General features: G+C 45.3%; 1 protein-coding gene and 1 non-coding gene across 2 annotated transcripts; both read left to right on the forward strand.

The window, feature by feature from the left end:
- Positions 1-13913: 13913 nt before the first annotated feature.
- Positions 13914-57486, forward strand: LOC146780153 (transcription factor HES-7.1-A-like). The gene is made up of 4 exons (XM_085637364.1): positions 13914-14022; positions 15618-15713; positions 40625-40712; positions 55218-57486. Exons 1-4 carry the CDS (start codon positions 13981-13983, stop codon positions 55700-55702), a joined length of 711 nt encoding a protein of 236 aa, XP_085493490.1. The 5' UTR covers positions 13914-13980; the 3' UTR covers positions 55703-57486.
- A 10457-nt stretch (positions 57487-67943) lies between these two features.
- TRNAA-CGC (transfer RNA alanine (anticodon CGC)) lies at positions 67944-68015 on the forward strand. The gene has a single exon. It is a non-coding gene; the product is annotated as a tRNA-Ala (tRNA).
- The last annotated feature ends 4074 nt before the right edge of the window (positions 68016-72089 follow it).

The following is a 72089-nucleotide window of genomic DNA, read 5'->3' on the forward strand; positions in this document are numbered from 1 at the left end:
ACACCCTGTGGAAAAAACACACTAACATATTTCGCTTCAACAAACATCTATCTCAGGGATGGTGGGTGGGGAAAAAAGGTTAAAGGTCCTCCCGAGGGAGGAGGCACACGCGACGGGTGTGCTGCTGAGGGGAGCGGAGAGCAAAGAGACTGCCCTTCGCGCTCCCCCCGACTTTATAATACCGCACGTCCACCAGCTGAAACTGGTTCCTGGTGAGGGGATCACCCGCGCCCCGGAAGCAATCCGATCGCTTCCGGGGCACGGCCCCCAGCCAATGCGGGGGCCAACGGAACGGGACAGATACGGGGGCACGGCCGACCACCATAATGGCGGCGGGGCCGATGCCGGCCCTGCCTTCCTCTATGGTCCGGTACGGCCTACTGCCCCCTCCTCCCTTCTATTTTGACAGAAACCAATACAATCATTTTTGTTTGGAATAGGGGGCCGTCGACCCCCGATCGTATTTTATTAACAAACACAAATATTTGCACACAAATATATAATTATGCAGAAATGAAATGACAAGACAGGATTCGGTACATTTGATTCATTCCTAGCTTTAACCAAGCTCTAATACATAATGCTCCTATCCTAGTCTAAACATATTGCTTATCACATTTCTGCGTATTCCTTTTGGGCCTACGGCAAGGTCAACACGCTGGCCCCTCCCCCTTTAATCCAAATTGTCCCGCGCACCCTAACCAGAGTGCACATGCGCAGGGGGCCCAGCTGACCCGGAAGCACTTCCTTCCAGTCAACCCCCATACGTTCAAGACTTACTCCATAAAGGGGCAAAAACTCTGGGTTCTCCCCCTTTTAATCCAATTTGTCCCGCACCCCCCAACCAGGGTGCGCATGCGCAGGGGGCCCAGCTGACCCGGAAGTAGTTCCTTCCAGGCAACCCCCATACGTTCAAGACTTACTCCATAAAGGGGCCATGCAGACAGCGCAGCTTACTTACGCCCGCGTGCAGGGTGGCCAACCAGCCAATGGAAAGCGTAACCCCCCTTTGTCCCCGCACCGTTGCAACCAACCGGTTGTAACTGCCCCTGGAGTCTGGTGAGAGCCACATGTCCCTCCCCTCTGGGCGCCCCACTTAATAAGGCGCCCCAAAAGATTAGTAAATTTAGTCTGTCTAACCGATGACCTTACCGCACAGGCCTGCATAGTTGACCGACTATCAGGCCCCCCCCAAAAAAAACAAGGTCATACTCACCATTGAAATTGGTCCAGCCAAGCTAAAATCTTTCCCAGGAATATCTCGATCCCCAACCTATAGAGTTGAACCCCATCTCGCCATTAGCAGACGTCCCCTTTTATGCACCCATGAGCAATCACTTGTAATCTCGGTGCCCTAAACAGCTTGTCTATTTATTATTGATCCTCTGAACCGAGTGATTGAGAGCCCTCCCTGATTCCCCTTCCCCGCCACTGAAACCTTGGTATCATGTGTGACCACACAAGAACCGCACCTGGGCAGCGCCTGGCCAGCCATGCTGACTCTGACGGTACTGTTTCAATCAGGATCCTCCTATTTAGGTGCACCAGGTCGTTACCACCAAAATGTAAAATGATAGCGTCGGGGGGAGTGCCAATGGAAGCAAGCATGTGACCTATCCGCTCCCTGCACCTGTCGAAACGCAGCACCCCGTGCCCAAAAAAGGAGCCCCTGAAACCTAAGCGCTTTGCGCGGGCTGTCCCATTTCCTGCAATAAAAAGGTTACTTAGACGGGAGACATACGCGTGGCCGAAAACACACGCCTGACGTTCCAACTTGGCGTCCAGAGAATCGACTTTCGTCGTGGTTGTGTCCTCTTCGTGAGGAGGTGTCGCTGTCTCTCTTCCTGCGTGACAGGCCACTCCAGTGCTGGATCGTACGGTCCACCTCCCTGCCCACATCTTGCAGTCATTGTGGTGTGGAGCGTCTCCCATGTAACCGTCATGGATCCAGCCATACATAAATGAAAATCAAATACCGATGATTAGTATTTTTGTAAAAGATACAGTGTGATACAATGTGTGACACCAAACGAATGCAAGATATCATGGGCATCCCACACACTATAAATGCACAAGCCGTGAGCGGTAGGTACAGTGTATCGCAGAACCGAGTGCAGAGATACCGCGTGATGCACCCTAGACCTCTAATGCGTGATCAGGTATATATAGGGCGGACCGGTAGCGTGTGCCACCACACCGACATCCAATGAACCAGTGTTCCGGCACCTGTGAGCAGAGATAGTGTGTGACACAATAACTTAGTAATATGCATATCTACCAGTAGAGCACCTGGGTGAACCGGTACTCTGTGACAACCACTGGCATATATTGCTGCACCCCCCTGTGACCTAACGGGTTTCTAATGTATAGATGTCATTGCAATGTGCTTGGGTGACCTCACCTGGGCCCCTGCCTCGCAAGACTGACCTCAACATATGACAGCTTGGAAGTCTAGATGTGAATGGCCACTGAAAGGCCAGTCACGTTTTGTACTGCAAATGACAATGATTTGGCCATTCTGATGGCAACAAAATGCCCCCCGGCCAGGCCATTAGTGCCCCAAAAACCTTGACGCTGCCACCTTTCTATGTGACCCTTAAAACACGCATGGGCATGTAACATTGAGCGCTTTGCATTCTCAAGCACCGGCCCCCCTTGTCATGCTAAAGGTGTATTACCAGAATTGCCCAGTGAGAGTTCCTTCTAAGACTCCAGCTCCTAGAATCTGAGCACCTTGCTGCTGTTTAAATAGAATCATCCGGGAAACCTAATTCCAGTATTTGCAGCAAAAATTGCCATCTCTCTGTGTTTCAAAACAGGCATGATAAAATGATGGATCTAATCCTATCACTGCGTGTGCGATCCCATTGAATCAGCTAAGGCACACATCAAAGAATTTCTCAGAGCTAAAAATGTGATCGCTAGCTGACTGTGTGCTTTCAAGAACCAGGCAGCGTGATGTCCAATTGCGGCTGCCTAACCTGAGCAGTCAAGAAATCCCCGGGCTAAACACTACCCTAGCCACTCACCCACTGCAGATCATTTTTAATTGTATGTTGGTTTTCTGTAGAATTTGGTCTTGTGAAAGTGTTTAGTAAAGATACCTTATTTTTCTAAAACTGGTGTGGAGTAAATCAGTGGCGTTTTCACTGTGTTACTGTGAGTGTTGGTACAAATACTTTACACATTGCCTTTGATAGCCTAGACTGCTCAGGCCAAGCTACCTAGAGGGTGAGCAGGGGTTAACTTAACTGTGTATCCCCCCTTTCCCTCACTATAGGCAAGCGTCCCAACTTGGACAGCAGTACCTACCCTGCCAACCAGAGACCCCCAGATCTAACATCGGTCAATCCGCTGAACAAGACCCTCCTTGTATAGATAGCTTAATACCCGAACATATATAGTCTAAAAGGATGCAAAGGCCCTGCCATTTATGACAAAAAAGGCAACAGTGACCAGAAAAACAGTCCTGAATAACAAAACCGGCCGGCGAGGAACCTCTCCACAATTGTTCACATGTTACGGCGAAAGTCAGTAGGTCTCATGACGCACCCCCAGGAGATAAATTGTACATATCCTTTGAACCAAATGCGTGAAATATTGGTGGAAAGATCACCCCTTGTTCGAGGTGCTCAAAGTTCACTGTGAAGTAATATTTAAAAAACAAGTTGTGGCTAAAATCATGAAGGAAAAGTCAGCCATGCCCACCATAGCCAATAGTAAGTGAACAGCATAGCTGCAGATACTTTACATTTTATAATCCCATTTAAGTAATACCCCAGCATCAATGCCCATGTAATCTAGTGCCATAATAACCCGCACCAACGAGCTACAGACCCCAAAAACCGCTTCCGATGGTGCAAGTACATTGTTGACCATAGCTAATTCGTTTTAAGGTGTCTTGACTATTGTAGTTTCAAAAATTCCAACTGCTGCGCCCCCCGCAGTGAACCCAGTTGCCTGTCATCTAGGTTACAGCAAAAACAAGGTTGGGTGCCGCCTCCGCAGAGGCTGGGGGCAGATGCGCCTCCCCTGACCCCGGAAAATTGGCATGCTAAAGTAAAAGTGCCATGAACAACCCTTGTTTACCACATGTTTGTTACCAAATACCTTTAAAAAGTCATCAGAGCTTTCATAACATATTCCGCCCCGCCCCTGACCCCACAATCGTCTAAATGCGGCGCTAACACTATGGGGAATACATCACCCCAACATGGCTGCTCAGATGTCCCACCTCCACGCTGTAAACGATAACCCCTGCAATGTGAAATTGCCCTAAAGAGCGAGCTGCGCAGTAATACAAAGCAAACCACAACGTTTCTTGCAACTAACTTACTGTCACATACATCTACAACCTTGAGAATAAGAATCTAAGACCTTAAATATTCTGCCACCGCGACTCTCCCAAGGACCAGCAGGCGCTTGAATAAGGAACATGCTCCACAGAACAGCTCATCCATTCAATGCCACAGCAGCTGATCCCCCCTTGCTATAGCGTGCGATGCAACCTCGCAGCAAGCGCTCCTTAATCAAAGCGCTATTTTTCCAACATCTTAGTCCTGAAGCCAAGAGTACCTTAGAACCCCTTGAACGCGCCACATTATCTAACTCTTGCTTGATGTAATTCACACTTCGCCCCGTGTTCAAGCCACCCTGCAGCCCACAATGATGTCGGCGCTTCTCCTCATCGCGCCTTTGATCCACCGCATGGCCACCATCGGCCGAGGCTGCTACTGTGTACTGTGTGCCATGAATTCCAGTGAGTCCGAATTAGGCCCCCAAACTGAAACTGCAGCCATCCTATATTCGGAAGATACTTCAGTGAACAATGAGTAACATGTCAGACAAGTAAACAGCCCCATACGTTTCGAAACTGGGCATTACGCCCTATTCAGATAATGTATAAATACTAAATGCATATATACTATCAACCCAGGCAGGACAAAATGCACGTAATGTAGATCAGCGTAGCTAGGCAAAAAGCATATATCCCGTAAACCAAGGCAGAACACATGCACACATTGTAGATCAGTATAGCTACAGAACAATCAAGGCACAGCAAATCTTGCATCCTATGCACAGCTCCGAAAATATCTACTAAGCTTAATTCCTCCTTGGACCAAACTGTTATAGTACGCCTATCATTTGACGCATAGTAGATCACCTAAAAGGTGGTAGACACAGCCATACAACAAAACGACGGTATTTGAAACGCGCGTGAGCTCGTGCCAATATTTTTGGTCCAATGACTGCCCCCGCAGACTTACCCCATCGCGCTCGGGGGAAGCCCTACACGCCTGCAAGCACCCACTCCTAACCTCGCCAGCGCGCTGATCATTTTTTAAAAAGGCAGCATTCACCTGCCCACACTCGAACCTGTAGCCACAAGATTCTTGGTATAGAAGCATCTGCACACTGAGCCACCAGACCCACTTTTACCTTCAAAAACCGGCACGCAGCGCTCCGCCCACCTACGATACCGAACTTCGTAAAACAATGGAAATCCAATGGGATCCACGAAGGCGCTCTGTAACGATGTTCTCTGAAACGCAGGGAGACGCCCGATGGCAGGGACACACGCTGCCGCTCTGCTCCGCTCACCGATGTTCCGGCGATCTAATGAGAAACAAAGGGAAAAGGATCAACGCGACCTCCGCGTATGAAGCGCCGGGATCTCCGTCGTCAATTACAGAAAGCCTCCGCTTCCCCTTGCTCGTCAATTTCCCGAGCCCCGCTGATTGCAAAAAACCTGTAGAGGACGAAAGAGAAAAAAGGTTTAAGGTCCTCCCGAGGGAGGAGGCACACGCGACGGGTGTGCTGCCGAGGGGAGCGGAGAGCAAAGAGACTGCCCTTTGCACTCCCCCCGACTTTATAATACCGCACGTCCACCAGCTGAAACTGGTTCCTGGTGAGGGGATCACCCGCGCCCCGGAAGTGATCTGATCACTTCCGGGGCGCGGCGGAGTCTTCCATGACCCGGAAGCGATCCGATCGCTTCCGGGGCACGGGCCCCAGCCAATGCGGGGGCCAACGGAACGGGACAGAAACGGGGGCACGGCTGACCACCATAATGGCGGTGGGGCCGATGCCGGCCCCGCCTTCCTCGGGCCGCTGTACTGCCTCTGTGTAGAACTTTGTATGTGCGGATGGTGCAGATGGCCTTTGTTCTTTGTTTTCTTTTGCTTGAGTGTATGATTGTCCATTGCGGATATTTACGTGGTGGTTCTTTGGAAGCATGTTGCTTATTATATGTCTTTGATGCAAAGTGGTGTGCATGTGGTAAAATCAGATTAACTTCAGTATGATTGTTATGATTGGTGAGAGGGTGTGAATGTACTGTAGAGGTGACTCCACTAAGTCAACGATATGGTTTGGAACCATGTTCTGCACAATATAGTATCAAGGACGATCTCTATTGTGCTTTGTTGGTGCGCAGATAAGTCTGACTTAGACTACAAATGGATGGGTGCAGAGCACTGCTGTGGTATTCTGTTGTGAAGCCTTGACATCTCTGCAAGTGTGATGGTACAACTTCCAGCAAGGCCGTCTCCGTCTTTCAAGTGTGCTTTAGTGATCATGAATAGTGAAAATGACTGAGGGGATGACGTGAATACAGCCGTATCAGGAAAGCTGCCCAGAAGGAGTGATGCACACACCAACACACCTGTAGACAGCAAACATCAAGAGAGTACAGAAATGCTATTCTTTGCAGTTGGCCCATTAAATACTCCGTTACTTTTGGTGATCCTAAGCTTTGCACATTGATTAAGCATATATGAATGACACATGTCAGCGCAACAACCCATTCAATAAAGTGCTTGTTGCTGAGTTTAGTGTGAAATATGTCAGATTACAAGGGCTTCACTCAGTCTTCTATCCTTCTTACTTACTGCCTGATATGCCGACTGGCATGTAGGGCAGCAACGAAGGACCTCCACTTCCATTTGTCTTGGGGAAGTGTCTGTACGGTTCCCCAGTTGCCAATAGGTCTCGCCTTTGGGACCTTATAAGTGATTAACCATGCAGCAGTTGATGTTGTTGCACCAAGGATATTGTGCTGCATAACTAAATACTTATAAGGTCCCAAAAGCGAGACCTATTGGCTATGCCAATGCTTGTTTTTGAGGTCTTTAAGCTCAACGAGTAAGATTCAATGATCAGAGATGTATAAATAAATCAAAAGGCTTTTCATTGTTATTGATTCAAGGTGTACTTCATAGGCCAACACGTGTTTCACCACAACATCTCGCTCAATCCGGACCTAAAGATATAAACTATGTATTTGCTAATGTGGGAATTTTAGAACGTTTACACTGGAAAAAGAAGATGTGGTATTCTTGGTTTATATATTCCTGAATAATACAAAGAGATCAATATCATGTTCTAATGAAGTTGTGCATAGGATGCCAATTAGAATTCACAATTTCGCTACGATGGCGGATCGCTAAATTTCAACAGGCCTGCAGAATTCATTTACGCTCATCAAGTGCTGCAGGCCAGAGCAGGTGTGAGATTTTCATTTGACACATAATGCAAAATGGAAGAAACGTACCCAGGAGCTGTGCCCTCCTAACAGAATGTGGAGCAGCAACCCTGTGCTTTGCCAGGGAGTGAGACGGGTGCTTGGTCTTTCCTTCTCATGAGTGAGGTGTATAAGCTTCTAGCCCATAATACTGCACTGCATGGAGCTGAAATCTGGGGCCACCCCGATGTTTCACATTTAATAGGCCTCCTTTTTAAAACGTTTACTAAGCCTACCCTCTGGCATCACAACAGTCCTGTTGCTTATAGACTTTGGGAGGCTGCACATTTCTATGCTAGACATGTTGAGATCTGTACTTTACTCAATCCGGGTGCTGGAGCGATGTAAGACGGCACAACCAGATATACTGGACCTCCCAGGCAGTGGTTCCCTTCAATGGTTTAAGCATTCCCGCATTCTGCTGAGACAGATATGTTTGTTAGTCATCCAGAAACTACAAAAAAGTATACCGCCTGTGGCTACAAGGAGGATAGTATATACTACATGAGGTACGGTTGGGGTGGCAATCTGGAACACCCCTTGTGGGAAAGCTAGCTCCGCATGGCTGGTGGGGGGGAAGGAAAATATTCCTTGTTTATATATAACCGTCAAACACTCTAATAGTGTCATGCTTCATCATCGGGTTCACCCTGACTCCTAAAGGTCAGGATGGACTCGACCATATTTCAGAGAGCCCTTAAAGGTAAAGGGTGACCAGGGGGCTTAACTAGAGATAACAAAAACCCCTCACCTTCTCCGAGGTATCCCTTTATTAGTTAGTCATCCAGACCATCCCCGAGGCCTTACCCGAGGATGGATTTGTGAGGTTCATCTCAAATGAAAAGTGGCTTCTGGCGGTGTTGCATTTCAAACTATCCTAAAGTGCCTTCTCTAAGGCTTTTCTCACAAGAAAATGCTTACCTTCATTTGAGATTGGTTTAGATGCGGTGGATCCAGCATTTGCCAAAGCAATGCACATTGAACTTAGCTTTGCTACCAGGCCTATTAACCATTCTATTTATGAGAGGGTAGAAGCCTGTGGGCAAATAAGCCACTGTTGCAAGTGCCCGGAGTCTGTCCAAGACCATCCATTTTCAATTGTTATGCCCGATGTATACCCGTCGTAGAGCAAAATGGGTGAAGCAAATTTTTACAAATATGTGTATTCTTTAATGTAGGTGCCCCTGTACTTGTGATGAAGTCGGACAAGTCAAGGACTGTTGCGTCTGCATCCTCTCGTTTTTTACTCAATGCCAGGAAAATCAGATAATGCTTGGTATTTAAAAAACATAGTACATTTTCTCTTTTTAGCAATCGGTTATGGTATGCTTGTATAACCATGTTTTAATTGGATTTTGTTATTTTTATTTATCTTTCGTAATAGCTCTGCAAGAATGCACGGTGGGGGTTTTAACTATTTTTAAGTTTTATGTGAAATGTCCAGAAATAAACTAAATCATAATGAGATAATTGTGGCATATTCACAGCAAAGGTGAGTTTTTAAAAAAAGCAATAAGATTTCTTAATGAAGCTTAAAGAGCTGTTGGTGTGCTCCAACACTCCTAGTACAATGCTAACGTGTTCATGGACTGTCGTGTTTCACTGAATATGACTGCTGGCGCGCTACCCCTTTCAGATGTCAAAGTGCCAATGTACATTCAGCACTTAACTATAGTTCACTAAAGGTAGTAATATACAAGCTAGTTTCATGTGTTCAGCAAACAAAATATAAACCTGGATATCTATCAAACAACGTTATTCGGCTTTTGAAATTAAAAACCATAAAAGTACAACACATTGATACATGTTCAACATATAAAAAGATATGTACAGTAAAGTTGATTATGAATTAACTAAAACAGTTAAAAACTAATTTAAATATACAATTACAGTTTATAAAAGAAAATGGGACGTTACAGAAACGGCAGTCAACCTGGATACCCCGAGCTTTCATTCACAACTGGATCTAAGCCTGACAGGCGATTTTAAAAATCCTGGATAAATGAATTCTATCAAAATACATTTGGAAAAATACACATAGAAATCTAGAAAGACCATAACGTTGGGCGTTCTAATTGCAGGCAGGGATGAGTGAGTGTGCAATCTGTCCTTGTATAACGTAACTGGTGTTCTTGTAAAGCGCTCCGATACCTTCGGGTCGACTTCGGCTACATAAATCTCCCCCCCCCCCCCCTGAAAAAAAATCTCCCGAAAAAATAAAATCAGTCTCAAATTTAGAATGGCTATTTTTGGTCCAAGTCAAATATGTTTTTTTCTGATTCAATTATTATGTATCTGTTTTGTTTTTTCGTCGACCTCAGCCCTTTAAATGAGTTCTGGGCTTCCTCCCTCGTGCATAATATTTAAAGAGTCAGTTCAGATTCCAAACCAAATTCCATTCGTGCAGAGGGTTACTTTTCCCTCAACGCCTAAGTGTGGCGAGCAAGTTGGAAAGATTGTAGTCCAGGAGCGAGACAGCGCCCCCAGGTGTTCGGTGTCGGATTAAACCTCTGAATCAACAATTCGGATCATTAAAAAAAAAAGTGGAATTGGATTAAATGTTTAAGGGGATTAGTGAATTGGCAAGTGAATGGGGATTTGGTGGCGTGGAAACCCTATTAGTGACTGTTATTATAGCTAAGCCTGACACAGCTTCCACCCCACAAGTTCTGTGACTCGGCCTCTCGGGGAGACGTTCACAGACCCAGTGCTCGGGTGTTTGTGTATAAACCTGTTTGCGCATCTGAACTCGGATGTGTCAGTGTGCGGGTATCTCTACCTAGGTGTTATTCTGTCTGTGTGTGAATGTGCACCTTTGTCAGTGGAGGTGAGCGCACGTTTATGCCGCGCACCTGCGCGCGTCTCTTCCCACGAATTGCGTACGTGGTATGATAGGATTTGTGCACGTGTGTTTTACGTGTAAGAGCAGGCTGGCGCCAGCCTTTACTGGCCCTACTGTGGTTACCCTCACACGCGAATATGTTCTGTGGCTGACGGATGGTCAGTCGCCGTTCTGATAGACGGGGTCTTTTCATTGGGTGTCTGGCTGCCGAGAGATGCCCTCGTGCCAGCCTCTGACCTCTCGGGGATTGAAGTCCCTGCACAGCCCAGTGCTCGGCCCCTGCATTTGTAATCCAATGCCTCTGCCCGCGAGCGGTGCCATCATGCAACCAAGGCCTCAAGGTCCAAAGTGTGCCTGAACTCTCCGTCAATCAGAGATAGAGAACCCAGGCAGATGCGGCTGGAGTCTGGTACCAGTGCTGCCAGCTTAAGCCCTGCCACATACAGCATGTACCTATGGAAGGAGCCCAAGGGATGCTCTTAAGCAGTACTTTTATTGGATATGACTTGAGGTGATTTTTGCAAGAGCGCGGGACATGCACATACTTCCACGCTGCGGAAATGCTCTTATTGGACGGCAACTCCTTTTCTCCCAAGCAAAGCGGATCCGATCCCTCTGTGCTGGGTCTCGGGATTACTCACTACTCGGAGCGGGTGTAAATGCAATCAAAGGGTTTTGAAGCCTGTATGTTGGGTGAGGGGGTTCCAGAGGCGGGGACCTAGAACGTTTAGTGCCCGGAACTTTTAGGCGCCAGAAGGAGGTTTAGGAGAGGCCAGAAGATTTTGGTTGGCTGATGGTAGCGTGCGAGTTGTTGTGTAGCAAGGAAGAGCGTTAAAGAGATACCTGGAGGCAAAATCCGTATTAGATGAAAATACCAAGGCCCTCACTGTCCATTAAACTGATCTATTCACAAACACTTGTTTGAGCATACATGAAGATTACAAGTGGTGTGATGTGTACTGCACTCGGTAATTACCAGGTTGTAAACATCCTATTATTCTACAATTCTTGAACAGGTTGAACCTGCTGCAATTTAACAAGAGGAAACCACCTGGGTTTTTATTGCAGTCAGCACCAAAATTCCCACGTTATTCCCCAAAAACTCGAAATTTCCAAAAATGATTGCATCCGATTCTTCCAAATTATAATTTTCACTTCAAACTACGGCGCCACTCTTAATGAGGCCCGAGAGTAACACCTTCTACATGGCTCTGTTCTTGTGCTGAGCCTCCTCGCCTGCTGCTGGTATTTGAGGGTGGGTGTGTGCCTGCGAGGCTTGAAGAAAGAGTGAGCACTAATTTAATGACTTTGTACAGAACTGGATCGGGGAACCAAACGTAGCGTTGGCAAAAATGCCCAAACCAATCGCAAGCACTTGAGCTCTACAGAAAATCTTTCTTTCCCTCCATCCATTCTCTCTCCTCCCTGTCTGCTTGCTTCCTCTCTATCTTCCCCATCCCTGGAAGCTTCTGGTGCCTGCTGCAGTTAACCTCAGGGAATTGAGGAAAGTGCAGAGGCACCAAGAGCAGCCCTGGCCTTCAGAACCGGCCTCCAAGGGCTCCAGACGCCGGCGGAAACGCGGTGGAATAAAAGGCCAGCCCGACCCTAACATTGTCCAATGTGGCGCAGTAGTCGTCAGGCAGGCCAACTATGAGGCGGATGCACGCCTTAACTCTGTGAACCACAGGGAGTGGGTACGGGATTTGGGCGGACTGAAAGGCAGAAGTGGGCGAAGCTTGCATATATTAACCAACTGAAGACCTCAAGGTGGACTCCTCCACCTTCATGGGTGGAGTTACGGAGACACCTGGTTTGTTTCGTGGTGTATGGAACCAATTTCAGTAGTTTGTGAGAGAAGTCAATAGCAATGGTGAAGTGGGAGGGCGCGTTAGAGATGGGAAAATAGAGGACCTCCGCTTTAGAAGAGTTGAGTATCAACATCGCAGCGCCACCCAGTGTCCAATTGTGGTACGGCAGTCTGAGACGCGCGAGGGAAAGGAGGAAAGGTTTGATATTAGCTGCATAGAGCGGTGGGAGAAGCCAAGGGCACACTGACACCAAGGGGAAGGAATAGAGTGAGGAGAGGACCCAAACGGATCCTTGAGGGACACTCACTGAGAGCGAGGAGGGCGCCGAGGACTAATTCATCCAGGAGACGTGTTCGAGTGATTGGAGAGACAGGACTCAGCTTCCTGCTCTAGGCCCGGGGAAGTCAGACAAGAGAGCGATCAACATCTGCCTATTTACTAACTACTTAGCTTTCTACTCTTCCGTTATCAATCTACCCCTCTCTCGAGCCAAGCTTGTCTCTTGTGGTCTCTCTCGCTCTATCTCTATTTATCTTGGCCTTCCTTCCCTATAGGGTTATCCCCTCCCCACCTACCCCCCCCCCCCCCCCACCCCGCGCACAGCTTTCTGCTGTCAGTCAGTTTGCCTCTCTCTTCTGCCCTCCCCGTCTCGACCTCTTCTTGATTTTCTCTCTGTTTTCCCTTCTCCCTGGCAGTCTCTGCCCCTTTCTCTCTCTACTGCAGTCTGTCTATCCATCAATCAGTCATTCAATCTAGGGCTGCAGCCCTCTATTAAAATATCGTAAAAAGGAACAGGAGCAGTTGTTAATTACACGGATAGCAAATGAAAGAAAACGCTATGACGAAGCAAGGGATGTGCTGTATTCTAAACTGCCCTGTAGCCCTCGGCCCAACCCCTGCAGCCAGGGCAAACAGCCATTTTCATTTAAATTGAATTAGTAGCAGCCGGTTCCCAAATGTAGGTTAAAGTGCAGGTTCCCATGCTTTCAGTGAAAGTCCACACATATACGGCCTTCTTTGGGTGTAGGAGCGCGAGGTGTGGGGGCGAGAAAGCGAGTTGCCACCTCCCTGTCAATCACTTTATGGTGCAAAGAAGCGTCGAATGGGCGCTTTCCCAGCACAGGCTCTCGCTTTCTCATCAAAGCCTACATCTGAGGAAGGTGTGACGCATTTAATGATTTCGGGTGGTGGTGGTAGGGCTCTTAATGAAAGGTCACACGCTTAAATTCTGGAAAGGGCATGACTATGTCGCACACACGTCACGCTTTTAATATGGAATGTGTCCACTCGTGGCCCAGCGAGGAGAGCGCGGGCCGGAAGTGTGGCACGCGCTGATGAGTAGACGCAGACCTCCAAGGTACTCTGACGCCCCCGGCACAAGCCTCTCCACGTGTTCTTCACACAGTGCATCCTGCCCCCTGGCTCTCTCCCTTTCCCACACACTCTCTCCACAGGAATACTCCTTTCTTCCCACCCCTGGTTCTCTTCAAAGCCCAGCGGTGCTGAGAGAGCACTTTACAAGTAGGTGTGAAGTGCGCCTGGGACAGATGCGGCGGCGGAGGGGGTGTTGCTGGAGCCCCCAAACTCTGAATGGGTGTGAATGGGAAACACCTCGAGGCATTAGGAGGGGTTGTGCTGAAGTGAGAGGGGCTGGGGCAGCAAGGGGCGCATGGGATTGGCGGATAGCCAGAAGGTGGGAGGAGGGATTCAGCCCACCCACTCTATATAGCCCCCGCCGCCCTCCCTGGGGCAGTTTAAAGCTGTTCATGTTGGACTGACCCTTGATAGGACGGACCCTCGCCGGCGCCATGAAGATTGTGGACTCTGAGGGCCCCAAGCAATCGAAAAAGGTGGGTGCTGGAAGAAGGCCCCCCCGCGGGTGGGCTCGGGTTCTGGTGGGTAGGGCACCCTTCGTACTGGGCTGCGCTGTGAGCTTCATGCCGCAGGGAAAGACCTTATACAACCTCACGCAGCAATGAACAAGGCAGTCGGGGGTGGGGGGAGGGAGTGGGTGCCGGGGTTGGGGGACGTTGGTAGGGGTTGTGTGATTGTTTGCAGTACATTTTCTTCCAGCACTTGGGGCCTGGCACAGCAGGCAGGAGCGTTATTTCTCCGCAGCAACATCTCACAAAGAAATGCGCGTGCTGCCCACGGGGCCCTTTTTTGGGGGGGCTGCCTGCTATGGGAATTTGTCGTCCCCGCAACACTGAAGCCAGGCCCCGGCCCCAGCCCGCTGTTCTATCGGTATCCAGTAACTCCCCACACCCCCGTAATAAACAAGACCTCTACAGCCCTTCTTCTCTGAGGGTTTGGTGAACCCGTGAGCTCTAGAGAAGTCACATATGTAGGAGGGTGGGGGGCTCGTTCCTGTCCCAGTGGCCTAGGGGTTCCCCAGTGACCAGTTAGGTTCCACCCAGTTCGTCTTCTGTAAGGAGTTCTGTGGCTAGGTGTAAGTGCGGTCTCTCTAATCCCCGAGCGCGCTGCCTAGGTTCAGCACCCACCCCCTTCACTCGAGGCCTTCCTGGGGGATTTCTGGGGTTCGGACCAGTCTGAGCTCTGGAGAAGTCCCCCTTGGATGTGGTATGAATTTGGTGGGGGAGGTTCTACGAACCTTAGTTCACGGCCCATCGGGGTCTCTCCAAGGAGCCTGTAGGCCCCGGCCCTTCTATTTCTGCAGGCTTCCTGTGGGTGGGAGCAGCCTGCGGACTATAGCAATCACCAAGACTGCGGTGCAGGTGGACCCTCCACAAAGCCCCCTTTTGAGCCCAAAGCCCTTGCAGATTAGTGACATGTGGGAGTGTCGGGGGCCCCTCGCCACGTTCTGGAGTGGATGCATACGTTTGTGTTACAGTGCTTAAGTAACCTGAATGTCTGCCCTGGGTGATCACCAGACCTCAGTGGGCCCTGCCTATGCCCACTCAGGCCCGCAGCCGTGTTTCTGCGGGAGTTTCATGGGATGGTGGCGGGCTGAATTCAGGAGAAGACACCCCGCGGATGCGCCTCGAGAGGGGGCGGGCCAGTAGTCTCCAGCTCATCGGTGGCTTGCCCAGGGACAGGCAGACCTTCAGCCTTCCCAAGGGGGGTTTCTGTGGGGCGGGAGGCAGGAGCAGCCCGGGCTGTGTGTGTCTGCTCTGGGTGGGTTGGTGCTGGTGTGAACAGCTCACCGTGCTCATTCCATCTGCCTAGTAAGGCCCCTCGTGCCCAGCTCCTGTGGGTTTCTAGTTCTGGGGCTCCCGAGAAGCCATGCCGTGAATCTTAACAGCTTGGGCTACGTCAGCGCCCTGTCCTTTGAATCTCTTTGGGGGAGAGGACCTGAACTCTCGACGTTTTGTAAGTCACTCACTTTGAGGTTCTCCTCTGAGGGAGACATGGGACACCAGTAGCTGCCCCGAGCAGGGCCCGGCAGACCGAGTGTAACCCCCTGCTTTTGTTTCCTCCCCGGCAGACGCTGAAGGTCGAGGTGGAGAAGAAGAGGCGGGAGCGCATAAACCACAGCCTCGAGGAGCTGCGGACCCTGCTGCTGGAGAGCACGCGCAACGACGTGAGTGAAGGGGCCCTTCTTAGCCTCAGTCACGGGGTGGGTTCAAGGGGCTCGAGGGGATGCGGGTCCTGCTGCTAGAGGCCACGAAATGACGTCAGTTGAGGGACCCTTGATGATGCCCCGTAAGGGGGTGTGGTGGGGATTTGTGCTATAGCCCCTGCATGCTGGAGGACCAGCGGGCCTATAGGGCGTCTGAGAGGGCTGAGGGATGCGCCTTCCGCGGTGAGAAATGACAGTAAACATATAAAACCCAGGCTCATTTCCCACCGTTCATTCTAGATGGAGCGTCCAGGCAGAAGAGGGGACAGGGGCGGCATGCTGCTGTAGAGGGTTCCGATATTGGGGAGCCCCCTCTTTCTCTCTGCGCTTTATTGCTTTGCCTCTCTTCCCCTCTTTCTCCATTTATCCAACTCCTTCCCTCACTCTCTTTTTCTCTCCCGCTCTTCCCTCCCTTAATTTCCCTCTCTCTGCCCCATCTCTCCATTCTACTTCCCTCTCTCGCCACCTCTTATTCGTCCTTCCACTATCTCCATCTCTCCCGTCGCCCCTCCCCCCCACCCTCCTTCTCTTTCCCTTCTCTGTCGGGTGCTCTGGGCAGCTGTCTTAGGGGAGAGGCTGGGGAGCAGGTCCCTTGAGAGCTCTCTAGAGGGGTGTTTGTGACGGAAGTAGGTGAGCGGTTTCTCTAGGGAAGCGGGCCAGCCGAGAGATGGCGCTGTGTCAGCGGGGTTCCTCAGACTCTGTACCTACGTATAAGTGAACTAACCCTAATGAGATTGATTACATGTATGTTTATCTTATGTGAATTTTCTAAAGCTCTATCCTGGCTTCGGCCATATGGAGTTCCCAGCCGGGTCGGGTGGGGGGGGGGGGGGGAGGGGCTTCTGCTCGGTCGTGCATCGTCATATGAGACCTGCCAGGAACATAGGACAACATACATCTTTAGATAGGAGCCCCCACCCCCAGCCTTGAGTGTGTCTCTGGGATGGTCACCAGGCCTGGTTCTTTTTCACACCTCCCTGCCTTACTACCACTATGTATGTGAGAAATGCGCATGGGTCGTGTGTTTGCGTCAGTATAGGTTTGTGTCGGGGTGTTGCAATGGGTATGTATGTACGACCAAGGAGGCATGTGTGTGCTGAGTGTGTATGTGGCTGGGTATGTGTGTGTCCATGTGTCGGAATGTGTGTTTGTATGAGTGTACATATGTGTATGTGTATTGGTGTATATGTTTAGGTACAGATGTCGTGTGTATGCGTGAATATGCATCAGTATGTGTGGATATGTGTGATCTTGTAACTATGCGTGAGTGTATGGATTTCTGTGTGTTGGTATGCATTTGTATGTGTGGTCTGTGCTTGCCTTTCTGTGAGGACATGTGCTTCAGCAAGTAAGTCGTTTGCACGTAAGTGACTGAGTAGGTATATGTATGGTTTATATATGTGCTTATGTAATGTGTGTTACTCTATTGTAGATTTGTACATTACGTGTAGGTATATATGTAGGTGTGTGTATAGTGGGTATAGCAACATCTCTTGAAGTTTATTTTAGGGCTGGTAACATATTGGGCCACAGATACAACTGGTGTGGCCATCTACAAAGGAGATATGTACATACATACACGCATACTTCAACATTTTAAATCTAACTTTCTATGTGTGTGCATATTTATATGTGGAATAGATTTATAAACAATCATGGTTGGGGTGTGGCTGTAAATCTGCATTTTCTTCTTCCATGTAAAGCCCACAAGTGCCCTTCGGCAACGTTCGGCTCATATGTTTAGGGCGTAGTTATTTTTTTATACCTTCATACAGCATGAACTTGGCCATTAAAGCGCTTTACATCAGAAACAGAAGTTTTACATGAAAGCAGACTTTTTTGTTTTTATGGCACTGGGAGATTAAGTCATGTGTCCCGAATTACAGGATGCTGAGCGAGCGCTGGGATTTGACCTCCCCGCGGCATAAAGATAAAAAAACATATGCTTTCATGTAGAACTTGTGCGTCTCTTGAAAAGCGCTTTAATGCCCTCTGGTTTAGTTTGTGCTATTTAAAACTGAAAACAAAGTAACTATTATGTCCTGCACATATGAGTTGAACTTGGCCGCAGTGCAATGGGCACTCTGACAGTAGACAGTATTCCATCGCTAGTTTGCAGCTGTAGCTTTACATTGTAATTGACGGCACAACAATTTCAATGTCAGAAACACTAGCTGTCAGGCCACATCTCTTTCAGTCGCATTGTCAGTAATTGTGGAAGGCTCTGGTAGGAACCTAGCTCTGGAATAAACTGGCTATTGACTGTCAGAGTAGCGCATGGACATGCTCCCCACGGAAAGTACCTCTGCAGTACCTGAGCTACCCAATCCATACCACAGGGCTGGAGCCCAGCGACTACTAGGAGTACCGATACTCTTATAGCACAAGGTGAAGTTTCGGTACTAAAGGGTAGAACACTGAGAAATGGCAGTACTGGGTACCGGTGAGTACTGGCCCATTTAAGCACTATATACATATTACCTACTGGCGGTTGCCAGTAGGTAGTTATAGTTAGGACCTAGTTTCCAAAAGAAAAGCGTTTTTTTTTTTTCCCAATAACTTTGGCGCCAGTTGATGAATCTTCGTGGAATTTTCAAAAGTAGTGGCCCGCTCCGGTCAGCTTCAGCCTTGAAAGTTTCGGGGTGATTCGTCAAGTGGGGGCTGAGAAAAAAAGGGCTCCCCAAACGCGTTTTCCCCATGTTAATTTCCAGAGGAATCTTTAGACAAAGCTACAGCCCGAACTGCTGAACGGAATTACACCACATTTGGCAAAAAGGTAGGTCGTGGTTCAGAAAGAGCCTTTTTAGGTCTCGCCTGACCCAGCGCATGCGCTGGTCTGGCGAGACTTATTGAGAGGGCTCCAAAAAGTGCTACCAGGCCAGCCTAGAGATAGAGTGCATGTGCGCGTGCGCGCCGTGCTTTACCGCGATTACTTTCACTTTCGCGGCCGTACGGCCGCTTTGATGTTTGATCGCGATCGTGATCACTTTCGCGGCCGCACGGCCGCTTTGCATAGCCAATAGGTCTCGCTTTTGGGACCTTATAAGTATTTAGTTATGCAACTGTTGCATAGCTAAACACTTATGAGGTCCCAAAGGCGAGACCTATTGGCTATGCCAATGCTTGTTTTAAATGGTGTAAATCCGTTCAGTAGTTCCTGAGAAATTAGAAAAAGAAAAGGTTCAATATCTGTCCTTCATAGGAAACTTTAGACAAAGATACAGCCTGAACTGCTGAACGGAATTACACCAAATTTGGCAAAAAGGTAGGTCTTGGTTCAGAAAGAGCCCTTTTTAGGTGTCGCCTAGCGAACGCAGCGCAAAATCTACCTGTGGAAAAATGATGCATGTTGCGTTGAGCCTATTCGTTGATAGTTTTGGAAAACTGCCTGTTTCATGAAATATCATAATTTTGCCCTTTTGGGGGCTTTTGCACCACATAAGTTTTAGAAGTTCACAAAGTAGGAGCAATAATAAACCATTTCTAATAATTTCGAGTTTCCTGGCATTTTTGACATTATGTTTTCCATATTTCATGACATTGTCCACTATATTGCTTCTGCGTTTCCGAACAAAAAATGAACCGAGGCCTAGCTGCAAAACATCAAGAAAGCGCATTTTTCATATCAGCACACCAGTGACTAGGCATGTACTTTCCTGTTCGGCAGCAGCCTGATCCTTACATGTACTTTGTTTCAAGAGCCATGGTTTTGTAAAAAGTGCCGGTCTACCTAAACCACAAACTTCTGCTATATATAAAACTTGTTTTTCTTTTCTTCAGTGTTTTATGTCTGTTAACTGTCAAAGTAAAGTGACGTTTATCCTATCTAGGAACATAAGTCTGCCGGTTTTCAGGGGGGGGGAGGTTATCCTCCTGGCTAAATAGTTATAAACGCTAATTGTGAGAATGTTCACCTTCTTTTGAAATCATTCATAAATCTGCCAACGACATTTCTTGCTTCCTTTCATCTGCTTCTACAATCACATCCACTCTTCTTCACTCTAATACAAGTCTCTGATTTATCAGCTGCCTAGCTGGAGTCGCTTCAGTCATCAGATGAGATTAAAGTATTCATCCTGCCCTCTTATCTTCCCTCTCTGGGGCCTTATCCTCCTACACTCATTACTGCCCACCTGCCCATTTTCTATCTGATACATTTGGAATCAATCAAACACCCCTGCCTTCCAGCACACCTCACTCATCTGGATAACAACCTCATACATCCTGTTTTCCACCACACTCATCCTGTTTTCCACCACACCCATCCTGATTTCCACCACACTCTTCCTGATTTCCACCTCATCCATCCTGTTTCCCACCACACTCATCCTGTTTTCCACCACACTCATCCTGTTTTCCACCACACTCATCCTGTTTTCCACCACACTCATCCTGTTTTCCACCACACTCATCCTGTTTTCCACCTCATCCATTCTGTTTTCCACCTCCTCCATCCTGTTTTCCACCACACTCATCCTGTTTTCTACCACATTCATCCTGATTTCCACCTCATCCATCCTGTTTTCCACCACACTCATCCTGTTTTCTACCACACTCATCCTGTTTTCTACCACACTCATCCTGTTTTCTACCACACTCATCCTGTTTTCCACCACACTCATCCTGTTTTGCACCACACTCATCCTGATTTCCACCACACTCATTGTGATTTCCACCTCATCCATCCTGTTTTCCAAACACACAGGCAAGCACTTACAAATGAGTTCACTTTGCAGCTTCATTTTATATAACCTCCCTACCTTATACACGCCAACCAGTGCCCGCTGCGATAGGAGCAGTTCCGCACTTATACAAACTTCTGTCTCATCACACTCTTTCTACAGCACAACATTATCACTGCTTCACATGATGCACATAGTTAATGTGGAAAGGGGCAAAGGGGAATGTGGACCATCCATGGTGTAACTGTACAGCGTCACTTACGAAACTGACACAATCGTGCATCTTTCTGGAGTGGGATGTCACCTGTGGTAACTGGGTAGCACAATGGGGCTTTCCAGCTCTAAACTGCTGCTCAGGTATGCCAGGGGCACCCAACCGCACAATGCTGGAGATTACTGGAGAGAAAGAGAGAGAGTAGTTATGGATAATTACCAGGTCCCAGAGTGCAGGCCAATTGTGCTAGTGGTGCAGTTCAGTTACACCACTTGTGTTGCTGAATAATGGCAATTATGTCAGCATTGCTGCTCATTATGCCAGAGGCTCTGGTCATTTATAGCAGTGCCATGCGCGCTTCTCTGGGACAATGGCGGCTGCATCTTTATTTACACATGTTTGAGCTATTGGCATTGTAAATGACAATGCTTTTTATTTGTGTTAATTATCATAACAGATCTACAATGCCAATTGCTTAAACTCTTGCAAACGCGAGACCTATTGCATTGCAAATGCTTGTTTTAAAATGGTGTAAATCCGTTCAGTAGTTCCTGAGAAATTAGAAAAAGAAAGTTTCGATATCTGAGCAGCGAGGAGGGTTCGCAAACCCTCCCGGGCACGAGCTTCACTCTGATTGGCTGCCAACACTGCAGAACCAGGAAGTGTTGGCAGCCATCCATGGAAACCTGCTCTCGCTCCAATGAAGCAAAGTAGGATTGCTTTTCCACAAGGGGAGCAGCATGTCAGCAGCTCCCCTTGTGGAAAAGCAATGCCAGCTCCCGCAGGAGGCATTGGGGCTTCCCCTACGGTCCCCAACGAATCGGCCAGGCCCCGGGGATGGGGTCCCCGGGGCCAGAAGTGGCCCAGGAGGGAAGCCATGCTGCCTCCTCCATCAATATAAAAGAAAGTAAAACAAAAAAAGGCACAGCCCCAGGACAGGGGGCCCCGGGGCTAATAGAGGCCTCAGGAGGGGGGCCACGCAGCCCCCCCTCCATAAAAAATAATAAATACATTTTGGCCTGGGGGGGTACGCGGTCCCCTTCCCATTAATTTTTTTATTTTATTTAAAAATAGGGGTCAGGCCCTGGGGGGTGGGGTCCAAAGGGCCCCAAAAATGGGAAAAGAAGGTGGGCCACACAGCCCCCCTTCTGAAAAGACAAACCAAAATAAGCCAGCATCGCACCGGAGGCCCCGCCCCCTCCCAGCTTCATTTTGCAAACACGGCCCGGCGCATTGTAAGTTAGGGTATTAATTCCCCTTGAATACTGAGAGTGCCTGGGGTCCAGCTGGCCCACCAGGTACCTCCAGTATGCATCAGGGAGGTGGTCCAAGGCCACGCCCCCTTTTTACACCACTCTGCAACGCAGCTCTGTGGTGCCTACTGGAGGTACCTGGTGGGCTAGTTGGCCTCAGGAACCCCTCAGGATTCAAGGGGACTTAATCCCCCAACTTAGAACGTGCCAGGGGGTGCGTTTGCACAGTGGTGCGGGGGGGGGGGTGGCACCTGATATTACAAGTGTGCAAACACACCCCCTGGCACATTGTAAATTGGGGGATTAAGTCCCCTTGAATCTTGAGGGTCCCTGGGGGCCAACTAGCCCACTAGGTAACGCCAGTAAGTGCCACAGAGCTGCGTTGCAGAGAAGTGTTCCGAGGCCATGCCCATTTTTACACCACTCTGCAATCTCAGCTTCTGGTGCACTGCTGGTGGGGCGATGAGGTTCTCTTGTGTCCTGAGGACCTCAGGACACAAGTGGACTTCATCCTCCGAGACTCCCCCTTCTTATGGGAGTCTCGTGTGATCACAATGACACAACATACATTTTTTATTTTAGTCCCTTGGATGAGTCCCTCTTGTTCCCCACCTCCTTACCACACAAGGGCTATGGGGCCAAGGTATCCCTACCATGCCATATTCCATGTGTATTTTTGATGGGGACCCGGGGCCTGAGTCCTAAGTCCTGTAACAGTGTCTGCAACATTGCAACCAACCAAACAGAGATCCTGGTCCCATGGGACCACTCTTGGTCCCCGAGGAGTGCTCTAGTTTTTGCGCCCCCAGCCAAGCAGAATGCTTATTTTGCCAATTTCTTTCTGCTGTAGTCTCACAACTATAGATCTGCCTATTTTACAACTTCTTCTTTTTTAAACGGCTGTAAAGATTTACAACAAATCTCACAAAGCGTCTTTTCTGAATAAAGATCTATCTTTCTGTCAATTTGGTGTAATTCTGTTCAGCTGTTTAATCTGTATTGTGATTCAATTTACGCTCTGGAAAATGCATGGGAAAAAAGCAATTTTAGGACCCACCCCCTTTTTAGGTCTCGCTGAGCAAAAGGCTCGAAGAGACATTTTGTATGTGGGATTTTCAAAGTGCTGCTGGCTGGCCTAACGCTTGCGTTCACGCGATCGTGCACGCGCGCAGCCGGCCGCCAGCAGCACTTTGAAAACTCGTGTGCGTCATCGCGATCACTTTCGCTTTCAGAGCGATCGCGATGACGCACGCGCACACACTCCCGCTTCTCCCCCTCCCCCACCACATTTTGCGTTTCCGGCCGCTCACGAGCGGCCAACGCTTGTTATTGTCTGTCCCGGGGATCTCACGTTTCCCCACCCCTGCTCTTCTGGCGATTTCCTCCCCTGTCCTGCCTCCCTCACCCGCGTCCTAAGAGATACACTGTCTCCACTCTTCTCCCCTCTTTTCCCAGGACACACACAACCCGCATCCTCTGCTCCACACCCAGGAGTCGCCGTTACCTTCGTTTGCTGCCTGACATGGTTCTGTTCGGTGAGGTAGGGAAGCTTGAGCTAGTGTTTCCATGCTGTTTCACTCGACCATGAACAAGTTCCCGTTCTGTGACCTCAAGAGCTCGATACATCTCCACATTGGCATTTTGATCAGTTTATCAGACTCTGTTGGCAAAGTTCGCGCTGCATTCACATGTATTTTAATTATCCGAGTTTTACCGCTGTGCACTATTTGAATGTTTCGTTCGAATGCGTATATTCTACATTACAGTACGGTTTGTGTAAAGCTTGATTTTCACCTACTCATCTTTCTCGGCCCGTCCCTGCCAACCGTCTTCGAGGCCCCGTGGTATTAGTGACAGGTGTAGGCTTTCCGTTTCTAAGAAATGTTTTTCTTTGTTGACTTTCTATTTTTTTCCTTAGAAGCATACATTTCACTGCGCGCGGCTCCTAAGCCTCTCTAGTACGTGCAGCTGTAGAAAAACCTTACATAATGTTGGGCATCGCTAAACCCACGAAGGCATTTAAATGAGCTATGTAATCGATCCCTTTAAGGAACAAGCATTTGCAATGCAATAGGTCTCGCATTTGCGAGATTTTGAGCTCTTGGCATTGTAAATGACAATGCCTTTTATTTGTGTTAAAAAAACCTGCAATAAGAAGACATTGTCATTTACAATACCAATAGGTCAAACTTTCTAAAACGTGAGACCTATTGGATTGCAAATGCTTGTTTATGTTGTTGCTAAATTTGCCTGTATTTGCACATTCTGATGCTCTCTACCAGGGTCCGTATGTGATGTGCTGGTCCTCGTCAGGTTTTCTCTTTGACTTCTAGGACTTGTAGTCTTGTTTCTTTTATTATAAAACAGGACTACATATCTCAGAATTCAAAGGAAAACAAACATTTGCAATGCAATAGGTCTTGCATTTACGCAAGTTTAAGCTATTGGCATTGTATATGACGATGCGTTTTATTTATGTTTTAAAACCCAAAACACAAATAAAAGGCATTGTCGTTTACAATGCTAGCAGCTCAAACTCGCATACATGCGAGACCTATTGCATTGCAAATGCTTGTTTCTCGGGCCTCCTAGATGTATCACCAGTAATGTTTCAGGGAGAAGCTGAGGTGGATGATCTTTTTGGGGGAAATTTCATGAATATTTATCAAATGAAGGCAAATTTATTAGTAAATCAAAAACACTTTTCATATTGAAAGTATGACTTACGTTCAACTACCGTGGTGCCGTCCACTGTGATACATATTTAAAAGAACAAAGATTAGCACATTATAGTATATTCAGTGAAAAGAACAAAGATCAATACAATGTTATAGCTGTGTTTGGCAATACAATCTTAACATAAGTTAAAAACAGAAATTCTCTGAAAAAAACAAACGTACGTTATAGTTAGAAGTTAATAAGAGAAGAAATAACATTTAAAAACAAAAAAACACTGAAATTCATTAGTTTTACTAACTAACTATAACTTGCGCCCCTGGGCCTCTGGGCGCCCCACTTAATAAGGCGCCCCAAAAGATTAGTCAATTTAGTCTGTCCAACCTATGACCTTACCGCACAGGCCTGCATAGTAGACCGACTATCAGGCCCCCCCCAAACCCAAGGTCATACTCACCATTGAAATTGGTCCAGCCAAGCTAAAATGTTGCCCAAGAATAACTCATTCCCCAAACGCGAAAGGTGCACCCCATCTTGCACATAGCAGACGTCCCCTTTAATGCACCCATGAGCAATTACCTGCAATCTGGGGGTCCTAAACAGTTTGTCTATCTTATTGTTAATCCTCTGGACCGAGTGATTGAGAGCCTTCACCGATACCCCTCCCCGCCACTGAAGCCTTGGTATCATGTGTGACCACACAATAACCGTACCAGGGCAGCGCCTGGCCAGCCATGCTGACTCTGACAGCACCGTTTCAAGCAGGACCCTCCTATTTAGGTGCACCAAGTCGTTACCACCCAGATGCAAAATTATAGCGTCGGGGGGAGTGTCCAAGGAAGTGAGCATGTGACCTATCCGTTCTCTGAACCTGTCAAAACGCAGCCCACCATGCCCAAAAAAGGAAACCTTGACACCTAACCGCTTTGCGCGCGCTGCCCCATTTCCTGCCCTGAAAAAACTTCCTAGACGAGAAACATACGAATGACCAAAAACACACGCATGACGTTCCAACTTTGCATCCGGGGAAATCACTTTGTCTTGACTGTGTCTCCTTCTTGGTGGGGTGTCGCTGTCTCTCTTCCTGCATGGCAGGCCGAGGGAACTGGCAGTAAAACAAGAAAATAGCGCCATCAGTACCATTGTCATATAAAGTCATAACATATCGACTCGCACATAGCGCCTAAAACAGTTGGAGGCCCACTGCCCAATCTTCCGCACATCCCCTTCCCCAAGACCCCGTGCGACCGCCTTGGTGGCGGCACCTATTCTGAAGGAATGTGTCCCAAAACTACTGGGGTCCAGCCCCGCCCTGCCTATTGCCATATCCAAGACTCGTTTAAATTGGAACTTTGTCAGTGGGTCCCCCCGTGTGAATTAGCAATGGCCCCCCCCTATCACTTGGTCTGTATGGCAGAAAAGCCTCCATATGAAACACTGGGCAGCAGGGGTTGCCCCTTGCCCGCCTGAGAAACACTACCTGCCCCCTCCCTTCTTGATCTGTCTTTGATCGCCAAATTATAACCTGCAATGCATCGTTATGGAAGCGTATGTCGCCCAGCTGCAGGCCACCCCCCAGGTCCCTTTTATTCTTAGCCACCAATTCCCCTATTCGAAAGGCCCCATAGAAAGCCAAGGTAAAGGCTGCCCTGAACAATAAGCATTCCGTCACATTTGCGCAAGTCTGCTCTAGCGCAGCCAGGACTGATGCCAAGGTAGTAAGCCCTATCGGGCGCCTAGTGTCAGGCGCAGACCCCTGTAAGCGCTGCCAACCCTTCAATGCTTTGCGCACTACGAATGCCTGAGTAGGATCCTGCCTGCCGCCCATTTGTGCAAAAAATGAAATGGCTGCCATGTGTCTTCTAGCAGACCCCACTGACCGCCCTTCGTCACACAGTGGTGTGGGGGGGGTGGCGCCTGATATTACAAGTGTGCAAACACACCCCCTGGCACATTGTGAATTGGGGGACTAAGTCCCCTTGAATTTTGAGGGTCCCTGGGGGCCAACTAGCCCACTAGGTACCGCCAGTAAGTGCCACAGAGCTGCGTTGCAGAGAGGTGTTCCGAGGCCACGCCCATTTTTACACCACTCTGCAAACTCGGCTTCTGGTGCACTGCTGGTGGGGCGATGAGGTTCTCTTGTGTCCTGGCATGGCCTCGGAACACCTCTCTCCAACGCAGCTCTGTGGCGCTTACTGGAGGTACCTGGTGGGCTACTTGGCCACCAGGGACCTTCAGGATTCAAGGGGACTTATTAGGGATGTTATAGTTAGAAATTAGCATTTAAAAAACCTTAAAAATTCACTAAAAATACCATTGGATTGAGGCACATTATAATTAGAAATTTTTGTTTAAAATACCTTTGAAATTCACTGAAAAAAACCATAGGTTTCAGGGACATTATAGTTAGTTGGACATTTCACTTGTACAAAACCATAGAAATTCCGCAGTTATAATTAGTTCAGCTAACTATAACTCACGCCTCCGCAATGCACCGCTGATGACGTCACATATTACATCATTCATGACATGGTCAGTGACATCACTGATGACATCACGGATGACATCACTGATGACATCATCCAAGTGTAAATCTGATGCACCTCCTCACACTTTAATATAATCTTTGATACACCCATTGTAAAATACAGACTACCATTTTCAAAACAATCGACACACCAATACCAGTTACTACATACACACTGTATGTAATTATGAAACCATATTCATATAAAAGGATAAAAATACAAAAGAGGGCATGGGGTTGGCTGCATGGGGGGCTGGCTGCAGGCTGTGTGCGGCGATGCTTGGATTAATGTCAGGTAAATTAATGTTACATTATGTTAAAAAAACCTTGAAATCCTCTTAAAAACCCAAAGGTTACAGGGACAGTATAGCTAGGAGATAGCATTAAAAAACGATAGGAATTCACCAACAAAACGCAAAAGGTTACAGAGACATAAAAGTTAGGCAATAAAATAAAAACAATTCGAAATATAAATTCACTGCAAGAAACTATAACTCGTAGCCTCGCCATGCCATGCACTGCTAATTACCCCACATATTACATCAGTCATGACATAATTGATAATATCACTGCAACATTTGTAATAAAATTATTGATGAGAAAACTGTGCATGGTTGGGGCGCGAGTTATAGTTACCTTAGGGAATGAGGTATAGTTTCCTGAGAATTATAACTGGTCAAATTCTATAGTTATATGTGTCAAAAATCGGGAACTAACTAATGTCCCTGTAACCTTCGTTTTTTTAGTTTAATATATGCATATATATAAATTCGCTGAAAAACCCAAAAGTTAAAATGAAGTTATACGTAAGTAAGGTAGAAACATGCGTTTATAAAAAAACCTCACAAATTCCCTGAAAAAAGCAAAGGTGAAAGTGATGTTAAACAAAGGTCTTCTCATAATAATAAAGCAACCATTTTAATAGCAATAAAAAAAAACTAAAATTCACCTGCTATACATAATTGGCCTAAGTATAACTTGAACCGCCATAGATTAGACCTTAGACATGTCATCAGTAATGTGATATGTGAGGTCATAAGCAGTGCATCACATCAATTTAATTTATATATAGGTCATTTATGTAAAACTGGTGAATTTCAGTGTTTGTTTGTTTTTAAAATTGTAGCTTTTTAAAATGTTATTATTAGAAGACCTATGTATAACTCCACCATAACCTAGTGATTAAAAAAAAAACTTAAGGTAAAATCTTGCTATCTATTTTACATAAAAGTCCACTTTAACGTTTGATCTTTTTAAGTGAATTCCTCCGTTTTTTTTAGCATAAAGTAATATTTTATTATAATACACCTATAGTCACCAACACCACGGCCACACACAGCCACGACAGGCACTCCTCTCATCCTCCAATGGGCAGTCAATCCCTTTGAGTGGCCCACCACACATTCTTTTTTTTTACGGTCATGTTGACTTCCACAGGAGCAGAGGGGTCTGTGCTGGCGCACATGTGGATTACTTGGCATCGCACAGCGAGTCATGTTGGTTCATATGGGAGTCTCATGGGATCACAATGACACAACATACATTTTTTATTTTAGTCCCGTGGATGAGTCCCTCTTGTTCCCCGCCTCCTTACCACACAAGGGCTATGGGGCCATGGTATCCCTACCATGCTATATTCCATGTGTATTTTTGATGGGGACCCGGGGCCTGAGTCCTAAGTCCTGTAATAGTTTCTGCAACATTGCAACCAACCAAACAGAGATCCTGGTCCCATGGGACCACACTTGGTCCCCGAGGAGTGCTCTAGTTTTTGCGCCCCCAGCCAAGCAGAATGCTTAATTTGCCAATTTCTTTCTGCTGTAGTCTCACAACTATAGATCTGCCTATTTTACAACTTCTTTTTTTTTAAACGGCTGTAAAGATTTACAATAGATCTCCAAAAGCGTCTTTTCTGAATAAAGATCTATCTTTCTGTCAATTTGGTGTAATTCTGTTCAGCTGTTTTCTCTGTATTGTGATTCAATTTACGCTCTGGAAAATGCATAGGAAAAAAACATTTTTAGAACCCACCCCCCCCTTTTTTTCTCGGGCCTCCTAGATGTATCACCAGTAATGTTTCAGGGAGAAGCTGAGGTGGATGATCTTTTTGGGGGAAATTTCATGAATATTTATCAAATGAAGGCAAATTTATTAGTAAATCAAAAACACTTTTCATATTGAAAGTATGACTTACGTTCAACTTCCGTGGTGCCGTCCACTGTGATACATATTTAAAAGAACAAAGATTAGCACATTATAGTATATTCCGTGAAAAGAACAAAGATCAATACAATGTTATAGCTGTGTTTGGCAATACAATCTTAACATAAGGTAAAAACAGAAATTCACTGAAAAAAACAAAGGTACATTATAGTTAGAAGCTAATGAGAGAAGAAATAACATTTACTTCAGTAAACTAACTATAACATGCACTCTTATCATGTATTGCTTATAACTAGGTCCACTGCAATTATAAGATTGTTTGGCTGCAGCATTATTCAGAATAATTATAGATTTGCCACATAATCCATCATCTGCTGCATAATCTGCAGATTTTAACAATCATACATTCTTTCAAGCTTGAATGGTTCAAAAGCTACTAAAAACGGTGCCACACATTTTGCTGCACATTGTAAGGCACTTAGCAAAGATGTACTCGTCACCGCTCTAATGCTTATTCCTATATTTAAGTGTTAAACTGGTACCAATGAGGTGCAATCTTTGCCCAGAGAGAGTCGCAAGTGTAAAAATGTCAAATAATGAAAAAATACTATCACACAATGTACTGTATTATGCCGCATAATTTGCTTTTTCTTGCTGCATGATTTAATCAACCTTGCCGCATAATGTGGCAATCCTGTCATATAATTCCAACATCCGTGCTTATGACCTCACATATTACAGCACTCATGACCATTAAATTACATAGTTAATGATAGCACTGATGACATCTCAAATTACATCATTGATTACACCACTGATTGTTTAAGGGTGCTGCATACCGGTAGTAATTCAATAAGTAAAAAATGAGACCAGTCTTTTAAAAGTAATCAGATAATGGCTATTACATTTTGCTATTCTGCCCTAGCGATATGCATATATGCAGGGCTACTGGAATTATGCAGCAGGAGAGAGCCAAATTATGTTGCAGGGGAAAGTAAATTATATGGCAAGAAAAGGTAATCTTTGCGGTGTAGTGCGGCACATTTTGTAGTAGTATTACTTCATTATGTTGTCATTTTTAAACTTTTTAACACTCTCTGGTCGTTGGTTGCACCTCATTAATACCAGTTTAACATCCAAATATAGCAGTAAGCAACAAAAAGGTGACTAGTCCAGCTTTGCAAAGGGCTTTACACTGTCACTGCATTTTAGGAACTTTTGAACCATTTGAGCTAGGAAACAAATGCATTTTTTTCTTAAAACTAAGAATATGCGGTAGACGATGGATTATATGGCAAATGCTGCAAATCTATAACTATGTAAATTTCGCCACTGCCGCACAATCGCATAATTCCAGTGGTTCTGCAAATATGTCAACTCACCCTCTTTTGGTGGATATTAGCTTCTTTGACTCGTATTGACTCACTTAAGATACATGAAAGCTCTTTAGAGTTTGATGGAATCACATACTTTTTAAAAAATTCGAAAACCAACAAAAAGTGATTATTATTAATTCACTTTTGTTGTAACACCCATCAAAACAAGTCACAAGACTCACAATTAGCAGTCAAAAGGTTGATATGTATGCATTAGTCAATAATAAGCCACCCTTGTCAAGGTGCAATAGGCAAACCTCAATTGTTTTCTAAAATACATTACATTTATTGCTGAGGTGACCAGAATGACATACAATATTAGAACCATGTTAAGATGAGACTGTTAGTTAAAAAATGTGTAAGTGTTCACCACTACATCGTATATTCTTGAAAAATGTGCAATTACTAATAAAAATAGATATTTCGCATCTGAACATTAATTCCTTTTAACCCTTCACTTAACATAAAATGTATCTTTAGCTCTATAGGACAACTTTTACACAGGATCTTGTGGGCTGACATGTACAAGAGGATAAACTGTTGTGCACAGAATCTTTTCTCACAGATTTTAGGCAACAAACTGCTATTAAGGTATAGCCTGCTTTCAAATGTGGTTTTGCAACCCACACCTGGTAATTTACCTTGTTTAAGAAGCAGTGTTGCTTGCATTTGAAGCTTTAAAGGTAGATAAACCATGAACCATATGACCGCTGCCATGCGCAGCCACACTTGGGTGCAGTACATACTGGATGTCTTTTATAACCACTGAAACGTGTAATCAGTCATCTTTGCCTCTACATGACTGTACACCCTCCACTTAAAAATGTCTTTTTTCAAAAGATGTATAGGTTTTTGAAGACGTGAAAAAGAACATCATTGATAATGTCATCAGTGATGTCATCAATTATGTCATTTGACATGTTATCATTGATGCAGTTTAACATGTCATGAGTGATTTAATAGGGAAAGAAATAGTAAGTGAATGAGGGGCTCAATTAATAGTTAGTTCACTAGCCATAGAGAAATTAGCATTTAAAATGGTGGTTGGCAGTGGGCATGAAGGTGTTAAACTTTAGAGATATCCTGTAGTGTGGTACCATCTCAGACCCAATACTTAATTCACATCAGTTTTAAATACTGAAAAAAATCTTAAAATGGCATTTTAGGGGAGTCTGAACTCCAAGCCCATTCGGTTGGGAAGGAGGGCGGGGGCCTTGCATAAGCCCATAACTCAGATTTATGTGAGACTTGGCTTACATAATTAAAACCTTTAAAGAGTACTTTTAGCAGGACTGACCTCCCTATAGTGGGGCATAATCTGCTCCTCTCAGCATAGTTGGCATACCTTAAATGAGGCAATACAAGCACTTTTTGGCTGTACCGACCTACCACTTGTGTAACATTATCTGCATCTCTCAGCATGTCTGCCATATTTAATATAGCCTTAGAGCCCACCGTAATGGGCTCTACTGGCCATTAAAGGCCTGCTCAGGTGTTCAAGGCCCAAGCCAAAGGCATAAACAAGGGAGCGGGCCTTTAATGGCCAGTAGAGCCTGCTACGGAGGTCTCTAAGGCTATTAGAACAATCCACCCCTAGTCGGCAGAATGTTCTAATTTGTAAAATAAAGGCCCGACGGAGCTCGAGGGGTGTGAAATACCCCCGGGCTTTGTGAGGCCTGTGTTCACAGCTGTTGCTATGAACAAATTTTGAAATGTTGATGCTCTGGGCCTTTGCTGGCCATTAGAAGCCCGGAGCACTCCAGTGTCTTCAATGGAGCGCTCAACAATCCAATGTTCTAATATACCCTTAGAGCCCATCCCTGCAGGGTCTACCTGCCATTAAAGGGCCGCTCAGCTCAGGCCTTTCACAAAGGAGCGGACCTTTAATGGCCGGTAGAGCCCACTAGGAGGGATCTAAGGCTATTAGAACATTCCGCCCCTAAGTGGCAGATTGTTCTAATTACTAAAAACAAAGGCCTTTCGGAGCCCAAAGGCTTTAAATCACCTCAGGCTCTGACTGGCCTTTGTTCACAGCAGCAGCTGTGAACAAAAACATCATTGGAATGTTGCTCTGCGGGCTTCTACCAGCCCGAAGAAGCCCGGAGCACCCCATTGTATTCAATGGAGTGCTCCACATTCCAATGTTCTAATAGACAATAGTTTTGCTTCTTGGCGGGACTGACCTACCTTTGGTGTAACATTATCTGCATCTCGCAGCATGGCTACAATACTTTAATAGACAATATGACTTGGCTTATGTGCATCTGGGCACACTGGTGCTGCCGATGCCCGTGGTCATCTTGAATGATGAAAGACTAGACCTGGGGGTGGGGTGGAATTCTAAGAAGGAGTCGAATTTGTGATATTGATTGCTCGGAAGCTGAAAAAGTGAATGGCAGAGATTAGCTGCCACGGTTTCAGATTGCCTATGTGTGACGTTTTCATAAATTCAGTGTAATTTTGAGTGACATTCAAAAACTATGAGTGACACATTCTTGTGAGCAAAAATCAAGCAATGAAGATGAGGAAAGCATATAAATATCAGAAATAACGAGAAACTCTAAGAAGATCTGTAAGTTGCCATAAAGCACCAGAAATGGAAGGGCACAAATAGGAGTCCGCCCAGGCTCTGCACGTCGGACCGTTATTAGTTAATGCATTGAACCAGAGAGCCAGAGAATTGAATCCTGGTCGGTGCAGTGGAGAATAGTGACTTATTTATGTTTAGTGCTGCAAGCTCCCAGTCTTATGAGTGCCATACAACTGCCAAATGTGTGACACTTAAAGTGACCCTGTCTCATGAGTAAAACCAAGCAAAGAAGTGCACGGAAAGACATCAAATATAACAAATAAGACCCGTTTGAAGTTCTAAAAGTATCGTAGCCCCGCTCCCACAGTCTCACAGAAAATGCCCCCTTGTCCAGATTAGTAGGTGCTCTCTTGCTGGACTCACCTTTGCTACCAGACGTAAGTCCCCCTGCAGTGCCAGACTGAGAGCTTCTTTGCCCCATGTTTTTGGACAGGACAGCAAGAGTTTGCTGGCAGTGCTCATGTAGTCTAGAAGTAGCTGCAGCGCGCCGTCTCAGCTTTGGTGCTTAGCGTTGCCTCATAATATACTCCCCCCATCTTATGCCAGCAAGTAGCAGCACAGCCTCAATATGGACTTTGTTGTTCCTATCAGCATTAGCTAAAATTCATTCTGCTTCATTTAGTCCTGTCTTTTGTATGCTGGTGAGGCATACAGACCAGGAGGCCACTGGAGCTTGCAGCACCCATCGCCCCTGCCATTGCGGACAAAATAACTACTAACCATCTCTCTCGCAGGTAAATGCGACAGTGCAGATTATTCCAGGTCCCCAAAGCTAAAGTAATGGCTGGGGAGGCAGTATGAGTAATTTTTAATGTATATTGTTTTCCTAAACAACTGTTATACTGCTCATCTCTAAATTACATGAGCAGCGCCACCTTGTGCCTGACTGCCCTAAGTGTGTTGTTGACAATTAGGTGCCGGGGCCGAGCACCGGTAACCAATTAAGTGCCGGTGCTCAGCACCGGAAAGCTCCGGCTCAAATTAAGCACTGCATACAACTTATTTGTCATTTAGTGTCAAGTGGAATTATCACACTATGGTGGTCCTTAGAATTTAAAGTCTTATGCGATCAAATGCTGGCACGAACTTGGCAGATTTATATTGCTTCCGTTGGGTATCCATGACATGTAACTGACTCTGAGGCAGCAAAGCTGCACACTTCTCTGGCACCACACGTGGGTTCGAGTTGGAAGGATTTTGAAATGGAAATATAAAAAAAGGGAGGTGCTCACTATTCCAGCATACCTGTTCGCTCCTAAGAAGTGCAGGTACTCTCCTTTCAAAAGTGTTGGACCCTGATAAAAAGTGCAGGTACCCCCTTTTAAATTGAGGTACAAGTAAAGACCGAGCCCCTCCTCATTTAAAACACTGACCCTGTGATCGCAATGAAATGCTAGGCTCTGCACGCTGGGTATCTGGAATGTTGTGTGGCTCCTGCATTTTTGGGGGACTCCCACGTGCTGTTGGGATCCTGCATGCTGGGGGCATGCAGCAATACAGGCATGGACCATCTTCTGTCTATGCCAGTGATACTCAAAGTAAGGCCCGGTGGCCGCATTCGGGCCTCCTGACCTTTATATGCGCCCCCCCCCCCATAGGCTGCAGCAACACTAGGCTGCCATGTACTTGACTCAGCACTAACATGAAAAGAAAGTTAAATATACAGCAAACACTTATTTAAAGGTTAATTGCAGTTAGGGAAAGGAAGTGGCTAGGCCCTTAACTTTAGACAGCCACTAGATACACATGCTTTCCTTCCTCATCACCCACTTTACACCCCCGCTGGCATCAGTGCGGCCCTCGGTCACACCATAGACCACATTTTGCGGCCCCCACGAAAATGTCCATGGTCCATGCTGTACTGTCTCCTTCTGTTAGGGAGCACGTGACCCGACAGCCTGGAGCCAACTTGATACAAACAAAACTCTTCATTTTCATCTGGTTGAAGTTATTTTTAAATGACGTAGCTGAGTTAAATTGTGAGGGATGCAGCTAAGTGCTTTTCCAGTATTTACGAAGCGTTGTCGCAGACCTCACAACCATGCCTTTGTATTTCATCTCGTACCGATAACAGTGAAGGTGCAGCCAGACCTAAACATGTTACTCCTGGAGCAAGAGGTCCCATGGATTATTGCCCTATCAGGTGAGATTGGCATTGAGGGGCCCCGGCTGCAGCGAGACCATTGAACCGAAAGTCCTGCAGGTGAGCACACTACTCAGGGAGGCGGGTCGCAGACCAGAATCTCAGCAGTGACGATCGTGACTGTCTAAAATTAAATATATTATTGGGATCTACATTACCTGACACTAGACAATGGCAGCGTGGCAGAGCGGCCAGCAGCCCAGCGTTATGAGAGGCTGCAGGCCCCAAACCGGACTCTGGCCGCCGCGTCCGTAGCCCGGTCCGGACTCGCGAGGCATCGTGATGAAACGCAGCAGGCACCGGGGAACTCCTTCTCTGTCATTGCAGCTGGCTTGGTCAGGACTCCATACTGGCCGGCGGGGCCAGCAGCGGCGAGCTCCATTACATCCAAACTTTGCGAAACTACCTGGTAACTGCCAGCCGCTCCCGTCTTGCCGTGGGTGGCCTGCCTTGTCTCTGCATTGGGCAAACATGGGACACATTGTTGCACTCTCCCTAACAACGCTATTGTGTCACGGAATTGCCAAATGGAGCCTGCGCAGCTGAACCAGCCCCAGGGCCTGCAACAGTCAGAGTCCCTGTCAGGCTAGCAGCCAGAGCAGTGAGCTACATGCTGCTGAGAGTAGCACAGCAGCTTGACAGGTCCCTTGAGGCCCAATAAATGCGTAACTTTGCATTTCATGGCGCTGATGCGGAAACCACACAGAAATGCGTTAGTCTAACGCCGGATGTGTGGTACTTGGAAGGACTGCAGGGATGGAGAGCTCGAGGTGAGACCCCACCCAGGACTACACCTGCAGGAAGAAGCACTCGTTGGTCAATAAATCAGGAATTCAACCTTTTTTGGGCCGACACCTGTGGCAGTCTATATCAAATGCATATGTGCCAAGCAATTTTACTCTCCTAAGGGCCATTTTGCACTTGCCTTCATCTGATGTTTGTATAAATAATTGTTTTGTTGTTGCAATGACCAGTCAGTGCAAATGCTATTTCTACACCCCTCAGTGGTGAGTATGTCACTGTAGAATTGGCGCATAATTGTTCATAAACAGTACAACACTGCCAAACTTAAACTGTTATTTATAAATTGTGGGCCTTCAGCACACCTTCAGCAAAAAATACCTGGCCAGAAATAGTGCATTAAACCACACTATTTGCACATCAGGCAGCTAGTACCAGGGACACTGGGCAGAATATGGGTACATACCAGAAGAATCTAATGAAAAGCCATGCAGATGTTCGAGGCTGCTGTGAGGATATGATATGTCAATTTAGCTCTTATCTGGATCAGTATGACAAGAGTTAGAAGTGAGAACATAGATTGAAAACATGTGGACAGCTACAGCAGACTCAAAAACCTCGGCTCCCAAAACATCTATAATACACAAATATACCCCCAAAAAAACGTCACGACCTAAACCCACTTTCACTCACTTTCCCTAAATATTAAAAGATCTGGCATTAGGTTAAGAAATTATTTTGGTTTTACTGTACCATTTAGTTGGATTTAGAGATTACAGAATATATTGCTATAAAAAAATGTGGACCTGTTTTTAAAGTCGACATTTTGTCAGTGTATTTTTTTGAGACCATTTTCTTGTTTCTGCTTTCTGTGTGATCTTGGGAAAAGATATTTGTCCTTTTGTAGGATATTTGCCTTGGCTTCTCTTATCCAATGCATGATACATTGAACCTGATGGGTCCCTGTTAAAATTCAAAGATTCAGTCTAAGTAGTCTAGGCAAATGTTGGCCTTTCAGCACGAAAAGTGTACACTTGTCTGTCTTCTTTATTTATATATAGGAATTTGTCCTTTAATTCTCAGTATGATAACAACTGTGTGAGGAAAATGTAATGCAGCGCCTGTCAACATTCGTTTGTATTGGAACATTTATATAGCACTTATTATTCCGATGTGGGGTCCTCAAGCGTTTGTCTACATGGGCAGCACACTGTACCATGTGGGGTGTGAGGTTGGAAGGGTGTTATCTTTAGCTTCATCCTGTATGGGAAGTGTTTCCATGTCTTGTGTGATGACCAATGAGGTGCGGTTATCATGTTATGGGACGCTGCGTGTGGTAGTGTGATGGATGAAGAAGTCTGAGAGACAGGCAGTAAGCTAGCAGATCTGATCCCACTCATAACAGAAGCGGACAGCTTGATTTTTAGCTCGCCTTCAAGATTATGCGCATACAGGCCCTTACCAAGGCGGCCCCCAGTGCGGAATACTTTCCATCTCACTGCTCTGATCAACCAAGAATATTTACACATGCTCTGAAGAAGTTCATTTCATGAACGAAACGCGTTGGCTGTCAACCTCTTTTTGGAAAATAAGGAATTACTAAAGACTTACTAAACATCAAGGCTGATTGACTAATTGACTACTACTGTCACAATAACGAGCAGTGCACCACTCCACCAATCCCATTCTCTCATTTTTCTGCACAGCAGTTGGCACTCAACGACGGCGAGTGCTGGAGTTGGTTTGTGCACGCTCACCCTACATTTGACTACCGGTTTACAATAAGGGAACAACACAGGGAAGTGCGGTTATTGTGTCCGCCGTCGTCTGGAACCACAATTTCAGATCTGCAGGTCCTTTTATGATGTTTCTTATATTCATAGAGCACTTAGTTGGTTACTGCACTGAGTTGTCCATTCTGAGAAATGTTATTTAAAAGTTTATGGTCCTGAGCTTGGAGGAAGACATGGATCGGAGATTTGCTGCGGTGGACGTTGTTACCACGATCCCATATCTGATTGCCATTGCGTGATATCGAAAGTTGGTAATACCAAATATCTAGAAGGGACCTGCAGTGGCGAACTAAATTAAAACCCACCACTGGCCCGCGTCATGTGACAGGATCTCTTCAGGTGTTCAGTCTGTGATGGGGGTTTATTGCTGTGGACTGACACAGTACTGGGTGGTGGGCAGGACCCATAGTAGTTTTGTCGTATGTGAATATGAGTGTCGATCAGTATAGGGAATTGATTATACAGTCTGTATGAAGTGCAGTCGACTGCCCAACCACTGAGATTTATGGTTATTGTGTGTCATGAATGTGGTATTGCATAGCAATTGCTTTCATATTGCACTTACTATATCTGAGGAGGAATTGCCTCCATCTCATTCAATCAATGCCCAGTGACGACGGGCCCTGATTGGAGAATACTTGACAGAAGAATGCCATACAAAGGGTGGCACTTCGGGCTGTTATGGACCATATAGAGATTACCCCCCTCCCCCCCAAACTATCATAAAACAGCGCTGGACTTGGTGTTATGTCACAGTTTAGAGCTCAATATTATTTGACCTGCTCGTATATCGAGTCCACAATGCGAACTATTAATGTATCTATATATAAGAAAGTGCTGATTTATTATTATTAACTTTACATCCACTTACCTTGATAATATGTTGGTAGTCGATTCTGTGGTGTCTATATAAGAGCAAGTCGTTTTTAAATCTTCAATATTGTAGTAGAACACCTTAATGTCACTGCCTTTTATAGCCTGTGCTGCACCTATGTCATGGGGTGCCTGACTTCCTACCACTGTATACATTTTCCTGCAGTGATTATACATAAAACTAACACGAATCTTGCACATACATGATCAAATAAGGGTTCTTGCCCTATGCCGCCTGTTTCATTTTTCCTTTTAAAAGTCATCTGGGTATTTCCTGGCTTAGTCTAATTTCTGCCACATTTAGATGTTCTGTATTTTTTTGATTTTTTATACTGTAATGCAAGCCTTATTTGGCTTGCCCACATTTCAAACAAAAAACGTTTGTTAAAAAACACTCTAAAATAAATCATCTACCAGGTTCACAATATTTAGGCCCTAAATTATCAAGAAGTAACACACTGCAGGGCAGCAGGTAAAGTTGCTGTGCTGCGTGAAAGGGGGAGAGGAGAACAGCACCATAGCTACAAGAAGTGGTATTGTTCCCGCTTTGTCTCCCTTGGATGACTTACTTGAGACAGCAATGAACCAACACAGTCATCCTATCCTTGTGCCATGATACAAGGTTGTTTGCGTTGTCTGGAGCAGAGGTTATAGACTGGAAGGGGTCCTCTCCAGTACAAAAGCTATGTTTTAAGATTTTTCCCACTTTGCATGTGTGCTGTAGAAGGCAGCATACCTGCAAAGTGAGAAAACCAAGGAGAAATTAAAATATTTCTCCCTGTTGCGCCGGCCTCGCAGACACTTAGGATTGTAGCACAAAGCCCTATCTGCAGTTCTTTGTAGACATGGATTTGATTCAAAACCCATGAGTGGATGCATGGGAACATCCATGCACCACCCATGGAATGCCCCATCAAACAACGTACTATAAGGCGCTACTTTGCATTGTTCAACTTTTACTATCGATCACAAGTCAAATTTTGGGCTGAATAGTAAATCCCAACTGAACACTTTACATCAGGTTTGCGGGAGAAAAGTACCTTCACCTAGACACAAAGGGGCTGATAACGATGTCGGTGTCGGACCCACAACATCTGACATTGCGGTCCACCTGCCGCATTATGATGTGGCGGGCGGAGGCATCGGCCAGAAGGACCTTCTTCAGTACTTCCGAGGGGCTAAAGGAGCCTGTCTGTGCATCGGAAAATACCACAATCCCTTGAATGACGGAAGAGCCAGCCTCGGCTCCTCTGTCGAGTTTCTGACTGCCTTTTCATGTCAGACTTTCCGACATGAAAAGGCAGTCTGAAAATGTCTTTGTGGGATCCTAGCAGGGACCCTTTCCCCCCTGGCCGTCCGCTATTAAACATCCCTGCACTGTGTGTGCAGGGATGTTTACAAACATCCATTTGTCAATGGTAGGATGTGTGGCGGGCCTTTTCTGCCTGCTGCGCAAGCTTCAATTGACAAATGGATGCTTGTGACCACCCTATGGTCGGTCACATCGAAATACAGTGGTCGGAACCGCCGATCTCAGGTTGGGCAGTTCCAAATCGCAACGGTGTCCGGCCGACATAGTAATTAGGCCCAGAGTGTTTGGAAGTCAGGGCTTAGGTGTGCCAATATGAGAGTACAATGCACCTTCAGCTTTTTTAGCAGTCTCAATTACCTACATTTCTTCAGGATGTAGGAGTAAAGAAATGAAGAAACTAAGGTTTCTCAAATGGAGGGGGCCTTCTGCCTTCCGACAGGATGGTCTTGGTTATATTTTAAGAGTGATTGTTCTCGGTTTAGAACAGAAATAAAGTGTGTGTTTTTGTGTTTTCTGCCTCCTTTCACAGAGACTCCTTAATCCGAGGATGGAGAAAGCAGACATCCTTGATTTCACTGTCCAGTACCTGAAGGGCGAGACCTTCCTGCGGACTCGAGGTAGGCAGCAGATGTTTGTGGATGTCTGTCTCTTCTTCCAACACTGTCAACCACGGTCGGTGGGTAAAATGGAGCGTCGGGCCTCCTCTTTCCTAAATTTCTGGCTCCTGTCTCTTATTATACTGCACCCACTGGGCCCCTGTTCTGTTCATGTCTAGCTGGCACTCGCTAATCCCAAGAGTCAGGCACTCACAGCACTTCTGAAGGGCACGTGAGGTACACAGGGCACATGTGCCAGCTATCGCGTATTTCGCAGGGATTGACCCTCTGTGGTGTCCTGTAGAAGCACACCCCTCAAAGTCTTGACCCTCTGTGGTGTCCTGTAGTAGCACACCCCTCAAAGCCTTGACCCTCTGTGGTGTCCTGTAGAAGCACACCCCTCAAAGCCCTGACCCTCTGTGGTGTCCTGTAGAAGCACACCCCTCAAAGCCATGACCCTCTGTGGTGTCCTGTAGAAGCACACCCCTCAAAGCCTTGACCCTCTGTGGTGTCCTGTAGAAGCACACCCCTCAAAGCCATGACCCTCTGTGGTGTCCTGTAGAAGCACACGCCTCTAAGCCTTGACCCTCTGTGGTGTCCTGTAGAAGCACACCCCTCAAAGCCTTGACCCTCTGTGGTGTCCTGTAGAAGCACACCCCTCAATGACGTACAGAAGCCTTGCTAATCGAATAAAGGCCGGGCACTTTGGGCTTCAGCCTGTGCTTCTCGAGGTGGTGTCAGTCGGGGAGGGTTCGCCTTTTCTACTTCATCACAGGATGGGATGGGATGAGAGAGCCTCAAACATCCCTCAACGCTCTGTGATGAGTTGGGCGGGCAGTGGCGTAGCTAGAGCTTTTGCCGCCTGGGGCCGTTCCTGAGTTTGCCGCCCACTAAACGGCCGGTGCAGGTAAGAGTGGGGGGAGGGGAAGTTGACAGACGACGAGGGGGAAAAAAAGAAAACCACTTACCTAGTGCAAATTGCTCACCTCACACACCGCCAGGCGCGCACCACCCATTGGACTCAAAGGGCTTCAGCCCCCCCCACTGTGTGTGGCAGCCCGGGATGAGACACCTTCCCCGGGCAAAAAAGCAGCCGCACCCGAGCACTTCACAGGTCTTTAAAAGACCATTTGCATGTTAATGAGGCCTCGCTGTTGTTTCACCCCTTCTAAGAGCCCCTGCAGCTCCACTCTGCCTATTGCTTAAAGTTCAGCCCCCCCCCCCCCGAAATTTTTGCTCAGCCCCCCCCCCCCCGAAATTTGGCTCTAGTTGCGCCTCTGCCCACCGCCCCCCAAAAAGTGCCCCCCTAGCTATGTCACTGGAGGGGGGGGGGGGTAGGCTTCAAACTATGTTGCCATTAAAGTGAAAGAGAAATGAAGAGTGTGGAAGGAAAAGACAGGGAGCGGCTGGACCAGGTTATGAAAAATTGTCACTTTTCTGTAACACGTTTCTCCTCAATTAATGTTTTCGTAACTGTTTCCATGTAATATCCTGCATAAAAAATAGAAGTGTATGTAATATGTTGTAGAGTATGAGCAATAATTCCCCTTCAAAATGTACACGTTTCTTCCACGACCCATCTGCAAGATTACAAGCCTGAGAGCCATGGGGCATTTCACTTTGTAAAAAAACACAACCGGCACCAAGGAGGCTGGTGGCAACAGGGCATCCTGTACTCACTGGTTGGGTTAGTAGGGTGGTGGAGGGGAGTCAAATGCACATATAGACGTGGTTGTCTAAGAAGATGTGGAGATCAGGTTAGAGGGGCTAAACTCGAACCCTGTGCTGTGGTGGGACCAGAGCCCTCAGATTTACCCGGTCCACGCTTGAGTGGTACATTTGTTGTTTTACACTCAGGGACATGCAGTCCTAATAGGATGAGCAGAACTACGAATCTCAAAATGTAAGATGAAAACATGGTTTGGCAGAGCTGCTCACGGATGGAAAGGGAAACTTGAGAGCTTGCAGGGGTTGTGTGGAAGTGTGCAGAATTGACCAGTACTGAGCCCCGCTCCCTCATGTCATTGATAAGTGCTGCACAGTGGCAGGTTTAGGTCTGACTCCCACGCTGCATCAAGGGATGCTTTAATGCTGGTGACGCCTGGTGCGACAATCTTTATTGCCCCCCCCCCCCACATGACCTCCTCCTCGGATTCCCTCACTATCACCCGCCAAAAGTGCCCCTCATCTGTCCATAGCCCTTCTCTCAAATACATTCCTTATTTTTTTTTAAAGCGCTGGTAAAGGCTGGCTTTACTAATCCACTCAGCTATCCACATAAAAAACTATATTTTCGTTGCAGTGGGCATCCTAGCCCTCTGCGCTACTTTATGGCTAGTCAATACTGCCACGAGACAAAACTCGGGGATCTCTCTCTCTCCCTTTCTCTCCAGCAGGAACATTAATCACAAGAGATATCTTGACATTTGTATTGCTACCTGAGTGCCGGAAGAACAAGAAACTCTGCAACTCGGCTGCAGGTGCTTTTAAATAATAAGTTATTACTAAACACAGCAGCCCCCTCCCGGCCCAGCAGGGATGCCCCAGTGTGCAGGGAGAACCAGAGACAAACCTAGTGCAGGAAACATTCGGTAAAGCCTTTGTCCAGCAAACACCAGCAACTGACTAATTTTTAGCGAGTGCCACAGACTGAACACGTGTCAAGGGGCACCAGGGACAGGCCTTGTGCAGGAGGTAACTCTCTAAGAGTACCTTTGTATCAATAAACACCTCTCCCTTAATGTGGTGGAAGCATATCAGAGGACTTAACTTGGATATTACGTATTAAACGACCCTGTGCTCGGTGCTGTTTTTTGTCCTATGTTTAGCACATCCTCGGACTAAGCACAGGCGCCCCACAGCAGACAAGGTTAGGAAATAAGAGCTGGCCCGAGCAGAATGAAAGGGTCTACCCCATGTAATATAACAAACATATAGAGCGACATTAAAAAAATGGAAGCCAGCAAGAAACAACAACTTAGTAATGAACACAAACTTTCTTATGGGTGACCTTCTCTCCCAATTTATTTATTAAGCTTTTATATTGCACTTTTTCTGGAGCAAGTATTATGCTGCACACACAGGTGCACTTTTTGGACAATAATTTTCAAATGCATTATTACTTTCATTCTAAGCTTGTAGTATGTAGTAGGAAGATTGTCTCTGGATAGCCAACCCCAGCTCCACTATTTATCAACTTTTTGGGGCTTATTAGTGTAGCTGTGTACTGCACTCTGGGGAGAGGCCTGTAATTGGCTGATCTCACAAAGGTATCTCACAAAGACAATGCCCCAGGGAGCCAGGTTCAAATAAAATCACCAGCCACAAAATCTGTTTTTTTTGGGTGGGACATTAGAAAGAGGTTAACAGATACCACTGCAGAACTTACTCATACGTCCCAAAACATCACGTGTTGTTACTTGAGGACAAGGGAGTAGCCACAAAATTAAAATAGCCACCAACGTTGATCCATCCCTCGAAGGTGAGCAAAGCAAGTAAACTCTACCCACTCTAGACGAGGTCCCTTAATAGAGCCTTCTGTCCATCTATTTCTCCATCTTTTAAGCCTGTAATGCACCCATCCATCTACCCATGTTTTCATGTTTCCATACATCCATCCTTTCACCATTCCAACCATCATTACATCCTTCTACTCACACTTCCAACCATTCCTCCATTTTCATCCACCCACCAATTCACCCTCCTTTTATCAATCCACCAGTTCATCCTTTCACCCTTCCACCCGTCCATTTATCCAGCCTTTTATCATTACAGACACTTTCTTTCACCCGCCCACGTAAATCTTGTTTTCCTCTTCCATTCATCAGTCCTTTTATCCTTGCATTCATCCACAGTTCCTTCCTTATTTGTATATGTCCTTCCTTTTGTTCTAATTTCCAGACCTCTCTCCCACTCTCTTTCATTCCCCATCTTTTTCTCTTAAATTCTTTGCTGTGGTTCACTTCTGGTCACTGCGTTGTTTATCATTTTCCTTTACTTTTAATTTTTTTAATAGCTTTTGTCTGCAGAGCTGCAGCCATGAAAGACAGGGTCATAAATAACTATAATTGTCAACACCACCCCGCTTAAGCGGTGAAAGCGGGGAGAGGGGGCACTACGCCACTGCCTGAGGACATCTTAGGCCAATCTTTGGTCAGGCCACAAACTGCCAACAAAGAATACCCGGGAGTTATCTGAGCAGTCTATTATCTGACTATAAGCTCTGAGTTACGCATTCTAGGACAAGACCTACTGCACCCCTCTGCTACCAAACCCACAGGAATTTAATAGGTCTTTAAACTAAGATCTAGGGACTTGCATCAAGGTAAGCAGAAGTTGCCTAAATATACACAGACCAAGATCCCAAACCACTGTTCATTTGGCTCTGGAAATGTATTATTAATTCAGACTATGTCCAATGGATGTGTTTAGGTTAGTGCAGCTCCTCACTGCACTAACTATAGACACAGAATATTTCCATAGGATGTGGTAGTGCAGGTTCTGTGGATAGAGGAATTGTGGGTGTAGAAGATGTGGGTCGAGGGAGTTTGGTGGCAGAGCATCGGTGCAGGGGCTGTGTGCACTGTATCATTCCACTGGACGTGTTGATGCAGGTCCTCTGGATGGAGGGTTTCTCAAGTCATGGTTATTCACTTGAATTTCTAGTTATGCATGTACAGAGCAGAGCAGGATTAGTCACTGCAGGAATTGCCAGGGGTTCTTCCAAAGCATAATAGGAACTGTGGATGCAGGACATCTCCACAGAAGACTTGTTGGGATGAGCTCCTCACACATCCAATGTGTTCGTTCAGAACCCCTGGATGCAGATATTCAGAATGCATGGCCTGTGACTGCAGGACGTGTCCATGCAGGATTCGTAAACCCAGCCGCAAGGGTGCAGGCTTTGTGCCTACGTGTCCTATTCTGTAGCTTCATTGGGTGCAGGTCCACTTCTGTGTGCATGCCTGTTGTGGGTAGCCTTAGTTTGCCAGCATCTTTACAGAAATTTCATAACTCCCACCCCCTGTCATGTGGGAAGCTGATGAAACAGTTTCTTCCCGTTTCTCATTTCAGAGATGATACTGGTTACCACAGTCAGCGTGACCACTGCTTTCATGCAGCGCATAGGTAATTGGAGGAAATGGTAAATTTGGGAAGTGTGAAGGAGAAAGCTGAAATGGGATTGGTGATGAACTAGATGCAAGAAGGAGATAATAGAGAGGAAAGAGGTGGAAAAGGATAAGAGAGGATAGAGAGAAGGGGAGGGGAGAGGTGATAGAAAGGGACAGATGAGGTTGTAACTAAGCAAGGGTTGAGGTGATAATCAAGGAAGAGACGCGGAGACAGAGAAAGAATGGATGAGGAGACAAGGAAAGAGCAAAGATACAGTGATGGTGGAGATGATGATACATGAAAGAGATACGGTGCCATCAAGAAAGGGTGAGGTAACACAAAAGGAGTGAGGAGGCTGTGACTATGGAACCCAAAGAAGCCCTGGCAAAAATGCTCTAACTTGCCATGATCCCGTCATCTCTTCACACAACCTGCCTCTTTTCATCCATCCATTCTCTATGTCTCTTCTTCTCTGCTATCTCTCTTCTCCCTCTCTGATTGTTTTGTTCCTACCTTACACCTCCCTCTCTCTTTTTATGTCATGAAGCCTCCCGTTCCTGCTGCAATTTACATAGGAGGCTGGGGAAAGTGACAGAGGAACCTGGAGCAACCCTGGGCTTTTCAAACCCATCTCCAGGGGCTCTAGGGGAAATGCCCAGTGTAATAAAAGGCCTGTCAAGCACTGAAGACAGTCAAGGAAAGGATAACAATACAGTTATGAAAAGGAAGAGGAAACCATCAATCAAACAATGAAGTGACAATCAAGAGATGAGAAGAAAGAGTGAGGTGAAAAATGTATGAGTAGATAGTCAAGGAACAGAAAATGAGATAGACAAGGACGGGATGAGGAGACAATGAAGTATTAAGTAATAGGGAAGAAGTGAGGAGACGGTCATGAAAAGATGAAGAAGCAGTCAAGAGAAGCGGTAACAGTCATGGGATGGGATGTGAAGAGAATCAAGGACTAGAAGAGGAAACAAGAAAGAGTGAGATACAGTCGCAGCCCGTGCAGGTAAGCATGGTGGAACAGAGTGAAAGTGACAAATGATAGAATAGGGAAAACAAATAAATAAATAAATAAAACCACTTACCTTGCACTCGCTGCATTGCCGACTTGGCGATGCAGCGAGTGCAAGGCAAGTGTTTTTTTTATTTTTTTATTTCCCCATTCCGTTGTTGTCACTTACAGCCCCCAACGCACTTACCTGCACGGGCCACTACTGGTGAGATATCAAGACAGGAGCGAACAGATTGTCAAAGATGGGATGAGGAGCTAATCAATGGCAGGATGAGGAGACTGTCGAAGACTGCATGAGTAGGCAACCAAGAAAGGGTATGATAACAAGAAAGGAGTGAGTTGGCAGTTGAGGAACGGTGAGGTGACAATCAGAAAAGAAGTAAGAGATAGTGAAGGATGGCATGAGGAGACACAAAAGGAATGGATGACAAAATAATTAATGAAGCGATAAAGAGACTGTGAAGTGGTGAAGAGGATAATCAAAAAGGGATGAGTTGACTGTGAAGGGTGAGTAAAAAGTCACGAAATGAGTGAAGAAGCAACAAAAGCACAGAATAAGATAGCTAAGGAAAAGGGTGAGGTGACAATCAGGAAAGGAGTTACAAAGGAGTGAGGAGATTATTAAAGCAGGATTGAAGTGGAATGCCATATTTAGGACATGAATACAATCATAGAAAAGATTAGCAGAAATTCAAGGAAAACATGGGGGGTTAGGGCAGGTCAGCTCACTTGACAGAAACAGGGATTATCTGAAATATTTTAAGATATGTTCCTTTAGAAATGCACATACAAAGGATAACTTTTGTGTCTATTCCAGAAACTGGGCTTGAAAATGAGTCACTTTACTCCATTTTTAAAAAACATTCTCAGTAGGAAGAATCCCAGAGCCTCCTTTAGGCGCTCCATTGCTGTGCTTGCAAGAACAGGCAAATTCTGGATTTTGTAAAATGCATCACTACTTTCCAAATCTACTAGCCGCCACTGGTTTCAGCGGTTGTGAAGGGCCACCAAAAAATGTAGTTCTAGTGGTTATTACCTTAAGATTATGAGATGCTCACCTCACTACAGGCTCAAGAAAGCAAAAGTGTATGCATAGTAGGAAGCTGTCATATAGCTCCCTGGCTGAACTGCAACATCCCAAAGTGGTCATGGGTGGGAAATGTGCATGCAGCTTTCTCAACCTGTTTGACATTTGTGAGTGATATGAAGGAATAAAGCTGCCCTCCAAAGGGCATAGCAACCAGAGCATCGCCTCCAGGTTATACTCATAAATTGTGACCTAAAAATCCAACATACTGGTCCCTGAATGTTCATTAATGGACCCAGGTTTGATTACCACAGCCTGTTATGACAAACATGATGTTGTGAAAAATGAAGTCCCGATTAAAGTACATTAATAGTTAATCCTAATGCTTAGCATCTATCTGATTTCAAATTATCCTCTGGCAGGCACCACAATAATTCAAATCCAGGTTTGAGATACCCTTTTCCTTATGTAGTATATTGGAATTCACAGCACAGGAGACGTTCAGGAGGCCACTGAGTTTCTAACTTCACATTCCCCTCCACCAATAAAAGACAAGTCTCCCCAAAAAAACCTAAAATGTGAAAAATAATTATAAAATGAATTTGGAAAGTTCAGTATCAGCTTTAAACAATTCTAAAGTGAACACCCTTAAGTCGGTCAGTCAGTCGCTCATATAGAGAAGATGCTACCAATCTACCTTCAGAGATTGGGAAAAAAATTGTCTTCTCTCCTCAGTGAAATTTTAATGTGCCGCCCTAGAAATCATTGCTTTTATTCCTCCATGAAAAAAGCACTTGAACATGTACATTGGGTGAGAGATCGCACAACACTAGATATATCTGTAAATTGGATTTACCAATTAGACCTGTGGTGTAACATATCTCTTGCCTTCAACAGTGGTTCACCAGTATAGGCACCTTCCTTTGATTTATGATTTTCATAATGCTTTGCTCAATGGGTATTGCTTTCAATAATGAGCTTAACAAATGTACTTGATGGACAGCAATCCCTAAAATGAAGTATCAGGAATCACTTTGCCCATTTGAGCTTGACAACAATATCCACACTGGAAAACTTTCTGTGCAGGAAATGTATTTCCCCTGGCAAGCACGGGTTCTCCCTCAGCTTGAAACACCAACAGGCGATGCCAGAAGGACTTTGACAGACTGACAAAAAATTCAAGAAAGATGGATTGCTGTGAGTTGTTAGAAGTATTTAGCCACCTCAATCCACAAAGCGAGTTATGATTACACCAGAAGGCTTTGGCACTTTTCTTTCTACGTTATCACGGAAATATAGCCCCATAATCTCTGTATTAATTTGAGACATGGTCTGATGTGAGAAGGCAGTGGGACATGAATAGCATTTCTGAAGATGCCATCTTGCCTCAATAGCAAGATCCTTCCTTGAATTTGAAACATTTATTTAAGGAAATTAACAGAAGAAACCTGTCTACCTACAAAAATACAACACATGCCTGTTGGGCTATTCTTCCTTGCAAATGCACTAGAGAGAGGGGAATCAGACCAGGCTGGGGTAATGTAAAGAAAGTTGATGCTACATAGAATTATTATCAGATGACAAATGCATTTCAAAAACATAAAACATCCTGAGATAAATTTTGGAAGTCTTGACACGATAAAAGATGTGGGAACAATAAATAAAGGAAGATAGCTCTACAATATATATCAGTCTTAAAGAGATGGAAACCGATTAACATAAGGAAAGCTTTTTCGGTATTGAATGCAAATAAAAAGCTGCTCAGGGTTGAAGTGATCCTATAAGAGTTAAATCAGCACTTTTATTTCTTTGAACATTTGTAACTGCTGAGGACACACTCCCTCTGTAACATCATCTTCCAAAATTAAACCCGACTTTAATCCCTGCCCATGCTGAAAGCATTTTTACCTGTTTCAAGACAGTTATGATTCGAAATATCATCATTTCTCCCATTTTTGAGATAACTTCAACCCAAACCACACACTCATTCTCATCACATACCCCTCGTCTTTTACAACGCTCCTCCATCTATGACCAATACCAAAAAGACTAAACCATCCATAGCCACTTCCAGAGTGCAACCACTCCTCTCACTACTACTCCTAATTAACCCCACTATCTAACCATTATATTATAGACCACTTCAGTCAAAAACTCCAACATCACATTGCAACTAATTTCATCTTCCTAATAAGTCTCCACATTTTAAACTTCTAATGACCCAATTTTTGTTACTTCCCATGATACAAAGATCCCCAAAGATATGACACATTAGCTAACTAGGGGCCCCTAGACATAACCATTGCTCACTTCAAATGTTATAACCCTTCACAAGATGTTACCAGTCGTCACACTCTCCAACAATGGTCCACTCCATACGCAATGATCATAATAGTTTTTGACTTATCCCAGGTAAGATAAGATGCTGAAAGCATTTTTACCTGTTTCAAGACAGTTATGATTCCAAATATAATAATTTCTACCATTTATGAGATAACTTCAACCCAAACCAGACACTCATTCTCATCACATACCTCATCTTTTACAACGCTCCTCCAGTTATGACCAATACCAAAAAGACTAAACCATCCATAGCCACTAGAGTGCAACCACTCCTCTTACTACTACTCCTAATTAACCCCACTATCTAACAATTATAGAGGCCACTTCAGTCAAAAACTCCAACATCACTTTGCAACTAATTTCATCTTCCTAATAAGTCTCCACATTTTAAACTTCTAATAACCCAATTTTTGTTACTTCCCATGATACAAAGATCCCCAAAGATATGACCAACTTAAATGTTCCAATGGCAAGCACCCTTCTTAGACGTCACCCTTTTATTACATTAGCTAACTAAGGGCCCCTAGACATAACCATTGATCACTTCAAATGTCATGACCCTTCACAAGATATTACCAGTCGTCTCACTCTCCAACAATGGTCCACTCCAACTCTCCAGTTTATTACCATAACTTCATGAATTAACCAATCCTTAGAAAACCATGAAATACTCTTGTTAAATCAAAGCTTGCACAAATGGTCTTCTCCATGAGGAATGCCCTTACCAGTCAAACCCAGGTGCATCCTTTCCTACATCCATCTCAAAGCTGCAATAAGCTCTGGTACCTGTTTTTCTTTTATTCCATGTGCTGTTGTTGGCTTCTGTTTCTCTTCTTTCTCCCTAGCTGTGATCTCTGCTGACTCCCGAGCCGTACTTTCTGCAGCAGTTGTCGGAAGAAGTTGTGGAAGGATTACTCAGGGTTCATGCTTTTGTGGCATTTTATCATTCTACTTGCCCTCAGCCAGTCCCTGTGATTAACTCTTTGTCTTTCCATCTCTGCAAAGTCATTGAGTGAACAATGTGATAGCAAAAACTGGCTGATGTTTCTGCCTCAATGTATAAGCAGAACCTACTGGCCCATATTAGACGTTTTCCTTGTAATGCATGTTTAGTTTCTACCGCCTTTCCCTCTCCACCAAATCCCTCCACACCTGATGGTACCCCTTCTTCACCTTCCAACTTTCCTTAGAATCTTTTAATGTCTTAGACTTTTACTTACCACATAGCTTTCTTTCTATAGCTCCAGTGACCTGCCCCAGTTTTCACACTACCCATATGCCCAAGTTTATGCTGTTACCATCAGATTTTTTCTGTCTCCTCATCCTCTCTGAGATGTGGTAGGGCATAGAATGGGACAGGAAGTGTCATACGTTTTACGGATGGGCTTCAATGAAGCATATGGTACACATTATTGACACTTCTTTACATTGCTTCACAGCTTATCAAATAATTCAAGTTTGTCATTACAAGACGTATGTTAGTAATTGGACTTTGAGGAACACAAAGTGGGTGTTAAACGAATGAACAAAACATCAGTCTATAGCAGTACAAGCGGTGCAGCCCTTCCAAAGACAAATTCACCAAAATGACTTTTCAGTACTGACTTCCATCTGTTTCCTTTACCGGTTATTGATAACTTCTTATCACTTCATGGTGGGAAAGGACTAACAGGCACATGCATCAAGAAAAGCTTTCGCGAGTCCTTAATTGCGAATATTAAGGAATCGCAATTAAGGACTCGCAAAAGCCTATGCATGTAGGAATCGCTATTAAAATAGCGATTCCTTAACATTCATTAATTGCGACTCACAAATTGCGAGTCGCAATTAATGAATGGCTTCCCATTCATTCCTATGGGCCTCCAGGCCCATAGGAATGCATTGGAGATTGCGGGAGCAATTTGCGAGTACCAGTAGGTACTCGCAAATTGCTCCCGCAATTTCTAGGGTGCAAGGGTGTCAAAATGACACCCTATTGCACCCATGTATTTGAACTCTGCACACATGTTGCATACACACATGCTCTAAGGGCATGTGTGTGCGCAACATGAAACTTAGAAAAATGCAAATAAGTGCATTTTTCTAAGTTTTAGCAAATTACCATGAAGTCCAGCTTCATGGTAATTTGCTCCCGCTAATAGCGAAATCGCTATTTTTTAAACTTTAATGCATTGCATTTAAGGAATCTCAACTAGGGATTCCTAAAATGCAATCGCTATTTAAGGAATCGCTATTTTGAGATTCCTTAAATTGCGATTTTTGCATTTGGGATGATGCATCCCAAATGCAAAAATACCGGTCGCAAAGGGGCAGATTCTGAGAATCTGCCCGTTTGCGACCGGTTTTGTGGTTGATGCATGTGCCTGAATGCTCCTTAAACTAACAGTCTGTTCTAGGAGGACATACACTTATGCAGAAACGTATTTAAGCTCCCAACTGCAAGAAGATAGGCACACCTCGGAAGGTAATGGTCTTTATTGGTTTATGCGAGATTCACCCTGCTTCACATCAGGCTTAGGAATTTGTCCCCCATGTAGTGATTTTACCCTGCTCATTTATATAGTTGGATACTCACCTGAAGAGACAGTTCACTATTTTGAAACAGACAGAACAACACCATCATCATCATCATCAATCACTTGATTCGATCTGATTAGAACTAGACCATGAAAGTACATAGAAATATTGCACATAGCCAAGATCACACAGAAAATTTAAAAATAATCTTACATTAAGAACAGTTAAGGATATACATTCATGAACAGCTTTAAAATTCCACAGTACATCAAATAACCATACTTAAAATAAGGAAAAAGTGAAAGCCGTAAATGCATTTAAAGTACCATTGCACTAGTATAGAAAATGGACGAAGTTTGAAAAGAATGATGGGAAAGGAAAAAGAACAAAAACCTCAAAACGGGTCCGCTATGCGCTCCTACAATCCCCCAAAATGATACCGAAACATCTCGACCTAGCTCCATCTGCTAAGCCACATTGCACATACATTCCTGACCAATTATCCTGTCATCGTTTTTTTAGCCCTGGTGGCTGCTTTCACTAAACAGTTTCAGATAAAATTAGGAATTGTAAGTGGAGGAGAGCTGGTCTACAGCATGGGAAACCTAGCCTCCATAATAGAAAGTGCTTTGGTGTGAATTGTGCAGAATGATTGTCACAGGGACAAGTGAATACTATGTTCCCCTCTGGATCTACCTTTTTTAAAAAAAAAAAGTAAGTACCTATGAATTAACCCTGCTCTGAAGCAAAGGAGAAGTGACCGCTCCCATCTTGACAAATCCAGAGATAAGTACAGGGGAGGTTCGTCTGTGTGTGAAAGACTACAGTAATTTAGAACCGATGGTCTAGATAACTCAATTTTCAATCTTGTGTTTGCACAATAGTCCTTAAATAATGTATTCCCCTCCTCCCTAGCGTTTTCGAGTATACGATTGGGATCAGTGAACCAGGAGGATAAACCCTAGGATCCAAAAGTGTCCCGTATGTAGCTCAACCAATGTACAGAATCAGCCTTATCCAACATTAGGCAGGCAAGTATAATGTCCTAACAAAGCTTATCAGCTGGGTTCAGCCAAATGCTATCCCATAGTAAAAGTGGCGCCAGCTGAATCTTATCTGCTATAAATGCCTGGTTTACCTTAAAGTGGGTAATAAGACTCGAGGTGGACGGTGGTAGACTCGGCAACCGTCGCAAAAAGCAGTTTTCCTCAACCTGCAAAGAATAACATTTATTAAAACCCCAAACTCCTGCACCATACACATTTTATTCTAAACAAACGTCTCCAACAGGTCCTTTTTATATGTTTATAGTGGCACAGACAAACTCTTTTTAAATGTAAATCCTCTGTTTTACTAAAAGCTGTGGCCTTTAGACAGTTGTACATTCCAACAGAGATAAACCGGCTTTGGCACCTTTCTGACTTTTCTCCTTCAGAAGGTGTTGTTTTTACTGCATCTTTTTCATGATGCTCAGTTTGGACAAGATCTTTTCAAGAACATCTCTGTCTGATGCTGCCACCTTTGCTTGCTAGGAGCCTGTATCTTGGTAGAGAACATGACCATCTGAGTAACAGCAAACTACCATATAGTCCCTTAGTTATTTTTGTACTAGCCCTTTTTAAACCTCATCATTTGACTTTTTTTTTGTTGCAGACTTATATAGTGTGAACTTAGCTCATGCGCCTTGGAGCACCATGCAAGAGAACCAGAGAATGATATCATTTTTTATGGACACAGGTAGATTATCCGATTGCCCAGAATCGCTGGCTGGTTAAACGAGGCCTGAATTTAAACCTGTTCATCACCCCCCTCCCAACTAAGCTCGGCATCTCTAACCGCTAGACCACATAACCTTCTCAATATGTCTGACTGGCTTATCAAGAGAACTGAGGTGTTGCTAAAGCTCCTTCCAAAAGTGGGAGTGGCCACCTACACCTGTAAATCTATCCATTTGCATACTGGCTGAATATTGGGCGAGCAGTACATTATATAGGTTAAGAAGGAATTCCGGGTCTCACCAACAATTGTTTGTAGTTTCAAGTATGGTAAATATAATGATTCTATGGATAGGAGTACAGGAGACACCAAAAATAATAGTTTAATTTAAAAAAATGACACTGTTAATAAGTCACCTATTTGTTCAAAATGTTGCCTTAATCAATTATTTACAGACATTTTGGTTCCTACAAGGATTCAGATTTGACCCGTGTGACATCTATAGCAATGTATGATGGCCTCCAATGAGTGATTGCCCATGTCTTCTACAATGCATTAATGTGACACTCTTTCTAACAATGAATGTAGAACTTTGAGAGCCAAGCAAGCCTCCCGAGAATGTACATTGGCCTCTAGTAGGCAGACAAGAGCTTGCACAATAAATGTATGCCTCTTATGAGTGTGAGCCCATGCTGAGTAGGATCCGCGCAAGCCTGAGGTGAGTGATAAACTTAGGATCTGTATATGATTTGAGGCCTCTGGTGAGTGCTAACCATGGTTATGTTTTATTTAGCAAAGGAAGAATCTGCAAGAAAGAGGTATGAAGAAGGATTTAAGGAGTGCTTCCAGCAAGCCACGGGATCCATAAAGGAACTCTGCCCATCGACATCTAACCAGGTGGTACTAGAGTTTCACAATTACCTGGCAAACAAAGGCAGATTGTCCGGCCACGATTGGTGCATGCCTCTTCCGGACAGTTGTAGCAAGCCTAATTGGACCGAAGATGCGAATTGCTGGTACACAGAGACCATCTCCAAAACTTTGTCTAAGCCACCGTGGTCTGTCCATCACTCTTGCCCAACGAACAATTTTGTGCCTGAGTCAGATGGTCCTGCGTCCCTTCCCCAGAACCAAATGGCGGAGCAGAAAAGATTGTCAGCAAACACTTGCTCTTCGCTTCTGGCTGGTAGCCCCAGTCAACAAAGACTTCTTCCAAAGATGGTGGATGCTGCAGAGAAACCAGCTGTGCCACAACCAATCTGGAGGCCTTGGCCGTAACCAAAAACACTTGATTTAACATTAAATTATTTGCTGTAAATATATATATCTATATCTTTGCTCACTTTTCGTTTTGGAAATTTCCACCTCACTATCAAATGTTTATTGTTATGTCTTTAATACATGTGCAGATCTTGAAATTCTGCTTTGTTTATGCTGTGTTTGTGTATCCTTGATTTTTGTCTGCCAGACTTTTCTGTTTTCCTTATTGCTATCTGTTGGTATCTTAACACTTGCACATTTCCCCCTACAGTTTACAGTCAATGGCACAATGCAAAATGATGGGGCCACCTGCAGAATGTGATGTGGGGCCCCTGAGTTTCATATAACACAGATATCCAGTGCATTGGCAAAAAATAAGGACCCTTGAAGAGTTGGGGGTCCCCGAATCGGCTGGAGGCTCTCGTGCACCATAGGGGTTGCAGGGGCCTGTGTTACACCCCTGTTTTTTGTCATAGAATTAGTTCAGCAAGCATGTGGTGTTAAGTAGTGCAGTCTTTAACAATTTGTTGTATCAGATTGCTTAACCCGTTCCATTGGCCGACGCGAGCACTACCTGCCCAGTGCTGCGCACGACCGTTGGCCGACGCAGCCCCGCCCACTCTTAAGAACTCCCGCACCACGGCAAAATTTGCACCGCGGTAAAGGAATTAAGCAATCATTCTAGAGTTGGAATACGATTTTAACCCCACCACCCCATAGAACATGTACAAACTATGCAAGAGTTCTGCATTGTAAATTATGCAGTTTTATTACAAAATGGCCTGGCACAACATGTTATGGACATTTTATTTTACCAAAGCGCCAGGGAAATGGAAGTGACATCACAAGTCCTTTCAAGCCAGAGGAAAGTCTTATTCAGTCCATAATAGCTTAACAGCCTCCTCTGAGGGTACAGGGGGAGGGCAAAGAGTGGAGATGCTGCAGTAAACTTGGCTCTGCTTGCTGTTTCTGTGTTTCTTAAGTCCAAGGGTGGTAAGGGCAGCCCCAGGGTTATCGACGGATAAGCCAGGAGTAGCCTCTGAGATGGGAAGGTTCTTTATAAAGTAGAAGATAGTGCGTTTCCTAACACAACTGAAGGAAATTGGGTTAATGTGGGAAGTATCCTTAAAACAACTAATTCCTAATTTAATAAAATTAGAAGGAAGAACTTGAGCCATTTCTAGAAGCTTTAGCTAGAATTTTTTAGTGCATTGAAGCAATGTATGAGGCAAGGTTGCTTAAGTTAAGAGACAGATATAAAACGGGGCGCTATTGGAAAATCCACCCAATTCTGGCAGAGGTGGTAAATGGAACACACTCCACTATAGGTATAGAAATTTAGCAGAAATGTTATATTACGCTACTAGATGGTTATATAGTGCTGTGTTGGCCATGTGCTTGGCCTCTTGGCCTTCAAACATGAAAACATTGTTTTACTGGGAAATCAAATTATTTTCCATTACAACCCAAATCTAAGCCAGGCCCTGAGGGACAACTTGTTGATGTATTTTCATCCTTCCAAGTAGACATGACAGGAGTCATAATGTTTGACCACGAGAAGCAGAGTATGCTGGCCCAGCAAGCCTATCATAATAATTACCAGACAATGATCCTAGTTAGGAGGTTTAATATAGAAACAGACGTATGTTTTTAGTACATGTGAATGTCCAGCCCATGTGTTGTGAAAATATTTAAAATGACCAAATCTAAAAAGCGCTTCAAAATTATATTTTTTTATGTTAACAGAAGTTGTTATATATTTTCTTTTCAGATCTTTGCTGTATATTTTTCAATAAACAATGAAAATGAACCACTTTCTTCATAGTTCCTATGTGTTTTATATCCAACTAATCCTTAAGTCATTTTGAAAGATGGTGAATTTGTACATTTTCCTCAAAACACTGCTATTTAGGTCAAAATAAGCAAGAGCACTTATAGGCTTTTCAGTTCTCCCAAAGAGCCACACTTCAGTTCTTATACTTGAAGAATTCGAACTAAGTCTGATACAAAAGAATGGAATTTTGTTTGATCAATGACGTGTATCTGAACACCCAGTGTTTTTGAATTAACATCAGAAAGTTCAGACTATAGTAACAATAATGTTTAGGTTATTAGACCGCAATAAATGGAAATATAGATGAGTAGCTGTCAATGGGGCTTTTTTCCAACTAATGGGTTCCAAGTCACAGCATAAATTACTAGAGCGAAGTTCGAGTTGTCAATGACATCACTGGAATTTTTGGGTGGAAATCACTACTTTGTAACTGCTGCTCATCTCCAATGTTGTGTGTGACTCCCATATCTTTTTCCTTGAAGGTCAGTTGCTCAGGGGTAGAGGAATCACAGGGGAAGAAACGCACACCACAAACTCTCCAGAACAGGTCAATGTTAGAGAACCCATGGTCCCATTTCCTCTTTGCCTGATGTGCTTTCCTGGCCATGAACGGAATAGCCCCTCAACCCACAATCTTGACGCTTCTGAATTATGACAAAATGTTAAGAGCACCATTACACCCTTTATTCAGCCTAATTCATTTGCTGTGGAATGCTGAAGTATGCCCTGGACCCTGAGTCAATCAGCACCATATCCATTCACCTTATAAAAACAATGAACACCAGACCCTTGGAGATTCAATGCTGTCATTGGCATCTCAATATGATACAATCTGGGCAATACCTAACCCTTGCCTGAGGACGCATGGCAGTGGTGTAACGAAACTTGAGGGGGCCCCCCTGCAAAGCACATGGAGGGGGCCCCCCCTCCCCCGGTGGCACGGCCCATCTACCACTCTGCCCTACCGCCCAGAAATCTAGCATATTTTGATTTGAAACCTCCAACATTGAAATGAAATGCCTCTATATTGTCTTTCTCTAAGTTCCAATGAGAAAGTGGGAAACACTCTTAACATGCAAGCTAAGCCATTTGTATCAATACTGTCAAAAAGGGATTATTTAACTGAGGCAGCAATCAGAACAATGCCAAGGAGTGATCCTATTGTCTCAGGAACTGCTTTTGGCTGAAGAACAAAGAACAACTATGAAGGGTCTGAAATAGAATTGACAATACCTTGAAAGTTTGAAAGACCAACCCAAACCTGCAATTCCATAAAAACTCGACTGACAATAAACATGAGAAGTACACAAACTATAACTCAGTATCCTTCGAAAGTCAAGAGAAATAGACTGGTGAGTTATCTGCATGCCACACACTAGCGACTGTCAAGGGTTGTGCATGATAATAATGTGAATTGAGGAAGCAATTTCAATCGTAATGTCTTTGTTAGTAAGCACTGCAAAACAGGCAGGCAAACAAGGCTGAGGAAGAAAACTGTTTGGATGCTTCAGAACATTGATGCAGATGTTTGTCTGTTCTAATTTATTATTTCTGTAGTGTAAACAATGCTAAATACAAGATTTAACCCCTTCCATGCTCATGACGGAACGGTTCCGTCATGAGCATCGGTTGAGCTGTGCTCATGACGGAACCGTTCCGTCATGGCCCCGCCCGCGCTCGAACCCTTCAGCACCGCGGAGGAATCCGCGCAGCGCTGAAGGGGTTAAGGTACACGTATTACAGACAAGTGCAAGCAACACCATAAATAACACTGCATGTAGAATAAAAACAAACCATATCAGCAAGTACCTAATGACAATCTACTCAAACTGTAGTGGATAAAGCAAAAGAAAAAGTGCAAATACTTTCAAAGTGCAAAATAAAGCAATCACCAGTCCAGCAATATCCAATAATCAAGCATGTTTTGTAAAACAATCCAACTTTCTTCTTGCATCAAGGTGAAAATACTTTCAAAGTGCATGGTAAAAACAAGTTCAGCAGCTTCCCTCACAAGGACTGACCTGAACCACCAGACTGGGTCTTACTTCATAACAAACAGAGGCCTCAGACCTCAGTGTGTCAACACTGGCGGTATTTACAATTTACTAAGAGTATAGACACGCCTGCTAAATTACAGATTCACCATTGTCTCCAAATGGCTCTATCGTCACGAGTGACACCGCCAGCCAGGCGTGGATTTTAAGCCAACAGCGCCTTGCATTCTGGGAGTTGTGCTGTGACCATCTAAGTAAGGGGTTAAACATTCCAGCATGCAAAGTGTTGCTGGATAAAAGCTACGAATGGACACGACATGGTGCCAATGCCATTTGGCAGCTATGTTTTATACAGGCACAAGGGGATGTTTAATTTCCTCAACACAAGCTGCAGAATTCTGGCGTCAAATAGCAAACACGTTGTGCGGAGAACCCAGAAACGTGCTGTGTAGCCCCGGTGTATGGACCTGAGGTGTCATTCTCTAAGAGACCCAGTGGTAAAAGCCCACAGTTGTCTCTAATGCATGTTAGTGCCAGGCAGTGGTCGAAGTGGTGGGAAAAACAGTAGGGAAACTGTGGGAGGAGAATCAGAGGGCGGGAATAACCAATGGATTGGGTCAGTGGGCGGGGTTAGAGGTGTGGCAGAAAGAGCAAAATATCCCAATTTTTTTGTATTCGTTTCCCATTTCACTAACCGGTTACAGCTTATTACATTATTTAATTTAACCAATAGATATACATGTTTATTTTAGGTTAAATATGTGTTATTGACATTAAAATACATTCACAAAGTGGGATACGTTTCCAATCACAGAATGTCCCAAATATCCTTAAAAGTGGAATCGCAAGCCATTTGTCTCCCAGCCGTGGAGTTTCTGTCATCAGCACTTCTTCCCTTTTCCACAAGAGCAGTTCAAACATGAATGGCAAAATATCCTAGTTTGCAAATGTTTTCCACATAACTATGGCTTTGACATATTTGCCACATAATACATAATCTGCTGCATAATCTGATGATTTTAACTAGTAAATTGTTTATAGCTGAAACGCATCAAAAGTTGCTAAAAAATGTGACTTGTGCTGCTGTGAAGTGGAGGGCCCTTTACAAAGGTTGACTGGTCACCTTTCTCATTGCTGCAGTTGTATATTCCACTAGTACTAATAAGGAAAAATCTTTGCAGAGACTGTTAGCATGTGTACAAATTTCAAAATAATAAAGTATCAGAAAATGTACAGCACCACTAATACCAGTGTAGGGTGTCAGAGCACTTTACATCACACATATTACACAGAGACAATCATTCATATGTGTGTAAATCACTGTGTAGGAAATGTTACATAAGACAAAGGACTACAAAGTGTAGGAGTCACATGACAACCATACTAGTAGGCAGCATAGTTTAATAGTGATTGGTCTGCAGAAACACAAACTCAGAATTAAAAACATAATACCATGGTTGGGGGTTCTCTTTAATAATCAGAATTGATTTCTACCCAAATGAACCCTTTTTTGCAACATTAGGATAGAAGACTGGGGATAAAAACATAACACTCTAATTTCTACCTTGGAGTTTGCATGCAGCACTTAAATGACAGTTAATAGCTCACTGTTCTACGTTAGGATTTTAACTTATTAACTGCAATTAACAATAGGGTCTTTCTGACAAAAGCAGTGACCCACTGACCTATTCACATTATGTGCACTTTGTGATCTGCATGGCACATGTTCTTAGCAGCATGCACATTACACCTCTGCCATTTCTTTTCATGAGTCAAACCTTCCACTAGACAAAACACCATCTCTCTCTACTAAGAACATTAATCACTGCAATTATCAAGACATTTTTATTGTTGCGCAAAAATGTTGGAGGCTAGGAAGGAGGCAGCAAGTGCTTTTAAAACCATATTATACTTACAAACATGACGCCCCCACCTGAAGTTAGTGCCCTGTGTGGTCGCACTGCCCTAGAGCCACCCTGCTCAAGGGTCCTGTGACCTCAGTGACAGAGTCACTGCCACTCTATTGTGTGCTGCTTCATAGGTCTGTCCCCAAGACTGGAGGTGAACTTCATGGATAGTGGTGGACAGGCCTTCAAGGTTAATCCACACTTGCCACCGCTAGGGTCCACCTGCTGGTGCTAAGACACCAGGGCTTTTAAGATCTTGCGGCGCCTTCTAAGGTGTAGCACAGGAGTGTGCTCCCTCAGGAGAGTGGTCTGGGGGCCTGGTCATTAAGGAGGAACCTGGTTCACCAGTTCCACTTAAGCAGCTCTGACCATAGCGCCACATCCTCTCCCCCACTGAACACCATACTGCCCCACTTAGAGAAACTTGCACTGCACTGACCCGCTATAAACGCCTGGATGTGACTCAATTCTAATTACACACTAGACAAGAGCAATATGCTGCCTAAAAAAATTAACATCCTAGAAAAAGCAAACACTCATAGGGAATGCAAGATTAAGTAAAGCATGTCAAATGTAAGCGGGAACAACATGGTTACCTTTTTCCTTTTACACTCATTATTCTGCAATTAGTGAGTGCTTTTGCATGAAAAGGTAAGGCCATGACTACAGGGCCCGGAAGGGACCTGTTTCAGTGCCCATTGCTTATATCTTTTCAAAACATAAGCAGTATGGTTTAAAAAGAACACATTCGGTAACACACAGTCACTGTACACATTTTGTGGCATATTATCAAGGGCAATATTGCCGCTTCAGCTGCACTTTTTGCCGCTAAAGCGGCGATATTTTTATCGCCCTATTAGCAAGCTGTCGCTAACAGCTGTTAGCGACAGTTTACTGGCAATAGCATCCGTTTTTTTTGCCACTTTGCTTGTCAGCGATATTTATCGCTAATGACATGCAAAGTAGGTGTTCCTCAGTAAAACTAAATGGAAACAGTCGTAATCACAACTTCCCCCTATTATCAATGCCCGCGTTGCGATAAAAAAAGTCACACTAACCGCAATTATCGCTGGTTCCTAATGCCTGATTGAAACCTGACTTAGACATCTTTTCAATGGGAGGTGGATTGTCAGGCTGAGACCACCTTAGCTTATTACCAAGGATTTCACTATTGCAGGAATTTCATCACTGGATGTCCAGCGATGATCAGTCATTTTGCCGCTATCGCTGTTTTTTTTATCGCCTATTTATGTTAGAACATGGGCTTCAATTGGAATTCCATAGAGCATATTATCAAGCCCATTAGTGCCGTTCTAGCTGCAGTTTTCTGCCGCTAAAGCGGCAATAATTTTATCGCCTGTCTTGAAGAGCTTTATCTCTGCTTTTTTGGCTTTAAAAGCCAAAGAAGCGAAGATAAAAATATCGCCCTATCAACAACAGGATGCTAACATGCAAAATCGCATGTTAGCACCCTTTTTCACTACGCTTCCCTTTGCATCTCTAATGAGATGCAAAGTGGGCATTCCAGAGCAAAATAATAGGAGAAATGTCGCTAAGCGTCATTTCTCCTATTATCAAGCTTCACGCTAACCCTGTTAGAGACAAAAAAAGCAGCGCTAACCACAGTTAACGCTGATTTTTACTTATGCTAATTTTCAGACTTAGCCATGTAATCCAGTGGGAGGTGGATTATATGGCTAAATCCACCATGGGCTATCAACAAGGATATCCCTATCCTTGTAGTTTTATCGCTGCATTAACAGCGATAACCTCACAAAATGCCGCTATCGCTGGATATTTTATCGCCTAAGCGGTTGCTGTTGGTAATAACTCGATAACCAGGCGATATTATCCAGCGATAGCGGGCGTTAAAAATATTAACGCTAAGCGCCCTTAGCGTTAATTTTCCCTGTTAATATGCCCCTAAGTGAGCTGCCCAGAATCACAGGATGTGGACACGACCCTGAGGCTCAAACCCAGGTTTCCTGCACCTAAAGTCGGCAGTCTAGCCGACGGACCACATCCCCTCCCCAAAAGGATACATCCCATCCTTGTGTTACGGATGTTGTCTCCACGCTGTTAAACTTAAACCCGATCAAACCCAGCTATGTTACTACATCCCAGCATATATTGATGAAGAGAGCTGCCCTTTATAAGGAAACATCCACCTAGTAAAGCAGTACTAGTAGGAACACACACCCGGCCCCGGCTCCGAGCAGTCTAACCGTGTGCGGAGCAATGGAGTGGGCATTTTCTGGTGCAACAGAGACAACTACCCTTCAGGGAGGATGACCTTTGCTGAATAATGCAAGGCAGTAAACAGACCCCTGAGAAACAGCGACACCCAGTGTTTATTCGAAGGTATGACACTGACTGAGGTCCTGTGAAAGAAAGCATTGTCTAAGAGGTACTGATGGACGCAGATAGACTGGAGGTCACCATTGGTGACCAAGGCGTCAGATGTGGTGACGAGAAAGGGAGCAGAGATACACTGGCGCAGGAGCAGTAACCAATAACTAGCTAAAATTATGTATTAGTATTAATACAGCGTGGATCCAGCAATGGAGTAACGGACAAGCTGTACATTATGGACACGCTGTGCATTCTGGACAAGCTGTACATTATGTACATTAGGTGAGGGGTTCTGAGACGATCCACAACAACGTGTACAACAAGTGGGGATTACACAAATACATCTCACATTACACTTGCGTTATTAGGCACAGGGAGATTACACATTTTAACTAGAATCACGCAATGTCAAGTGCAGAGGGCGGCTACGTGGCAGCTCTAGCCGCTCTGCAGCTTTCGGAAAAACTTCCTTATGGCTGTTCTGTGATACAGCCATACCATATACTCTTAAGTGCATTATAACCTGGCGGTAAATGCTAACTTTGAGATGGCTGCATCAAAACATGTCGTGTTTGGTGTCAAACGCTTTGGAATACTAACCCCCCCCCCGCCAATTCTGGCGGCGGGGGTAGCATTCCACCCTTCTAGAGGGAGAGACATGTTCACACTGGCTAAACCCGGTAGGACTTTCCTGCACCTGGCATCACAAAATGGATGCCTCTGCCACAGACACGGGTCTGGCCTCCTGCTGCTGACCGAAACTCCGGCAGGGGAGGCCTGGACAATAGGTTTCCTGTCTAAGGGGGGTGTAACCACCTCCCCAGACAGGCAGATGTGTATTGGGGCTGGGCGGGAGCACTCTCTGGTGCTTTGAAGTCCTGCACTGGGGGCACATTTGGTGTCCCTGTGTATAGCCCAGGTCAAACCGGTTGCAGGGTTCTACCTGCCCCTGCTCTGGCGCGAAACTGGACAAAGGAAATGGGTGTAACCACCCCTCTTTCCTGGCCCACCCATAGGTGGGGCCTTAGAGTTCGTCCATCCCCTAAACTTACTATAAGTATAGGAATCCAGTCCCTAGGACTTTAGATTACCCTGGACGAAACTCTGCAACATATATCCTGGACCTTCGACGTTCTACTTTAACTAGAAGACTGAAGAAATCTCTCTTGGGGTCAAGGAGTGACTCCCCTGCTTGGCAGGCACCAAAGAAGCAACTGACCGGTCTGCATCGCTGAAGCTCCCACTGGACGCCGAAGTCTTTTCATCACCAGAGGTGGATTTCCAGACTTCCCCGAGGCTACCCTGAGTCCACAGCAAAGCTGAGGCCCGTGGCTATCATGGGTGACGTGGAACCATGACCTATGGACACAGTGAACATTTGCAGCAACACTATCTTCCTGGTCCTCCTCGAAGTTGTGCTTTGGGTTCCGAGTAGCCCCAGCCTTGAGCACCTCCTACACTGAAGATTGTTGGCTCCCACTCCACGAGTGACCCGTGGGCCAGCTTCAAGTGCGACCGCTCGAGGCTCCTTCGCGATCACTAGCCCGTTGGCTAGCAGGTCCCCACGAAGGCAACTCCTTTTCTGCTTAGGCTTTCCTGGTTGCTCCAGATGTGCCCTAACTTACCTTCACTGGGTCAGTCCCTCAGACCTTGTTGGTGTGCACCGCAGTCCTTTCTCTGAATTCCAGTGACTTGCCGTTGCCAAGGCTTGTTGGGTCCAATCTGGTCGCCGACACCGCAGCACTCGACAAACTTCGTGGGACAGCTCGAATCCGGCTCGTGGACTTCATCGACGCCTCCTGGACCTCGTGGCTGAAGAGTCAAAACACCCATCAACTCACCTGAAGCACCCAACATCTGTGGGCATTGGTCCATCCTGACCTCGGTCACTGGCAAGTGACCCAGACTCTGTCCCCTCTGCTTTTAGGCTCCTTGCATCCTAGATCCAGGCTTGGATCTCTTCGAACACTTCTCTTCACGGCAGCAGCAGTTCTTTGCAGGCTTCCATTGAAATCGACGACGCGACCTGACACCAAAAGACACCTATGCACCCGGCTTCCCTGGGTGAGGTAACTCGAGTACTCCAGTGTTCACGTGGGTGCTAGCCCTAGAACTTCTTAAGTCCAAAAGGGTTTGGTCCTGACTCGATTAGAAGTGTCCCTAATCTTTAAATTTCCAACCGCGACATTGCCCATAGAAGATAACAGGAACCCGCGGTTGTGTTTACACACTGCATACAGTCCCCGTGGGTCCCCTGTGTCACTACCTTGGGTGGTTCCTTGGGGTCCCAGCGATTCTACAGGCTATAGGCCTTGGGGCAGATTTATGAGCCCCTTGCGCCACTTTTGCGTCACTTTTCCCATGTTAAAAGTGACGCAAAAGTGGCGCAAGGGGCTCATAAGTCTGCCCCCTAGTGTCTATTCCAGTCGTGGTTCTTATACCACTTTTTTGGTATATGGTTTGGTACGCCCCTAGAGCCCAAACGTGTATTTGTGCTATTACTGATGCTTGCTCACTTGTAAACTAAGTACTTCGAACTCCACTCTCATAAAGAGACTAGAGGGGTGTGTTTTATCTTAAATACATATATTTTGAATATTTACCTGGTGTGGTTGTCCTTTCATTTGATCATTCAAGAGATTATAGACTGGTAAAACAAGCTGCTTTACATTCCTTCAAGACTTGGCCTGAAGGCTGCTCTCCATAGCTACCACTAGGATAGCTTTCAATAAAGGTCGTATTCAACCTATCACCATAAGGGGTTGTTTGGACTGATACAGGGTGCCCACTAGAACTAGTGGACAGCATATATCAGGCCACCTTCTCACACCCTCGATGCTGGTAAATAGATCACGGTGCTATATTAGAAGGATTACAATAACAAAACGATATCAGTGTCACTGGCAGCAGCCCCTTTACCTTTCTACATAAAATACAAATCTGTGGTCTGCATGTTACATGATGTGCTTTGCATCAGACAGATTAACCCTCTATGTTACTTTGAGTCAAAACTCTGACTGCACAAAACACAGAACTCTCTCAGAACTGCATTAAGCACCAGAGTGTTTTTACCACTATTATAATCCACTCAAAATTACAGGGCACACGAAGATCTCTGCAGCAGGTGTCTTGACCCTATCAAATATTTTTAAATGCAGCCTCTTTGTTGCAATTAATAATATAGTACAGATTTGCTGCCACATTTGTCCTTGTTGTCAATTTCTTTGCAGCAGATTTTTCTACGTTGACTGAAAGACACTGCCTTTCAAGCTCCTCCCCTAATGACACCACTCCCTTTACTCTGCCAATTCTTGACCCCCAATTTATGGGTTGGTTCCAGAAGTATGTTTTTTTTCCATTTCTAGAACTATGAATGACCATGGTGTCAACTCAAGGAGGTGCCGAAGGGAACACGGTGTGTAAGGACCTATATTCCATATTACATTGTATTTAGAGTTTTAGACAAGTATCAGCTAGCGGGGTGTTTGAATATTTCAAGTGAAAATCCATGAGTGGAATTCATTCGGCGTAACACAGGCCCCGGCATCCCCCGCGGTGCGGGGGGCCCCGAGCTGCAAGGGGGGCCCCGAGATGCAGGGAGCCTTCTCGGCAGAGTACTTATGCCTGAGCGCTCCGGAATAAATCCGGAGCGGGGCCCCTCCGTGTATACTGCAGGGGGGCCCCTTGAACTTTCGTTACGCCACTGCCGCAAAACAAGTCTGGGCGACCTACTCATGCATAGACCTCGGGAACCAACCAGAGAGCTCCGTAAAAGCTACAAATTGAAAAACATTCTGTAAAGTAATGTAACCCTGAGATCTGCTGCTGTGTCTCTTCATATAACTTTATTTTCAAAAGACTGGCGAAGGAGATGGCATGCGATAAACAAATCTCAAAGGCTACCAAGTATTATGTCATTTAAACAGACGGGAGATGTCGCTCTATGGATTGCTATTATATTGTACGGGCTTTCTATCTCTCTTTTCTAATGGTTGTTTTCTTCCACATACACATCTCGCTCAGCTTAGTAAACTGTAGTAAAAGGGGAAGAGTGAGATCCGTTTCTAGTACTTGGTGCCTTAGCCCATATTTTTCTTCTGCGATACCATTGAGAAATAACACCGCTGTGGTCTGTTATTCAATAAATCTGACTTGAGTACGTCACTACGTAAGGGGATGTAGCTCAGTGGTAGAGCGCATGCTTCGCATGTATGAGGCCCCGGGTTCAATCCCCGGCATCTCCAGATTTTTATCATTTTGTTTTAAATATCTGTATTTCACTAAAATTGATTTATGTTATACCATTGTGCCTCTTAATAATTATTTGCTGTGCACGAAATATAAATGAATTCAGTAAACAGAGTTCAAAAAGTGAGTTTGCTCGCACGGATTGAGAAAGCTCGCGGCCGTTTAGCTATGAAACATTTCATGCACGTTTGCAATGCCTCATAAAATATCATGTAGAAAAAGCTGACATAACAGCTGAACCAATAAAAACACACACACCCACAGCCACGAATAACAGCAGAAAATAAAACAAGCATTGGCAAAGCCAATAGGTTTCGCCTATGCGAAATCTATTGCTTTGGGAAAAAAAGTGTTTATATTTTGCATAGCAGCACACATATTGAAAAGGGGTTGGTGAAAACAACACACTCTTCTTAAGTGCAGTCCGGCTGGTAATTACAGCACTACTTAAACTCTTAAAGGGATACAGAAGCACAATACATAAAAGGAGGGAGGATGGGGGTGGGTGTTTGGATGAAGCTGCTATGGGGAGGGTGGGGGTGAGGTGTGTCATAGCGCCTTGTTTGTGTTTACTTTAAGGCATATTACACAGAAGAATGCACCTAGAGTTCTAGTAACAGGGTCGGATTGGGACCAAAAATAGGGCCAGACAGCCCCAAAAATGTGGCCCATATTTGAGGAGCACGACTTTTCACAATCAGGAGGCTTGTTTTTGGAGAAATGTGTGGTACATTAAGGGGTATATTCACAAGAACATGTGATAACTACCGCAAGAGTAGTGTAACGCAACTTTCAATATCGCAGCCTATCGCGGGAAAATAACCCTGTGACAACGTGGAATTCACAACAAAGCGGTAGCAAGCGATAGTCTGCCGAAACCGCGGACAATGTCCACAACCACCACGACAGAGATAAAACCACATACCACAACACCAAAAAACACGCGATGGGCCAAAGCGCGATGAGCACACACATGGCAGGCTGAAAAAATCACCATAAAAGTAGAAAAAACACCCACACACAAACTGACCTACACCCAAGCACCATGAGGCAGCCGGAGCAGGCGCAGAGGACAAGCGCAACCCCACAAGCACCCCGGACGACCAGCCCGGTACATCGAGGACAGGTGAGGGAAAGGACAAGAAGACGAAGTTCAATCCGAAGGCGAACAGGATCATAGTCACGGAGGTGATGGAACACCATCAACAACTCTTCGTCACCTCCAACGTGTCATTGGGCAACAAAACTGGAATATGGCGGGACATCGTCGACAAGGTGAATGCCGTCGGAGAGCACAAGCAGACAATGGACGAGGTCAAGAGGTTATGGAATGACATCAAGTGGAAGACCAAGGAGAAACTCTCCGCCAACCAGAAGGCAGCAACGCAGACCGGAGGTGGGGGCCCAGCGCCACAGCTCGTGCTGGGTGACATGGAGGAGCTGGTGTCGACAGTCATCAGTGTGGATACTGTGGCCGGAGTCGGGGGACCAGCCAACTGCTTGACAGGACACAACACAACCGCAACAGGGTGAGTGACCACCAGGTACTAGGGGGACGGGTGGAGATGGCCACAATGGCACACATGCACAATCAAGCAGGGCACAGTACACTACCACAATGACCCTGGCTCCTCGCCCAGACCCACAAACTGTCACAATGTACAATGCCATGCTATCTGAATGTCAACGTGTACCATGCGGCTACATACATGTGGACACATTGTAATACACCATCTCCCCTTCACATCGCAGGGGCATTGTCAACACCTCCTGCAGAGCAGTCCCAGCCACTCTTCACTGAGGACGAGGAGGACAACACCAGCATCGACGCACAAGCCCTCCTAGACATCATTGACCTCATCCGCGACTCACCTCCAGGATCAGGGCAGCGCAGCTACATTGAGGAGACCCCACCTACCACCCAATACACCCAGCAGGAAGCACCCACAGCCCGACACCCTCCCAAGTCCTGGCACCCTGCCAAGTCCCCCAGGAACAACAAATGGCCTTCCAACGCCGTGTGCTGGAGGGCCAAAGGGAGACGACTGAACAGGTGCGGGTGGGGTTCGAACTCATGGCTGCGAAACTGCACGCCATCCTTGGGTGTCTATGTATGCCCCATGGTCTCCAACGAGCCCTGAGTCACATCGCTGGAGTCAGGACGCAGAGAGAAGAACAGCTGTCCGCTCAGAGTGGCTCCAGCGATGCCAGCAGTGAGCTGGCAGACATGCGAAAGCTCATGGAGGACATGGTGCGGATGGAGGCGGAAAGGATGGCAGCACATCATCGAAATGAAGCAGGGATCTATCATGCCCTGAATTCCTCCATCATGGCATTGCCGTCACAAGGCGTGGCGCTGATGAATGCTTCTGCCCCCACACCATCCACCTCCCTGGCCCCTGGTGTGTCAATGCCTTCCAGTGCGGCAGACGTATCCACTCAGGCATTCTTACAACAAAGATCTGGCACACGTAGGCACTTTTCTCAATTTATGTATATAAATAAAGGACTGGGAAGAGGAAAGACATTTTCATCAAAATCCTCTGCCAACTATTTTATAGCTTACTATAGCCCAATCCTACGTGCTTACTAATCTTTAAAAAAAGAAAAGAAAGGAACAGGTAGTCAGTCAATACTCTAAAATTAACACATACCCCCAATTTCAAATGTATATGTGCTAAAAAAGTGTGTAAGAAAGGAGAAAGTATCTCACGTGCGCACCAACAGAGGAGCTACTGGTAGGTTCTCACCAGCTTGCCCACGTTTGTATCATCATTGATAACTTTCTCACAGAAAAAGTGATGTGTCCAGTAAAGAAGAAAGTGAAAGAAACTTTTGTCCCCCGTAAAAGAAATGACACACAAGAGGTCTCTATTTAAAATGGACTAAACTCACAGACACTGTTCTCCTTTATTCCGAATTGTGAGTCTGTACCAAATTAAAAACACAGCATGTTGTAGACCACTTAACTGACGGCCAACATTTTTCATTGCCATATAATTTGTGGCAAATTTGTCAGGGCAAACGAGGTCAACGATCACCTCCCTGGACAAATAACATCAAAAAAGAGACTGACGGACACACAAAGAAAAAAAGAAGAAACTTGCTTAGAAGTAATATATCCATCTCCAGGCGCTCTTCAATACAGGTTAAAATCATAGTATTTGGACAAGTGGGTCAACACTAACCACTAGTGCTGTTATTCCGTCATTTGATATTTACCTAGTGGGAGCTATGGGCCCACATACCAGCTCCCACCAAGTCAAGGGGATGTGTATCAAATACAATTTTCATCCCTTTTAAAAGCACTTTCGTTGCTACGTATTTGTATCTGTGGAAAAGAATCATACATTAGCTACTGCACCTTACATGTAACCTGATCAGTAACACACTAAATCTCATGTCACGTAGTCAACTAACTGAAGTAACCAGCCTATCACATAGTCCAGGCACTTGGAAATTCATATTCAAAAACCATAGTCAACTCCCACGTAGTGTCACACCAAGTGCTTAAAACTATTAAACATTACAAAGAGTTGACAACCTCAACACTCTAAACAAAAGTGCAGATCTTCACAAATTTCATCAATTAAATACCACAATGCTCCTCCGACTAATACTGCTCATCTGCCCACACACATAGGTTACTCGCCGTTCATCCTTAAAGGGACTTTAATGATAACTGAACCCCGACCTTGCTTAATTTATGAGTACTCGTGCTAAAGTGGGGAACGTGATTTAGATTTTTCTCACAGTTTCTCATGTAGTTGTTTCATTCTCCCAGTAATCGCAGAAATATCACTTAGGCTTAATCACTACATCATGACCAGGTGGAGTAATGTTCTCTGCCCGTCACCCGATCAAAAAACCAAACATGCCCATACTTGCTCGCAAGTCATGAGCTCCCAACGCTCTCGTCACACATACTCTTACCGCTTCCCAAGGACTTCGAGCGGTAAAACAACCCAGCAGCAACTCCGCCTGCCGGTGTTCAACTGTCAAAAAGTGCCGCGTTCTCATCTCGCGGTATCTCCGATCATGTGACCTCCGCTCTAAGCTCAGTTTTGTTT

Source organism: Triturus cristatus, chromosome 12, assembly GCF_964204655.1.
Source record: "Triturus cristatus chromosome 12, aTriCri1.1, whole genome shotgun sequence".
Lineage (NCBI taxonomy): Eukaryota > Metazoa > Chordata > Amphibia > Caudata > Salamandridae > Triturus > Triturus cristatus.

Bases quoted from the DNA above. Each gene is read 5' to 3' on its own strand.
- LOC146780153 (XM_085637364.1), top strand. From the start codon at position 13,981: ATGAAGATTGTGGACTCTGAGGGCCCCAAGCAATCGAAAAAG. The intron at 15,714-40,624 runs GTGAGTGAAGGG...CTCCTTTCACAG, and splicing joins TGGAGAGCACGCGCAACGAC to AGACTCCTTAATCCGAGGAT. The intron at 40,713-55,217 runs GTAGGCAGCAGA...TGTTTTATTTAG, and splicing joins GACCTTCCTGCGGACTCGAG to CAAAGGAAGAATCTGCAAGA.